Source organism: Corvus hawaiiensis, chromosome Z, assembly GCF_020740725.1.
Source record: "Corvus hawaiiensis isolate bCorHaw1 chromosome Z, bCorHaw1.pri.cur, whole genome shotgun sequence".
NCBI lineage: Eukaryota > Metazoa > Chordata > Aves > Passeriformes > Corvidae > Corvus > Corvus hawaiiensis.
Genome location: NC_063255.1, coordinates 29,886,408 through 29,957,687, shown reverse-complemented (window position 1 = coordinate 29,957,687; position 71,280 = coordinate 29,886,408). Strand labels below are relative to the sequence as shown.

At 42.8% G+C, this 71,280-nt stretch overlaps 3 protein-coding genes across 5 annotated transcripts in view; 1 reads left to right on the top strand and 2 right to left on the bottom strand.

Moving 5' to 3' along the window:
* LOC125319947 (methylthioadenosine phosphorylase) overlaps positions 1 to 28,017 on the top strand; it is a 32,708-nt gene extending 4,691 nt beyond the window's left edge. For all 3 annotated transcript variants that reach the window (XM_048291753.1, XM_048291752.1, XM_048291751.1), the window contains exons 2-8: positions 664 to 750; positions 6,873 to 6,931; positions 9,224 to 9,391; positions 15,605 to 15,707; positions 20,175 to 20,414; positions 20,939 to 21,061; positions 26,783 to 28,017. In XM_048291753.1, coding sequence (XP_048147710.1) covers positions 664 to 750; positions 6,873 to 6,931; positions 9,224 to 9,391; positions 15,605 to 15,707; positions 20,175 to 20,414; positions 20,939 to 21,061; positions 26,783 to 26,821 — 819 coding nt within the window. In that variant the 3' untranslated portion in view covers positions 26,822 to 28,017. The remainder of the gene's footprint in view (positions 1 to 663; positions 751 to 6,872; positions 6,932 to 9,223; positions 9,392 to 15,604; positions 15,708 to 20,174; positions 20,415 to 20,938; positions 21,062 to 26,782) is intronic.
* Positions 28,018 to 36,707: 8,690 nt separating this feature from the next.
* Positions 36,708 to 40,509, bottom strand: LOC125320384 (cyclin-dependent kinase 4 inhibitor B-like). The gene is made up of 2 exons (XM_048292658.1): positions 40,289 to 40,509; positions 36,708 to 38,041 (listed from the first exon to the last, which is right to left on the bottom strand). The coding sequence occupies exons 1-2, from the start codon at positions 40,424 to 40,426 to the stop codon at positions 37,745 to 37,747; spliced, it is 435 nt and encodes a 144-aa protein (XP_048148615.1). The 5' UTR covers positions 40,427 to 40,509; the 3' UTR covers positions 36,708 to 37,744.
* Positions 40,510 to 49,926: 9,417 nt separating this feature from the next.
* On the bottom strand, positions 49,927 to 52,142 carry LOC125320385 (cyclin-dependent kinase 4 inhibitor B-like). The gene is made up of 2 exons (XM_048292659.1): positions 52,005 to 52,142; positions 49,927 to 50,514 (listed from the first exon to the last, which is right to left on the bottom strand). The coding sequence occupies exon 2, from the start codon at positions 50,509 to 50,511 to the stop codon at positions 50,251 to 50,253; it is 261 nt and encodes an 86-aa protein (XP_048148616.1). The 5' UTR covers positions 50,512 to 50,514; positions 52,005 to 52,142; the 3' UTR covers positions 49,927 to 50,250.
* Between the last annotated feature and the right edge of the window lie 19,138 nt (positions 52,143 to 71,280).

Below are 71,280 nucleotides of genomic sequence, written 5' to 3'. Positions count from 1 at the left end.
TTATTTTTTTTGTTTTCATTATTGTTATAATTTACCCTTATTACCATATTTTATTTTATTTTCAGTTATTAAATTGTTCTTATATCAACATACGAGCCTGCCTTTGATTCTTCTCCCCATTCCACCACAATGCAGGAGGAAAGAAGGGGGGTTTCAGCAAGTGGCTGTGTGGTGCTTAACCTCCAGCTGGGCTTAAAACCATGACAACCTGGTATTCAGTATGGTGGTTATGTGTAAGACTTTTTGTCCATATAAACAAGAAGCCTTGGTTTTAATGAGCTTTCTACACTTTTTCTCACTGTTTCTACAATACTGAGTATTTCTCACTCAATAGAGGCATTCCCAAATAGCACTCTTCATTTTTATATTGGAAATAAATGTTTAATAGTGCATCTTTGTGCATTTTTTCATAGCTTTTTTTAATTTGGTATCTTAAACAGGAAAATCGTGGGGTAAGAAATTGGCAAGCTAAATACCAGTTGTTTAAAATCAGGTATTTGAAATGTACATTCTAGGAAAATCTGATAGGCATATTATGCTCTGTTGATCTGTAGTCTTGCGTCACCTCAAGAAGAAGATACATTTTGTAGCTGCCTGGTTCATTTTTCAGGCATGCAGTTAAATGTAAATTGCAAGAAGACTAATATATACTTTTTGTGTAAGATTGGAATTATCGGTGGAACTGGCCTGGATGATCCGGATATCTTAGAAGGAAGAACAGAAAAATATGTTGACACTCCTTATGGCAAGGTCTGTATAACCTTTTTATTTATTACTGAAACTTTTTGCCAGTTTTCAAGATGTTTATGCGCTTTAAGAATGTTCCAATTGGTAAATGAATGTATAAAGGTGGTGCTGGCACAACTGTTCTTTTTAGTTGCTATGTTGTGGGATTTTTAGTTCATAGAAGCAAAGTATTGCAAAGATGATCTGCAAAGGAGTGTATACTTCTTCTCATTTGTAGACTGGATGAATTTAGAAAGTCAGTCCTGAATTTACAATCAAGGGATAAACCCTTTCTCTTTCAAATTTGTGCTGGTGTGTGACCTCTATTGTCTGTCAGATCGGTCCAGGAACCTTTCTGAATTGCAGAAAACTGTCCTTTGAGATAGATGAGACACCATTTTCCTTGTAACTACTGAATTATGTTTTACATGCCAATGTAAAATCATGCTTATAGCCACATAATTTGAAAATTATTTGAAAATGAAGCTCTGAAACTGTTCTTGTGACACTGGTACACCTGAACAATTCTCCTTCGTCTTGCTTCTTTTTCCTCAGCAGAAGGGAGTGGAGGCTAGGGCTGTTGCTCTGTATGCAGCACTGAGTGTGTTTTGAAGGATAATTCCTGGCACAAAGCATTGTGTAAGGGGGATGAGAGTAAAACTCAGATATCTTGGTGTGAATACAAACATGAATTCGAGATAATGTCCTGAATTGGACTGGGACTGTTAAGCTGACCTGGATGGAGTCAGGTCGCAGCCAGAGAAAGAGAGCACAGCCAAACAGCAAGCTTTTATCCTTTTAACTGTAATGGCCTGTCTTCCTTCTCTCTCTCTGTAGATCTGAACTTCTGATATTTCCTCCTGTATAGAATCACATTAACTTCAGTGACTGAATGCAGTTTTCATCCTCATGAGGAGCAACTGATGGATCAGCCTTAGTGTAAGATGTGCAGAGCTTAGTCCACAAGTTACAGTTGCACAAAGTGCAATGGATTTCAGCTGAAGCAGAAACAAGCCTCACAAATTCAATTGGTATTATCAGCTGGATCAATATTCACTTACATTGCTGCTGAAACTATTTAGTATTCAGGAAGGAGGTGTTAGACAACCTGCCAGTCATTTTAGAACTACGTAGTTGAGAGGAGCAGCTATTGCTGAATGGAAGATGGCAATTTTATTTTTATTTAAGTGTGCCTGGAAAAGTTTAGAAGTTTATTGTTTGTTAGTATTTTTTTCCTAAAGATATATTTTGTTCTTGATTGTTACTGGAATAAAACCAAATTGTGACTTTTCTGCCATAAAGATACTTTTTCATAGAGCTGTGAAATCAGTGTCGAGATAATCTGCCTGAAATTTTAAGAAGTAAAGGGCTTAATCTGAATAAACTTCAGAACTTTGTGGTCTTTTATTTCCCAAGAGAAACTGAGATGAAACATCAATCTATTTAGTTCAGGCAAAAGTAGGAAGAATGAAAATGGATGAACATCAAAAGAAAAGGCATAGTTAATAAGAATGTATGTCCATTTCCTTCTGTCATGTAAAAATGCAAAGTGTACAATTCCACTTTACTTAAATCTTGGTGTTTCATTCTTAAGTTTCTAGGCAAGGACGTAGCCAAAAAGATTTTTGACTGAAAACCTTTCTGGGATAAATATTCCTTGGCACCTTTAACATTTGACAGCAGCAAAATAAATTTCTCTTTAATGAAAAATGCTGTTTTCTTTTCTTTTAAAAGATGAATAATAGCTTACATTTTCTTCATACAGAGTCCTTGAATTCTCTGCTGCTTTGGCCTTCTTGAATCATAAGAATCATTTAACAACCAAATTTAGCATTAGGGAATGTGGGAAATATGGAAAAGTTTAAAATATGCTATTATGATAGTTTTTTGCTGTTCTCTATGTTGACATTGGTCCTCCTATGATCTTTCAAGTTACATTATAAATAGGGAAAATGCAGTACAATAGATTTTTAAAAAACTAAGTAAGCTTACAGCTCTTAAAATTCCAGCTGTCTTTTCTCCTTTGTTTGCTTCCACCATTTTCAGTGCATCAAAATTCGGTATTCTATGGAAAATACTCCAAAAATTTTTTGTGATTCTGTCTCCAGATATGGAAAATATTATTCTTCTACAGGATAACAGATGCTGTTCCAAGCAATTTTATCTTCATCATTGAATTTTGAAGCTACTAAAAAGCATTGTTCAGAATATATTTTCAGTTAGATTGTCTTACTTCCTGGATGACAGATCTTGATTCTGAATCACCTTCCCTGGTGGGCAAGAGGTCTTCCTGCTCTAGAAAATTATTCTAGGAGCTCCCTCTCTTTTTCTGCTCATAAGTTTATCTGGCAAACAAAGCAGGGGGTAGTTCCACCTTTCAATTGAGCATTTTTTGCTTTCATCAGGAAAATCAGACCATGTAACATAATACTTAAGCTCCTCTTCTACCTCTGCAAAACAATGTACATCGTTTGGTTCCTGAACTAGCTCACAGGTTAAATGGAGGCTTGCACAACCTCTGAAATACTTTTTCATTGCAAGTGTTTCATGCTCATTCTGTTTTCTGTTCCAACTAGCTTCTGAGATGAGACTAAGGAAAAAATTAATTCTGTAGACACCACATGAACAATACTTTATGCATATTTATGTTATAGACAAAGGGGATTTATTCCAATTGTTTGTTATTGTAATAGTTTGAGGTTAATTGCCCAGGGTTCTATTCTTTCTTTTCTGTTTTGCAACAATGAGTAATATATATCTGGCTTGTATTTTGTGAAAAGAGGGAAGTACTTGTTAAATACATTTATAAATTTTTTATGTTTGAGAACTTTTATTAAATCCTCCTTTAAAAATACAGTATTAGAGCTTTGAATTGAAATTGTTCCACTAAAAGTTTTTATTATCTTATCATCACTCCTGGCTATGACTGAGATAATAGTAAAGAGGTATAGCACTTGGAAAGAACTTGTGGGAGAAAGAGAGTAGAATGGAAGTACACACTAGCTATGCTACATGGTTAAGACATAGTTTGAAATTTCTGTTACTGTAACTTTATGCACATATCAATAGTTGGTCCAATCTTGTTCAATCTTTTTACCAGCAACCTGGATGAAGTGTTAGAATGAACCCTAAGCCAGTTTGCAGATGATACAAAACTGGGGGGAGTGGCTGACACACGTGAAGGCTTTGCTGCCACTCAGTGGGACCTTAGGCTGGAGAATTGGGCAGAGAGAAACCTGATGGGGTTCAACAGGGGCAAGTTTAGGGTCCTGCACCTGGTGGGGAGAATAACCCCAAGTACCAGCAGAGCTGGGAACTGGCATGCTGGAAAGCAGCTCTGCAGAGAAGAACTTGGGGTAGTGGATGACAAGTTCACCCTTGCAGTCAGGAGGGCCAGTGCTGTCCTGGGGTTCAGTGGCAAGAGTGTGGCCAGCAGGTCAAGGGCTGTGATTCCCTTGGCCCTGGTGAGGCCGCATCTGGAGTGCTGTGTTCCAGGTCTGGGCTCCTCAATACAAGAAAGACAAGGAGCTACTGGAAAGGGTCCAGCAGAGCCCCGAGGTGATTCAGGGTCTGGAGTATCTCTCCTATGTGGAGAGACTGTAGGAGCTGGGCCACCTTAGTCTAGAAAAAAGAAGACTGAGAGGGGATCTCATCATAAATATCTCGAAGGTGAGTACCCAGAGGATGGTGCCAGATTCTTTTCAGTGGTGCTCAGCGACAGGACGAGCAGTAATGGCCATAAACTAAAACACAATATGAGGAAGAATTTCTTTGCACTGAGGGTGGCAGAGCACTGAAACAGGCTGCCCAGGGAGGTCATGGAGCCTGCCTTGCTGGAGACGCTCCAACCCCACCTGCATGTGTCCCTGTGTAACCTGATCTAGGCAAGCCTGCCTTGGCAAGAAGGCTGGACTAGCTGATCGTGACAGGTCTTTTCCAACCCTAACAATTCTGTGATTGTTTGATCTTTACAATCTTTAGTATCTTAATGAACCATGATGCAGTATCTGCAATTCTTTTCTTAAACTGTCCATTCATCAATTAGCAGTGCTTTCTTTATTCCAAGTATTTCTTTTTCTCTTTCTAGAAATCATGTGCCAAAAAGGTGTTCAGTATGTCACCTGAAAAATGTGCAGAATGCACTTCATGGAAATCTGTGCAAAGGTGTCAGCTGGACAGTACTATTATACAACCATCCTGAAGCCTTTTGGAGTGCTAGGATGCAAGCAGATAGGGAAGAAAACCCTGGCTACAGCAACTAGATTTTGAAGCCTGTGGATTTTAGAGCTGTTACATCCTTTTTGATTGTCAATGTACGCCAGAAGTCACTGGAGTTCTGTTGTGGGAATAGAAGTCAAACAGCACCTTTCTACCCCAAATCTTTTGAAAATGATGTAAACTTAAATCTACCTCTTGCAATAAACTTGCATCTGTTACTTATAAAACAGAGTGCCCAGTCATCAACATGCTGATCTTTTTGATGGGAGACAAGAACTTTTGCTGAAAATCCTCTTTAGTTTTTAAGAGTATTTTTGTGCCCTTTTGGGGACTAAGTGCTTATTACTTCATGCAGCAAATGTTTGTAAACAAAACAAAATCCCAAATGCTAATTTTTGTGAACCTTCCTTTTTATGGAATGTTGCAATGGCAAGTTGCCTTGGCCACTAGACAGCAAGGCTTTTGCCCTGTGTAAAATTTCACTCTTAAAGCCATGATTGCTTCAGAAGAGTATATGTAAGGTAAACACTTAAATATCAATAGTTTAATATTAAATGGAGACTTGAAAAAAAAGTCAGAATAACTACAGTTCTAAACATAAATTTTCTGGAATGTTCCTTTTTTTTAAGAAAAGGTAGTAAGTGTCTGCCAGAATTTAAACATTGGTGATAGAATAAATTACAGTGCTTTGGAGAGCTTTCACATGAATAATTACCAGAAAGAGCTGTGCAATAGGAAGTAGAAGGTGATGTTTTGTATTAGGAATGGGAATCTTGAACGTGGGACTCCCATATCACTTTGTTGTCAATCTCTGCAGATTTTCAAGTGTGTAATAAAATCAACAGCTGTAAAACTAAACACTAACTGAAATCTTGCATCTAGCATTATGATTTTATTTGTATTCTATCAAGTAGTTGGCAACAGAACATTTTTAAATGCAAATGTGTGATTCTTTCAAGACACTTGCAAACTTATGATCAGGAGATAAACCATGATTTTGTTAGTAGCTGTTTTAACAAAAAGGGAAGCTAAAATATAGTGTATTTCAGAAGGCCAGGAGCAGAACACAGCCCACAGAGGAGCTGATTTTTGTAATGGTGGTTGATGACTTAGAGGCTGCCTCTCATGGGCAGGATGACCCATCTCCATGGCAGGGTACATGTTCCAGCTGCATAGCTAAAATCAGAATGCTCTGTTGTCCTGGCTGTTTGATAGTCAGGAAGATTGTATTTTCTTGTTGTGTAACTGTGAGAGAAATCCCTGGGCTGAGCAAATCCAACACTGCTTCTGCCACTTATGTACCAGAATTTCTCTGTTATATCACATTTCATTTCCCAAAAGCAGGACTCCCAGCAGCAGGGAAGAGTGAGTTTTTCAGGAAGCTGGAGGTGAGTGAAGGGTAGGTTAGAGGAATCCAGAACTCTTCACACCCCTACTACAAGCCCAAGTTAGAAGGAGGACAGAGAAAAGAATGGCAAGTGTTATGAAAAAGCACGGATTAAGTGTGATTTATGTTTAAAGGGAACTTTACTAGAGAATGGCACCTATTTAGCAAAAAGAAACTGAAGTTTACCAGAAAGTGAGTCATGCTAACCAATTTAATGGTAACATGTGCATGCTACTATTTTTTTGTGTTTCAAATATTCTTTTCATATATTACCGTTTCAAACCCCAAAGTAAAAAGTTGCTATGTTAATGTTGGTACGAACACAGAAAATTTGTGATAATCCTTCTAGTCTCAAGTTTGATGTTCCTGTTCCAGACTGTTTTGCTAATCTGCCATATTAAATTACAGAGCTGAGATCAAGAAAATGTGAGAATACAATGGTAACCTGTATTTTCTTCCGTAACTGTTGCGCTTATTTTTAGGTAGTAGTAGAGGTTTGTAATGTGATTGTCAGGCTGTAACTCATGTGCTTGTTTTGCAGCCATCGGATGCTTTGATTTTGGGAAAGATCAAAAATGTGGACTGTGTGCTCTTAGCAAGGTAAATGAGTATTTTAAGGGGGGTTTTATTATGTGTCGTAAAGTTTTCTTGGAATTTTTTCTCTTTTCATTAGGCGAACTGAATTTCTTATCTGATACTGTCTTGCTCTTTGCGGTAGCAAAGTCCAGCACAAGTTTAGGTTTTTTCATGAGCAAATTTGATGCTGCAAGGACTGAGAGTATTAAAAATGCTGTGTAGGTTAGATAAAAAATCTGGTGGGAGATGTTGCCCTAGTAAGAATGGCAGCCTGCAAGGCCACCTGCTCTGATGGTAGATAGGTGGTGCTGATAACCTTACTGATTAATTCATCTGCTCACTATGTTAGCAGATGTCCTTTGTGAAATAGGGAAATTGTCTGCTTCCAGATGAACTGTCTCTGGTACCACTATAAACTCCTCCAAATCAATCCCTTAGATTATTGAGTCCTCCTGCTATTACAATTATTGCTTAGGGTGCTGCATCCCCTGCAGTTCTCTCTCGCTGTGTAATTTTTATTCAGACATCGTTTACTATACTTGAAGAGACTCTAGAAGCAGGATCTGCAGATGAATGTGTGGAAATTTCACAGTGGTGTTAACCATGGATGTCTAGGACCAGCATGCTCCTAGATTAAATATAAGAATACTAACACAGTTCGCAGCATCTGGGCAGAATGGACAGAGTGGGTGCTGATGACATGGTCCATCTGCAGGCCCAGTCAAGTCAAGGTGATTAGTCAAGCACAGGATTCATCCAGGGAATCCAGGCAGGAGCAGTAGGAGGTGAGAGACAAGGCTGTAGTGTGTGTCTAAAGCCCACCCCGCTCTGGAGATAAACCGCAGCATAGGTCTGAAGGCCATGGGGGAGACAGGACTGAGGACAGGCACACTGTGACACAGCTCAGGCCAGGAGGGAAGACTGGGGCCTGAGCTTGGAGGCAGGAGCACTCAGGCTCAGAGGCATCAGGAGTTTGTGTGGAGGCCCAGAGTGAGACTGGCCAGTGCACTTAGGACCCAGTGGTGCACTCAGGGCCCCGATTCTTTTCATGCCAGTGTTTTTCCATTAAAGCTGCTGACTGCTAAGCATCTCCGCAACTACACTTCTGTCTGTGGTTTTACTTTTCTTATCTTTCATGGACTTTGCTCATGTGTTTTATTGCACCTGGTCAACATTTTTCTCATTTTCTCAAATGAAATGCTAAGTCACGTTCTCATAGCTGAGCTGTTTCAAACTAGACCTTGGGCAACAGATGCCTGAACAATTTGGCTGTGGTTTACCTCCTCACTGGGATTTATGACCGTTTATATAGAAACCTTGTGAGTTTACTTTTAGGGCCAAGGTACCTGCAAATTTTACTTTGTGTTTTGGCTTTGAATCAGGTTGGAAAAAAAAAAAGGCATGTATATTCTGTAAGAAAATTATGACAGCAACTGCAATAAAGCAATAAATCCATGTGCCTAGTAGCTTATCAGAAATGCTAATGACAACATGGGAATCCTGCCATCCTGCCTGACAGTGCTTGGCCATGTTGTGTGCAGTTCCTGAATGATCAAATTCTTAGGACTTTTTGGCCTCTGAAAAAAATCAGTTGAGAAATTAAGTTCCTTCTTTTCTCTTACATGGTTGAAAATAATTTTCCAATGTGTTTAATCATGTAAGTGATGTACTTCTGTAGCAAAGACAGAGATAGCACAAAAGTTTGTGCTTAGAAGACCAAGTATTTCCTGTCTTGGTGAAAAAGAATACTGCAGCAGTGTGAAGTGGTTCTTTTAATTTATGAAAGTTTAAGATCAAAGAGAAAAATGTGATGATTCTACTGTTTTCTTTGGAAAGATGACAGATTAGAACACAATGTGCTGTGATGTGCCACTCTTTGTGTGGGAGAATACAAGCAATGCTTCTGGGCAGAAAATTCATGGAGGTGTATATAAATCTTAAAAATTTCCTGTAGTGTATGGAAAAGGGGTTTCAGAATCTATGGAACTGGCTTAGAAAATTCAGAGGAAAATACTTTTTTTACTCTTGAAGCTGCTGATGTATATTTGAATTGTATTTTTAAGATCTGTTTCGTTGCAGTCTTGGACTTAAAATTTTGCATTTAAAAAGAAAATTATACTATTGCTTCTTAAATTGAATTCTGAGAGAAGCTTAATACATTTAGGAAAACAAAATATACCGAAAGTAGCTGAAATGGTCAGTTGCATTTCCAGTATTGTTAGGGAAAATATGTTTCCTGAAATTCTCCTTATTTGGGAGAAGGAAGGCAATTTCAGTCTGATGTATTTTACTCTCTTGCAACGTGTATCTTTGCAGACATGGAAGGCATCATACAATTATGCCATCAAACGTCAATTACCGTGCCAATATCTGGGCGTTAAAAGAAGAAAATTGTTCCCATGTATTAGTGACTACTGCCTGTGGTTCATTACGAGAGGAAATACAACCTGGTGATCTTGTCATAATTGACCAGTTCATTGACAGGTGAGTGAGAGGGAGGACAAATGGGGATTAAACCGTATAGTAACATGTTCATGTTAAATCAGGTTTTTGTAAAATGAGCTGATAGCCTCAGTTCTTCAGTCAAAAAGTAAGATTCATACAAGAAAATATGATAGGAAATGGGGATGCAATTATAAAAAGTTCCATTCTAACAGAGATAGAAGTACCGGGCGTTGAAGGATGGCCATGAATGAACTAATGTATAGCTCCATGGGAAAACTGTTCAGAAGAAGAACAAATCTTCTATTCTCAGAGCACAAGCCATTCCAAGCTTTATGAAGAGTCTGAAATGAGATGGAGAAGTACAAGAAAGCATAGTAGGAATCAGCTAGGAAAGTATATGCTATAATTATGAGGTCCTGCGCAAGAGACATAAATGCAACACAGTAGCAAAAGAGAGGAGGTTGTTTTAAAACAAGGATAGATGCTTGCATATGTTATTTGTTAAGAATCATAAGGAAGTAAATTTGTTTCCAAAGTTTTCCTACGCCAGCCAGTCCTATCCTCTGTGATTATCTGACTAGAAAAATTCAAGCAAAGCTGGGGGCAAAATAAAAGCTACATTTAAAGATCACCAGCAACACCGATAATTCAAAGATCTGGTTGCACACTTTAAAGGTAAATCTGTTTTTAGTACTTGGAGGTGTATTATATCTTGAAGTCTTATTTGGGTATTACACCTAATTTAAAGCATTTTAAATGGTTTATGCGTCTTCTTTGGGCATTTGTGGCGCTGCTGGTAGTATTTCATTGCCAACTGAACATGTAAACCTAGATTTGTTCCTGTAGTAGTTTGAAAGAAAACCAGAGATACTTGAAAATCAGAACTACAACTTAATAAGGAAATTAAAAAATAAATGTAGTAGTACAGAAATACTGCCAGAGTCAGGATACAACCTGACACCCTGTCGGTCAGGGTGGTGGTAGCAGTCCAATTAAGTGGTGGCTGCAGTCCTCTTGAGGTGACAGATATGGTTCTGTTGAAGGGGTGATCCTGTAGAAGGGTCTGGTCTTCCTCAGAAGGTCCAGTGGTGGTTATGTAGCTCTTGTCCTCTGGGAACCCTGGAGGTAAGGGTTGAGTGTGGTGTTCCAAACCTCAGATCATATCCAGGTAGCAATGCTTGGTTCCTCCCCCTGGGCGGAGCATCTCACAATGGGATGATGTAATTCTATGAGTCATGCAGTGAGGTTAGACAGCCCATAAACAGAAGATATGCCTCGGAGGGAGTTATCAGGGATGTGTCATGGACGAGACAAAGAACACTGCCCCACCTGGTTTTAACAGATGGTGATAGAATACATACTTTTGGTTATATCTTACGTTGTAACCTGAGACAGTTCCCCGCAGTTCAGTGCTACTCAAATTTTGACTTACTGACTTTTTTTTTTGCACGTGTAAGTGAAATGCTATTTTTCTTGTAAGAGTAGGTTTAAATATAGTGTATCTAAGTTACTAAGTACTGCAGGGGCAAGCCCCATATGAACTGCTTCCTGTTATACTAGGTTGATTTATGGGTGGATATCAGGTATATTGCTGACAATGCTCTTTTTTTAGTGCTGATACTGAGTTTTATAGGAAGGATATTAAACAGACTTGGGGACATGGTTTGGACGATTGTGAGTCAAGCACCAGTTACTTTCACAGCATTATCACTTGGCAGACTCCTGGTTAAGTGAGGGGAGCCTCTGCTTGGCAGTGGTGAATGACACCTGGAGTACTGTATCCAGTTCTGGGCTCTGCAGTGCAATTTGGACATGGACATACTAGAGAGAGCTCAACAGAGGACCACGAAGATGCTAAAGTACTGGAGCATCTCTCCTGAGAGGAGAGGCTGAGACAGTGGGACTGTTCAGCCTGGAGAAGACTAGAGTCGAGGAGAATCTCGTTAATGTGTAGAAATACCTGAAGGGAGGGTGCAAAGAAGAAGAAGCCAGGCTCTGTCCAGCAGTGCCAGGATCAGAGGCAGTAGGAACAGACTGAAACACAGGAGGTTCACTTTGAACATCAGTGAAGTTTTTACTGAAGGTGACTGAGCACTGGCACAGGTTGCCCAGAGAGGTGGCAGAGTCTCCATCCTTGGAGATACTCAAAGCCATCTGGATATGGACCTGGAGAGCCCATTCTAGGTGGACCACCAGGTGACCTCCAGAGGCACTTCTAGCCTCAACTGTTCTGTGATCTCTGTCTTCATGTATAGTTCATTCAGATGGTCACCAGTAGTAATGGTATAGCCTATTTATGAGCAATGTTTCATTTGGGCTAGTAAGTTTTTGTTTTGATGTAGGCAAGGGGAAACTTTTTGTGACTTGTTTAATGGCATCAGGAAACCAAAACGCTTCTCAGTAAAGCACGTTGAGAATATTTCAGTGTGGAAAATGATACATAATATGAATTTAAAAGTCATCCCCAACTTACAGTTTAATTCAGAAAATTGGTATGTTGTGATAGCCTGTCTCTATTGACAGCTGAATTTCTATGTCAAGTGTTTTTTTCATGATGTTCTATGCCAGGGAGTGTTAGACTGCCAAGTCTTTGGAGATAGGGTCTGCATCAACAGCAGTGTAAAGAATGATTGCATTATATAAGTCATTATGAAAACAGTGCTACTGATCGGAAGATATTTTCATAGGACAGAATATTTTCATTGTCCACCAAAATCTGAAAAGATAGAATTTTTCTGAAATACCTTCTAATGAAAGGTCAGAGTCCTGCAAACAGTGTTTATTAATAGTCTTAGAAAGAAGATACTGGTTAAACGTGTGTTTACACAGTCAGTTATTTTTCTTGAAAGGTATTCTGGCTTCTATAGAGTGGTTAATCCATGCCAGGCACTACATAGGAAAGAAGTTGGGGTCTCGGTGGCAGGGATTTACTCAAGCCACCATAAAAATCAGTGCCTTCTAGTGTCCAGGTATCTTTTAGTATCTGGGCTCTCTCTATATATATTCTCAATAGGGGGCATTCCTGTTCTCAATTCTCCTTACAGGTGAAGCAAAATGAAGGGATAGTGAATAGGAATGGGAAAAGAGCTAGAACTGAGCAGAAAACTGTACGCAGCTATTGTAATTTGTTCTCCTTGGGCATGCACACTGTGAAATGAGTGACAGGATTGCAATATCAGGAGTTGTGTAGGACTTCAGCCTAGCATGGGTTTGACTTACAGTGTGAAACACTGAATAGGTGTAATTAGAACTATATAAGATTTCCTAACTTGGGAGAGCTTAATTCTGCCACTCATTACTACACCTAGTGTTTGATTCTGTATGTAGTCTCTGCTTTCTTTATGCTTGTTATTTTGTGTACTTAACCACAATTAAATAAATACAAAAATACATATGTTGTGTTCTCCTTGCTTCCAAATCCAGAAATAACCACTTGTTATTATAGTCTGCAACAGCTCTCTTCTTTAAAAAAGTACTTTAAGAATCTGGGATAATTTTTTTTCTGCCTTTGACTCCTGTTAGTTTATTGCCGCACTGTTAGTCAGTTGACTACCTCAGACTAATCGGGGGCTTTTGAATACTCTCTGGTTTGCTGTTGATATTTGCTAGGAAGAGAAGAGCAAGACAGTAACTACTTACTTGAATGACTGAGCTCAGTTGAGGAGATGTAGAAAATAGCTTCCTGTAATAGCTGCCAGTTTTATTGTTTCTGTTCTCTGTGTCACAAACACTACTACAATTACTGCAGTATTGTTACACTCTGTAAATTTTTTTGTAGAATTTTCTTCTAGTGTCCCTGAAGATGCAGACCATACTGAAACTGCTTTTTATACAGCTGATGCCAGTGTGAATTTACATTTTATTCTTTTATTACCAATAGTTTGGTAATTCAACACTACTGGAAGAAGGAGGAAGGTGATGATAAAAGTGGTAGAGAGCTGTTTGTCACAGATGGAAATGACTGGTGTGTTCATTTATTTGAGTTGGATTTTGCTTCCTAGAATCAGTCATAGTCAGAATTGTCAGAAAACCCTGTGTTACTGTGATAAAAACCAAAACGAAGGAGCAAAAGTCACCTTATTGTCTGATTAAAAGTATGACTGTTGCTGCAGGTACAGGGGCTTAGTGGGGTTTAATTTCCAGGTGGGTTTTAAACTGCAGCAGATGCGGAAGAGAAATTGTCTAACTGTGAACACGTGTGGTCCACTGCTCAAAGCAATTATAGGTCTTACTGGTTTTACTTACTCCCGTGCAGTTTGTGTGAATGGTGCAAAATGTAGTGGTGTCTTCAGTTACAATGTAAAATGTAACCAAAAGTATGTATTCTATCACCATCTGTTAAAACCAGGTGGGGCAGTGTTTATCTCTTCCATGACACATCCTTGATAACTCCCTCCGAGGCATATCTTCTGTTTATGGGCTGTCTAACCTCACTGCATGACTCATAGAATTACATCATCCCATTGTGAGATGCTCCGCCCAGGGGGAGGAACCAAGCATTGCTACCTGGATATGATCTGAGGTTTGGAACACCACACTCAACCCTTACCTCCAGGGTTCCCAGAGGACAAGAGCTACATAACCACCACTGGACCTTCTGAGGAAGACCAGACCCTTCTACAGGATCACCCCTTCAACAGAACCATATCTGTCACCTCAAGAGGACTGCAGCCACCACTTAATTGGACTGCTACCACCACCCTGACCGACAGGGTGTCAGGTTGTATCTGACTCTGGCAGTTTAAGCCAGTGTTTCTGTATCATTGCCTTGTTATCTATGCTAGTAAAGAACTGTTATTCTTATTTCTCATATCTTTGCCTGAAAGCCCCTTAATTTCAAAATTAGAATAATTCAGAGGGAAGGGGCGGTTACATTTTCCATTCCAAAGGAGGCTCCTGCCTTCCTTAGCAGACACCTGTCTTTCAGACCAAGTGGGATTTCTTTATGATGGCATGTAGTGATGTGACCATTCTCTTCAAAGAACACAGGGCATCTGAAAGTCAAATACTAATATTTATTGATATGAGATCTTTTCTCAGACTTTTCTGATTGAAGGTGTCTGACTAATAACATCGGAAATACTATAGTGCAGGAAATGTATTATGGCTTTTACCGTTTCCTCCAGCTCTAAATAATTCATTAGCAGACAAAATGGAAAAGTGTGAAGAATCTCATACATTCTCTTTGCAGCTTTTCAGTATCCCATAAAGGCAAAATTAATATTAGTGTTTCATCTGATTTTAACAGCTGTATCCCATTTTCCAGATGTTTTTAATTCATCCATCTCTTTCCTATTTTATAATCTCATTCTTAAGGCTATCCTATTGATGCTTTTTTTTTGTCCAAACCTACTCTAACATGTAACTTGTATTTAAAACCTTCTTTTAAATATTTTCTAGTGATTTTATTGGAGAGCTGTTATAAAAAGCATTATCAGCAGATACTTTGTATTTCAACTGTGGATTGAATTTGGCTATTGTCTTTATTTTCTCCTGTAAAGCACAATATGTGACACACTGCAGGGAAGAAGGGAGTGTCTGAGAACATTTTTCCAGATGGTTTGCACCATCCAATTAGTTGGTTGGTTAGCTTGAGGCAGTGCATTTGAGGGTAAAGTGGTAGTGGGTAGCAGTTCCATGTGTTCCAAAATGGCATGCTGGATGGTAATTTCAACATGTTTGACCATTTCCATCCATTGAAAGAAAAGAGAAAAAGGATTCTTCTACTTGGAAGCTGGCAGTGCATGTGTGTGTGATCTTTCTGAGAACATGAAGACATCTTGTTCCAAGGTTTTTCTGATTGAATTCACACTTCCTTCATGCTGGAAGTTGTTCCTGCAAATTCCCATCCTTTCAATGTAGGAATGCAGTGATATCAACAAGTTCTATTTTGACTAGCCTTGTGGTATCTGAGATTTTATTCCTTCCCTTCTTAAAGCATACTTACACTTTTTTCCAGCGGTTACATGCCTGAGTATTAAATTAGTTGATTGTTTTGCAGTAGAATCACAGCACAATGTGGCTGTTTGTGTCATTTAGGAACAAATCAGTATTTCAGTGTCTTGGTTTAACAAAAGATTTTGATAATGAATTGACGATGCACTAGTGGAGTGCAGAACAGGATTACAGGTGGTCATTAATATCATACTGTTTTTTTCTTCCACTCCCAGGGATGCTGTGTTTTTTGATTTGTTTCAGTTTGTTGCTTTCTTTTTCTGTTGTTCTCTCTAAGCAAGTTTTCTGCTTTTCTAGGACAACTAAAAGACATTGTACTTTATATGATGGACAGCATTCCAATCTCTCAGGAGTATGTCATATTCCAATGGCTGAGCCATTCTGCACCAAAACCAGAGAGGTTAGTGAATTCTGTAATAGTATTAAGAAATGTTGTTTTTATGGTACTTATTTGTGATATATTAGTCTAATTGTGTATTCTTAGAATACAGAGGCAGTATGCACCTCTTTATCCTGTTTCTCATATACATCATGGTATTAAAGACAAATGTAACATCTGGAAGGCATGGGAAGTAAAAGATCTTGCATCTGTCTTCCTAAGGGAGGTATGCAGAAGAAGTCAGTTGGCAACATAGATTTTCCCAGAGTGTTAATAACAGGACAAAAGATCTTTATTTATCAAGTAACCAGCCAAGAAAGCAACAAACTGAACAAAGCAGTTAGGATTAGAAATTAGTTCCATTTTTTTCTGAATAAAGCTACACCTATGGTAGAGGCACTCTACATACTTAAATATTTAAATAAGTAGTAGTTTAACGTTCACAGAAATTGTAATATTGCATTTGTGCTTTTGTGCATTGTAGAGGAGGGAGGTGGTGGAGAGTCAAGGCTTAGGATGTTAAATATAAACAAGCCAAATTAAATTAGCTTTTTATTCTTAGTTATTGTTCTCAGTTGTGTCACTTCATGATTTTCAGGCTTCTCAGACTAGAGAGTGTGAAACACTTCTCTATTTTTCAATGCCTTTATAAGCTTCTGGGAGGAGTGTATCTGATTGAATATGTCACCTTAGTGTATTCCTAGAGTTGAGGAAAAAGGAAGGTGAAGAATGAACTGCCTGTTTTGTGATGTTGTGGAATGCTTCTGATCAGAAGCTTCAAGGAGGTACATTCTTCAGAGGAACAGGAGTACTTACAGAATCAGTCATATTCATCTAAGAGTCCTGCTCTCTGCAGTCAAGAGAAAGCTGAATTGTGAAGCAGGTGGCACAATCTATACCCTGAACATGTACAAACATTTGGACTACTGAGCTGTTCTGCTTTTGTCACCAATTTGCTTCAGTGTCATTATGGGCTATTTTTGTTAATTGGTCACACTTTGGTTTAGAGATGTCCACAGTGGGAACCAAGGTGTTTTACGGTGAACTAAAGTCTCATTAAGAAACAAACCACTGCATATTACACAAGTGCAGGCTTTTGCCCTTCTTACACTGAGCAGCAAATTATGCAAAATACTTTGCACTTTTCTTGCAAAAAGAGCCTAGCCACATGCTCTTACCAAAGATTAGTTGGCATTTAGCTGCTTTCTAACTGTGGCCATGATGTCATGTCAAAGCATGTGCAAGGAGTTTATTAAGAAATGGGTTAAGAAGTTTTATTACTTTGGTGATCGGCGGTACTTCACACTGTCATTTTTTAAAAAAAGTAACTACTCATACATTAGGCGTTTCCTGAGACTGCAGGAAACATATGCCAAGACTAGTTTTCTTTCAATAGTTAACTGAAGAGATAACATTATTTGGGTTTTACATTTTTTGAAAAACCAGCAGAGAAATGTGCCTTTTCAAACAGAGAAAAAAACATTTAGGTACTTCCCAGTCTCACATGTGATCATTATCTCATTAGCCTGGGCATTCTAATCAGTCTAACAGATGTTTTAAAGAACATGTGGGCTCTTTGTGAGGCTGAGAAGGAATGTTTTCACTTCATTTGAAAATACCAGATAAAAGTGACTTAAATTTTTTCCTAAAACTATCTCTGAAAATTGTTGGGATAATTTCAGCCCAGTTTATCCCAATTCAGAGGAATTTCATAGATAAATGCAATAATAATAAAGCCAAGATTGTGTATGTAACATGTTTAAGGAATTTCGCATCAAAACATCTGAAAACTTCATATTATATTGCATTTATGCAAATACATTAAAATACTCTGGTTTAGTTGGATTATGCACTGTAAATTAAATGAGAATCTAAATGGAGTTTATCTTTTTCTCTGTGAAGTTTCAAATAACATAGGGTATTTTGGGTATTGCTGCTTTTAGAAAGTGAGGCTCAACACTATGTCTTATAGCAGTAAAGTTGGAACTTAGTGAAGAATTTCAGAAAGGCACTGCTCACCTGTGGTTTAAGTCATGTCAATTCATCTATTGATTTATTAACAATGTAATTAACTGGCATTCAGCTAAACATATATTCAGAATTAATAGCCTCAATAAACCAAAATATTAGATCAGCTTAGAGCACAGACTATTAAGGGGTTGTAAAGGACCTTAAAGATTATCTAGTCCCAACTGCCACTGCCACATGCAGGGGTACTTTCCACTAGAACAAGTTGCTCATGGCCTTATCCAACCTGGCCTTGAACAGTCCCAGTGTTGTGGCATCCACAACCCCCCTGGGCAGCCTGTCCCAGTGTCTCACCACCTTCATGTTAAAAAATTTGTTCCGAATATCTAACCTACGTTTCCCCTCTTTCAATTTGTGCTTGTTACTCCTTGTCCTATCACTACAGTTCCTGACAGAGTCCCTCTCCACCTTCCCTGTAGAACCCTTCCCAGCCAGGTTGCTGTGAGTTTTCCACACAGCCTTCTCTTCAGGCTGAACAGCCCCAACTTTCTCAGACTGTCTTCATAGGAGAGGTGCTCCAGTCCTCTTATCAATTTCATGGTCCTCCTCTGGACTTGTTCCAGCAGTTCCATCTCTGTCTTACAGTAAGGACCCCAGATCTGGATGCAGTGTTCCAGGTGGGATCTCACCAGAATGGAGCAGAGGGGCAGAATCCCCTCCCTCACCCTGCTGCCCACGCTGCTTTGGATGCAGCCCAGGATCCCATTGCCTTTCTGGGCTGTGAGTGCATATGGCTGGGTCATATTGAGTTTTTTATCAACCATCACCCCCTGCCAAGTCCTTCTCAGCAGGGCTGCTCTCAATCACTTCTCCTTCCAACCTGTAAGTGTGTCAGGTGTTGCCACAACCTAGGTACAGGACCTTGCATTTGGCCTTGTTGAACTTCATGGGGTTTGCACAGATCCACGTCTCCAGCGTGTCCAGGTCCCTATGGATGCCCCATCCCTTCCCTGCAGCATGTTGACCGTCCTGAACAGCTTGGTGTCAGTGGCAAACTTTCTGAGGATGTCCTGTCCATGTCAAAGATGTTGAACAGTATCAGCACCAGTACTGACCCTTGAGGGACACCACTGGTCACTGGTCTCCACATAGACAAGGAGCTGTTGACCACAACTCTTTGCCTGCAGCCATCCAGCCAGTTCTTATCCACCAAGTGCTGCATCTATCAAATCCATGTCTCTCTGATTTGGAGACAAGGACAGTGTCACAAAATCAAATTAACAAAAGCTACAAATTTCTATATATCTTTCTGTGGCTAATCCCTAGAAGCTCTGCTTTACTCTTAAAAACATTCATGCAGTCTCATGCACAAAGTATCCTTCCTGAGCACATGTGAGTTATGTACACACCCACCCTCTTCTGGGAGTGGAGATTTACCTGTTCACATGCATCTGCAGTGGCAGATGTGGATACTCCAGCTTTATGTTGTGCTGCTCCACAAAATCCACTGCTCCACACAATCCACTGATCCACATGCCAGGCACCCCACAAGGTCATGTAAAGCACTTGAGCTGTTGCTGCTTGTTGCATCCATTTATGTTGAGTGTAGGTTTCTCACGGTGTTTTGCAGGGAAGCTGCTCCACATGGCATAAATCATGATGCTCAGAAGTTGCTTCTCATGGTGTCAGACTAGGTTTTTCACTGCTGCTGTGTTATGAAGACCCCTCCTGGCCTACCACAATTTTTGATGCTGCTTTCATTTTCTTTCCTAGCTTTTCTTTGTTGTTGATGGCCATTTTAAATAAATGTCATCATAGTTCCTTTCTCTTTCCTACTCAGAACAGTGATGGGTATCCGAGTCCCATTTACATAGGCCAGTACCTCTTATTCCAGCTGTATCAGCTGGCATTATCCAGGCCAATTACTAAGAGCGAAAGTCAGGATTATTCTGCCATATATGAGGTCCTAGTTGGAATTATAAAGATGAATGTGAAGTACATGCTATATGTCAATGTACATATGTACAGCTCAGCCACTGGCATGGGAAAATGTGGTAATAATTCCTACACAGATACCCAGGGTACTCTTTGAAGTATGTGCTTGTAGAGTTTAACTTCCAAATGTAAATTTCTTACTATTGTTCTCACTAGCTCAGCTCCACCATGTGATAATGTAGTGCTTAGTGGAATGCTTCTACCATTCTGCTTGCAGTCTAGGCACAGTCTAAATGTGCAAAAAAATTCTGTTTCCCAGTCTTCTTGGTCTGCATTGAAAGCAGTAATCCAACTGCTACTAACAAAACCAGATGAGTTCAAGTTCATCCCTGTTGATAAGACTATTAATTTTTCCTGTTGGGTGAAGAAAACAAAACTGATCTTTGGTGTTGGATAGCTGTAGCCATTTGAAGTATGACTACTTTGTATAAAGCTAACTTCTTCTGTATGCAGGTTTTTGATGGGATGCAAAAGCAGTGCATGAGAGGAATTATTTCCTTTCCCTGACACTGGCATGTTTTGCAGGTTCTTACTGAGACTGCCAAGAAGCTGGGGCTCCAGTGTCATTCCAAGGGGACAATGATCACAATTGAAGGCCCACGTTTCAGCTCACGAGCAGAAAGCTGTATGTTTCGCAGCTGGGGAGCTGATGTTATCAACATGACTACAGTGCCTGAAGTGATTCTTGCGAAGGAAGCTGGAATGAGTTATGCTAGTATTGCCATGGCAACAGATTATGACTGCTGGAAGGAGCATGAAGAAGCAGTGAGTGAAACTTTTTTCCTCTGGTGTGTCCTGAGGGATTTGGATGAGAACGTGTAGGTTTTAATAAGAGATGACATATTGTACTGAATCTGTTCTTACTTACGTTAGTATCCCTGAGTTATTCTTGATGAATGATTGTGAAAGTAAGAATAGAGTCAATTGTTGCTATCTCATTCATTTTCATAAACCTGCCTCACTACTAGCAAACCTTTCATTTCCTGTTGTCTGAATCTGGGGGTCTGTGAGTATGAAGCTCGTGAATTCTGTGTATGACTTGTCTTCTTGTGATTGGTCTGGTATTTTTTCTTTTGCAGCTCTGTGCAAAGCAATGTATATGCTTTAGTTCTCCTGTTTGTTTCCAATACACAAGTATAAACCATACACACACAGAGGAAAGACATGTACTATCTAAAAAGTCTGTGTTATTCGAAGACTTCACTTTTACACTTCTGAGTTAAATTTATTTGTTTGCAATGCATGCCATCAAAATTGACAGACACCACTCAGCTGTATTGTATTTCTAGGTTTCAGTGGATAAAGTTTTAAAGACGCTGAAAGGGAATGCAAATAAGGCTACAAGCATACTCCTTACTGCTATACCTCAGATAGGCTCCATGGAATGGACCAACACCCTGCACGCTCTGAAAGTAAGTATGCAAGTGAGGCTGATGAGTACCGGGGACAGTGTATGTCTATGCACACATAACACAGATATGTGTTACAGGATGCTTCTACTTAAATCAAAATATTTCAGAGTAAATGCTTCAAGAAACCAAATCCATTCAAGAAGGGCAGAGAAATTCTACACGATTCTCGCAAGTTTTATTGCCAAGATCTAGCTTCAGTTTTACAATAAGTTTTGGAAAAGGTTAAAAAAATGGATAGCTATATATGGTTGAAGAAGTGTTACCCTTCGTAAGACACAAATAAATGAGATACGAAGTAAGATACAAATATATGTGAGTATCCAAATGAAACCCTGACCTAGGATCTTAGCACAATGGAGAGTCAAGTGGAAGAGACTGAAACAAACCAAAAACGTTATGCTCACTTCAATATGTAGAAGAGGAAAAGTCTGTTAGAAGGTATGGGTATTAACCAGTTTGAAATTGTTAGATTTGTGTTCTCCCATAGGTTTGAAGTCCAAAGTGCATGAAAAAATATGGAAAAGAAAAACATTTCAAATATATTGACAAGGGAATTCTTAGGCAGAATTTTCCTTAGACAAGGTTTACTTATGTTTTTTATCACCTGTATTTCACAGGCATACTTGAGATTCATTTGTGGCTATAACAAAGAGGGGAAAAACAATGTTAAAACAGTTGGGATGTCTAACCCACTTGCCAATAAGCTTTTTTTGACTGGGTTGAGATAAGGACCAGGAAAGATCATTCATCAAATACTGTCACAAGCAAAACAGGCTCAGCTTAGAGATATTAATTGAATTTATTGCTAACAAAATCAGAGCAGGATAATGAGGAATAAAATAAACCCTAAAAACACCCTCCCCCCACACCTCCCTCTTTGCACCTCTACCTCCTACCCCAGCAGCGCAAGGAGACAGGGAATGGGGGTTACGGTCAGTTCACCCCACTCCTTAGGGAGAGGAGTCGTTCTTCTGCTGCACGCTGGAGACGCTCCTCCCACAGGAGACAGTTCTCCATGAACTTCTCCAACGTGGCTCCATCTCACGAACAACAGTTCCCTGCGACCTGCTGAAATGTGAGTCCATCCCATGGGCACCAGTCCCCCTCAAACTGCTGCAGCATGGGTCACTCTTCCAGGGGGTGCAGTCTGTCAAGGACAGGCTGCTCTAGCCTGGGAGCAGGGCCTGTCTCTCCACAGATCTCCCACGGGGTCACAGCATCCTGCAGGCATCCACCTGCTCTGGTGTGAGCACCTCCCCCACTGGCTGCAAGTGGATCTCTGCATCCCCATGGATCCCCGTGGGCTGCAGGGCCAGAGCTGCCTCAGCATGGTCTGCACCACAGCCTGCAGAAGAATCTCAGCTCCAGTGCCCAAAGCACCTCCTACATCTTCTTCTCCACTGACCTTGGTGTCTGCAGAGTTTTCTCCTCACATGTTCTCACTCCACTCTTCTCTAGTCACAATTACAACTCTACAACCCCTTTTAGTTTCGAATTCTTCTTAAATCTGTTATCACAGATAATTTCTAATTGGCCCAGCCTTGGCCAGCAGCATGTCCATCCTTGGAGCCTCCAGGGATTGTCTCTGCCAGACATGGAAGAAGCTTCCAGCAGCTTCTCATAGAAGCCACCTCTGTAGCCCCCCTACTACCAAAACCAGGCCATGCAAACCCAATACATGTTGTCAGTGATTCTCATCTCTAGTTTAGTCAATGGCCTGAAGGAAGGACGTATTTAGTTTAAAATTCACCTCAGACAGTTTTTAAGCATAAATGCCCAGGTCAGGTTTGTAGAATTCCAACCCGAATTCTTGAGATTAGTCTTTTGCCAATTATTCTTTGGAAAACTCACTTTTCATTAGGAGTGCCTGAATTATCTTTTTGAATCTTCCTGGTTATTGGAAACAGTTATTTTAATGTTCCCTCTATACATATGAGAGAGGTAACTGACTTTTTCCTTTCCCCTTTGCATTCTTTAGGAAGTTGTATCATGGGTGGATAGGGAAGGCAACACAATAGGTATTGCTTCTTCCCTCTAATCCACAGAAAACATTTTCAGAGCATGGGACTGCACTTTTTAATACAGATGCGCAGCTGTACAGCAAACTCAGAGTTTGAACAAATAATGTAAAATGTGCTAGATATTCCTCAGGCACTTTTTTTCATACTGGCATGAAAGGAAATGGTTCCCAAGTGTATTATGCTGCTTAAATACTGAGGGATCTGCCTTTGTTTCTGGCAGGCATACTTCAGTGAGTAGTGTCCTCTTGTGTTCCTTTGCGTGATTGTCTTGAATCTTCATTGGGAGTGAAAGAGAGCTGGCACTATGTTTGCAATGTTCTCCTTTAATAAACACCAGCTATTCTTTCAGTTCGTTGTCAAGTGCTTCTTCCAGCTCAGTCCCCTAAGTACTGTTTGCTGAAAGAAGAAAATACGATGTACCAGAGGAAAAGTCACCCTGTCCTAATATTGCTTCTTTTCTTAAATAAACACTTCTTAAAAAAACCACTTATTTTCTTAAATATCTACTGCCCATAATATTCATCAATGATGAATATTAAGATAGTTTCACTTGCAATTCTTAGGTGTTTATGTTCTTTGCAGATAGTGGGTTGGGTTGAGTGACAATGTACTGAGAAAGGTAGTTGATCTGAAGGCACTGGAAGAGCTGGAAACAGGAAGTGGTGATTGAAATTTTATATCAAGAAAGTAGGAGCCACAAGTGTTAATGACTTAACACAATGAGGACTCTGGAATAGTGAGAAATTCTGAAGCTCCAAAGGCTTTGGAAGTTTCCTTTAATTTTACATAGGAACATCAGGAAAGGCTAAAAATGTTCCTGTTTAGGCAATTAAATGATGATAAAGCAGATGAGGGATTGGTCATATACTTCTGTGTTAACGAATGAGAGAGGCAATTTTGCAGAGAAGCAAAGAGAAAAGTATATGTATGTGCCTCTGTACAAGTGTGTAATTGAACCATAAAGAGTTTTTAAAAACTATTCTCTTGTAGTGTACTTCAGTATATTTTATAGTGGGAGTTTTGAAGGCCAGATCATGGAGGTTTTGTACTGATCTGTTTCGGAGGCACCTTTTCCTAGGGCTTGAAGGCAGCACCTCTTGCATGCCACGTGGAAACGTGTTAAGGAACACAGACAAGGAGCAAGCTGAGTAGGACTGCAGCTGGTACACTACTATCAGTGACAGCATATATCCAAGCCGCAGCTGAACATCTCAAATGGGCATTTGCAAATGTCTGTTCTAGTGCTGGGAAAGCATGTGAAACAGTAAAGCTCTACATAGACACAGCTTTTCTTTTCCAAGATCTGTAATCTGACTGCTATGATGGGAGGAACTTCACCAGGCAGGAGAAAATGTGCTGTCAGTCTCTCTGCCCACCTGTATTTCTCTGTCTCCTTCCATGGAGGTATTCATCCCAGATCAACACACATGCCAGTGGTGTCACCTCTGAATCTCACAGTAGTCTTTAGGAAAGACTGCAGTGTTGAAACAAAATGTCCAAGGGCTGTTTTTGATAAAGGATAGGCTGCTTGCCATTCCTTCTCTTTCAGGTATCATTTAATCTGTGATATGCCAGTGAGTTTAAGTGTACTGTGGAAGTTACTGGTTTTTAACTGTGTAAGGTGTCTTTAGGCCAGTATTTTGTGGCTTTCTTGCTGTAAAGAGATCATTTTCCAGTGTCAGGTTAAAGCCCTCACTCTTACAGAACAGGGTATTTATGCCACATGTCAGGAAACACAGATCATGCTGTTGATCACTGTGATCCAAGTGATTTCTGGTTGTTGTCAAGGAAATTTCTGCATAGGCTGGGTCAGTCATGGGTGATATACAGCAGGATGTGCTGTTAACTGAGAAGAGTTGTTCAGTGAGTTGATAATTAGTGGCAGTTGTTGCTATAATCCTCATGAAGTTGTGGCATTCAACATCCTGTGAGGAGCAAGTAAGGCAATTAAGAGTATGGTTGCTGGAGTTCAGGTGAGCATACTTAGTTTTAATTAATGAACTAGTAGGTATCATCTCAAAGGAGACAGCTCTGGAGAGTCAAGAAGCTCCTGCAAGTTGGCAGGTCTTTAAGGGCAGCATTCTCCAAGCAAAGTACTGATCCACAGAAAGACTTTGACTGATCAGGAAACAGAGCTCTAGTACAAAAATGCAGCATTCAAGGGTTGGAAGCAGGAACAAGCTACAAAGAGAGAACCCAGAAGGAAATGCAGGTATGTTAGGGATGCTTTCAGGACTATGGGAGCTTGTCTGTAGCTGACAATTGGTAGAGATGTCAAAGGCAACAAGAACTGCAGCCAATGCATTTATAACAAAAACTTACCATGTAAAACATGGGCTCATTGCCTATTAAGTGAATGAATTGGTGAGAGCAGACAATTTCATATGGAAACTGATAAAGCAGACATTTTTTATCCTTGTTAGGAAAAGTATTAGTTAGGAAAAAACTATCCTGTTGAGAAGAATTTTAGCTCATCAGAACTGGAAATCGAGCTCTATACCTTTATTACAATAAGATGCAACCCCATGACTATCATGTATCTCATCCCATGAGAGAATCTGTACTATAATGGTAAAAGGAATGTCCTGTTAGAACTGATTTTTTTTTACAGTGTGGCTGTAAGAAGATCAGCTTGTGGTAAGGTGTCAGAGCTTTTGTGAGTGCTCCTCAGGTAAATTTTTTGGCTCTGTGAGGAAATGTGCTGGTGCTACCTGCCTTTTTATTGAACGTCTGTATTAGCCTGTGAGAAATGGTATTTGTCAGATCTCTGATACAAGGAATAATGCTGTATTTTGAGAGTTGTGGTAAGTGAATACTGTAGGATAGTTTAGATTGGGTAAGGTATCTGTAGATGTGTTTCAATACACTTCATCAGTGAGTCACTTGGGCATTTATGTGTTTGATAGGTAACAAGTTGAAGGGCATAAAGTTCAGTCACTTTTTCTAGTCTGTTTATCACAAACTGAAACTGACATTCCTAAGTTCTGTATGTAGAACTCTAACTTTGTAAATATTTTTGAGTAATTTCCTTCCTCAAAAAATATGTCAGTGAAATCAGTGAACATACATATGTGACCAGAGTATATTGGCTCAGGTGAATAAGGTGGAGGAGGAAAATTCATCAAGGCTTCACTTCAGCTGTAGTTGCACTGGTGCAACTACATGCAGGGGTACTTGCAGGCCAAGGACTTCTCACAAAAGCTGAGATTGAAATGTTTCTCAGACCCTGCCCTTTAATGTGGCTAGCATCAAAGTTGCCTGTCCGTACATAATTTGAGTATTTGGTTCGCTCCTAGTCAGTGCCATCTGACTGGTTTCTGTTCCTGATAGCTGTATTTCAGAACTGAGAGAAAGTCATGTAGAAGTCATAAAAAGCAAGCTGCACAATTTTTCGTTTGTAGCCTGTGAGCCCAAAGTCCATAATTTACTGTTTCTGCAATATGGTTATTTTTCTCGATGCCAGTAAGCCTATCACCTAACTTTTCAAAAGCTGTAATGAAAACTCCCTGTGTGTATATGCCCTCCTTGTAATGATACTGACTTTTGTGGTGTTAGAAGAAGTTGGAGTTACTATGCATGTGAAAGGAGTTACATCTGTTTATAACCCAAATGGAAGCTACATAGTCTACTTTTACAATGAAAAGTAGTTCTCTCTGCATTGGCAGAAGAAGCATTTACCTACTGTGACTTTGTATTTCAGACAACAGTGCAGTGTTCGGTCATCCTGCCAAAGCAGTAACAACCTGGTTGGACCTTGAAGTTCGAGTGCTTACAAGGAAGAGTGGATCACTTTCGAACTTTCAGAGGTTATAATATCTTCAAAAATTGTTACAAGCTTAAAAGAATGGACTAAACATTGACCAGTGATCATGTGTAAGGCTGCTGTTATAATTTTTGTCGGTTTGATCATATATAAGATGGTTAAAATTAGATTTTGAGTATGTTTTCAACTATGAGTAGCTCTACTGACAAACTGTATCTGACAGTGGTCAGAGAAAAAATGTCAGTACTCTATTCAGTGGTACCTTTTAACTGATGGTAGAAAGGAAAGTCTTAAGTAATATTGTTGTTGGAGTTATATAAAATAAGATCTAAGAAAGCAGATTCACAGGCTATTTGTGTTGCTGTTTCTACCTCCCATCTTTTCCTTCAACAGGACACATGGTTACAATTCACTTCAGAAACATAACAGAAAAACTGAACAAACAATTTGAAATTAAAATTATACTATTTTTATACATTATCCATATTTTTTATTCCAGTGACTTTTTTTAAAGCAGTGTATTTGTTTGTGTGCTAGAAGACATGGTTTAATAATTGTAGTGGTTCTGTCACAGCAGCAGTTGTGTAATGAGTTAGTGTTAGACTGAGGTAATGCCTAAACCAAATTTGTGCCTGAAGATGTACTTACGTGACTTACAGAACTGTCAAGAAAAGGTGCTTTCCTGCCAGTGTCCCAAACACTCTGCTGGCCTTTCTCTGCTTCATTGAACAGCTCCAATTTTAGTTCCTGTATTAAGTGATGAATGTGCTTGAGTGGTTTGAATGTATGCATTTCAATTTTTTTAATACAGTTTTATTTTAATAAAATAACCTGCTGCTTCTTGTCTAGTAAATAAAACAAATGAAACATATGCTTCTCCAAGATGTGTGGAAATCAGGGGGGATTTTATTTACTTCTAGCCATTATGTCTCACAATTGCTTTTGCCATTCATGGAACAGGTTGGTGATGATACCTTGTAAACAACACTTTTAGAAGTACACTTTTTAGAAAATACTGTGCTACTCAGAACTTCAGGTTCTAAGTCCCTGAACAGCAGGGATTGCTGAGGCAGAAGTGGATCAGAATGCAAGGAAAAGATCAGAAACATGAACGGTAAGGATTCTCATAGTAATGTGTAAAAAAAAAAAAAAAAAAAAAATCCAAAGGAAAATAGAAGAAAGCAGGTACATAAGCATTTTAGCTTCCTAGGCTTTTTCCATTAGACACCCAGTCTCCTCCTGTGAAGGCCTTTAGATTTGAATGTATTCTTCCTAGCAAAACCAGTAGAAGTGATTTTCAGATACTGGGGAAAATAGTTTAACCAATTTTCTGTATTTCCTGGTGGTTTTTTAAGGACTTGGATTGCAGGAGCCAGAGCTTGAACATACCTTTCATTACCTTCCACTAAGCCAAATCATATATCTGGCCTTCTTAAGAATGGTTTCCATTTTTATCTTTCTTAGCTAGGCACTTTTGGTGAAATGGATCAGAGCCAGGAAATTCATATCTGGGTGGTCTAAGAGAAAGTTTTTTCTGGGTGTCTGTTTTCAATCCTTTGCATTTGGTAGTGAAATATAATGGTCATTGTTAGGTTAATTTCTTTTGGTGTATATACTGGGTACTTAGTGTCACAGGAGAGTGTGACAGAGCAGAGAGCAGGCCCACAGGTACTGGTTCCTGTCATACATTTCTGTTACAAATTCTTTGTGTGCAAGACTAGATGAGAACACTAGGTAAGGATAGCTGCATCCAAAGAGTTGCAGTCAACAACTCAGTGTCCAAGTGGAAACCAGGAACAGGTGGTGTCCCTCAGAGGTCTGGGACCAGTACTGTGTAGTATTTTCATCAATTAAATAGTGGGATTGAGCGTGTGGAAAGCAAAAACATCAAGCTGAGCGGTGCAATTGGTTACCAGAGGGAAGGAATGCCATCCAGAGGGACCCTGACAGGCTCAAAAAGTGAGGCCCAAGTTCAACAAGGCCAAGTGGAAGGTGCTGCATTTGAGTTGAGGCAAAGGTGATTGAGGTCAGCCTTGTGGAGATGGAGGTGGGAGTGCTAGTGGATGAAAAATTGAATGTGGGTCGGCAATGTGCACTCACAGCTCAGAAGTCTAACTGCACCCTGGGCTGCATCAAAAGCATATTGAGGGAGGTTATTTTCCTTGCTTCTCTCATGAGACCCTGTGTCTATGGCTACTGCATCTAGCTCTGGAGTCCTCTGTAAGAAAGATGGGGACCTGTTGGAGCAAGGGATGAAGCACCTCTCCTAAGAGGACAAGCTGAGGGAGTTGGGGTTGTTCAGACTGGAGAGGAAAAGGCTCTAGGGAGACCGTAGGTGAAAGGTGGCCTTTCAGAACCTAAAGGGTGCTTATGAGAAAGATGGAGAGAGACATTTCACCACAGCCTGTAGTAACAGGATAAAGGGCAACAGTTTTTAACTCAAAGGGGGTATATTTAGATTGGATGTAAAAACTGTTTTTATGATGGGACTGTGAGACAGTAAAACAGGTTGCTCAGAGAGGTGGATATGTTTGGAAGTATTCAGAATCAGGCAGATAGAGTTCTGATCAGCCAAGACTAGTGGAAGGCGTCCCTGCTTGTGGTGGGAGAATTGGGCTATATGTCTTTGAAGGTGTCTTCCAGCCAAAACCATTTTGTAATATTTACTTGTTCTGTCAACACAGGCTTGGTATCTAAAGATATCTCATACAGAATTTGTATATGAAGTCTGTAAAACTGGTAGTGTGTAGTGTGTTTTTTGCAAAGTTCAATGTACATTTTATACTCAGAAATGTGTTGGAAGTAATTTATCCGTAGGACTACAGACAAAGATGGTAATTGGCAAGAAAAGCATAGGATAATGTTTAATTCTGTAAAGATAGGACCAAATATAAGTGATTTTAATTGTCTTTCTAAACAGTCCTACAGTTATTTCCTAACTTCCTACAGTTATTATAGGAAGAACTGCAGGTGGGATAGAGAGGAAGGAGGTTTTTGGGTTTTTTTTTGCAACTGTTATTTAGTCCATTTGCTGTGAAGAATTTGGTGTACTGCCTTCTGGTGCAGAGTATTGACATTGCTGCTATATCAGTGTTAGCAAGTACTAGTTTGAAGCTCTTAGAAAATTGCATCTTGGGCTGGTAAATGACTTACCAGGATATAGGATGGTAAGTTGTGGCTGTTGCCTAGTTTTCAAATATCCCAGGTTCCAAAGTGTGGCCTCTCAAGCTTGACTGATACCATTGCTCATCTTACAGACACTTCATGTCTTCTGGTTGTTAATTATGACATGATACACTTCTGGTTTTACACAAACATCTCTTAAACCAAATGCTGTCTCCTAGAAAAATTAAAGCTTTCAGCAGGAAACCTGTCTGGTTTCTATGTATATGTTTCACAGACCACTTTGAAGCCTCCTCTAAACTCTGGTCACTTCAAGACAGCTACCTAAATAGTGAGCCCTGAAGCAAATAAGGTAGCTTCTCTGTGGGTAAATTACATGTCATACAAAATGGGTTAGAACCATGGAAAGCCTAATAAAGTATTAGCTAGTGAAATTTTACCTTAAGTTTCCCAGGTCTGCTTCTCATTCTCCAGTGGAATTGTCGTAAACTTACTGATCTGTGTGGCCTGAATGCTGTCTTGACTTTGGGTCAAAGAGAACATCTGTAGAGCTAACAAGAACTGCTGAAGAGCAGATCAGTCTCGCATGCTGCGCTGCAGGATATGCCTTGGGGGAGTAGATAAATGCAGCTGGGAAAAAGTGGGTATGTTAGAAATTAATGCTCAAAGCCTAATTTTCTTTCCCACATACACAGAGGGTAGAGTGAGTGGAACTGAGTACTTGCAAATAGCACAGATGCACAAAGCAAGAGGCATATTAGGCAAGTACCAGGAAACACAGCCAACTGATGTGTTACTAAATTTTCAGCTGGCATCCAAAGTCAGAGATAAGAACTTCATTAAATGTCCAGATCCACACCGACCACAGGCGGAAATGTCACAGCAGGGTAAGTTCAACATGCAAATGACATGACACATGCAAGAGAAGACATACACCCACTCAGAGGAGCTTTTGTCCAACTGTCCCTTCAGTAATGTTCATTAGGAGTTCTGTTTCATCTTGGCACAGGTGTCACAGGCAACAGAACTCCCGCTTTGACTGAAGAGACTTCTTGATTTGGACTCAGTAGCATTCAGATGCCTTGTCTATATTCCAAGCCACACTTGCTTGTATCATGAGCACTTGCTCTCTGAGTGTGGAGTTGCTATTATCTCCTACCCTATTCTTCACTGATTGATTGGATGTTGTATTTTGCTTAGCCCAGCTATCCATGGCTTTTGAAGTCCTTTTATCTTGGATGAGATCTCCTTTTATTTTGCTCAGAGCATCCTCTAGTGTGCGTATTAGCAGAGTAATGTACTGATGGCAATGCAATACTGTGGGTTCAAATATGGCATGAGCTAGACTGTGAGGCAGGCCATTAGATTTACTCCTTTTCTCCTTTCTCTGTTTTCTCTAAAGCATTCTTTACAGCCTAACATTGATCTATCTTGCTAACATGAGATTGCCCACTCATATCTCATTTTCACTTATCTAACACTTCACACTCTTTCATGTTAATATCCAAAGCATCTCTCAGCATCCGCACAGGTGGCATATGACATCAGAATTGAGTTTTTGTATTAGTATTCAAAACAGATCTGAGAGCAGTTGGTGTTCCCAGAACGGTAACCAGCAAGAGAGTATTTTGTCTATTGAAACCAGCTGAGTATCAGCAAGAGGAGAAATTAATTCAGGAGGTGCTCAGCACTGGGTGAGATCAGCCTTCTAAGACGGAAATTCTGGCTTAACTGTTTTAACGACTGCTTCCTCTGCCCACTGCCATTGCAGTGTTGGCTGAAGCAGGACAGTTCAAAAGAATTGAAATTAACATTTGATGACACTTTTGCAAAAGTTTGCTATTGTTTATTTAGATGATTGTCAATTTCTCCACCGCCTTTGCTGTGAATTGGCTCAGGCAATTTGTGGTGCAAAGACCTGTGTGATTAGGCATACTTGAAAGTATGTTTTCAATCTGAACATCAGAGTGTCACAGATGAGACCTAGCTGGAACTAAAAATAGTGCCTGTTGTAAGTGAAATATATTTTAGAAGACACATGTAGTCTGTCCAGTTGTTTGTTTGGTTTCCTACAGTGTGGTTCCTCTAGCACAAGAAGGAAGACATTTCAGCTGAAGTCTTTTAATTTGACCTTAGAATCTGTGTTTTAATAATTAGTGCTTTATAGGAAGCAGCTTTTGTATGGGCTTTTATCAACTGAGTAAGAAGGTTCTGAGATATATTTTCTGTGTTTTCATAACATAGTCTATCATTGAAATAATTCTTTTGCATCTGTCTGAAGGGAAACCAGCAAGATAATTCAGTAGGAGGATGGTAGTGGTAGGAGTTTCTTTCCCCTTATTTGCATCCGAGGACAGAGGAATTTTCTCTGTCCTGGACCAGATCTATATTTAGTACAAATTCTCCACTCCATGATGTTACTGGTACCTTGGGTTGACTCTGATTTTCTTCTCTGGCCCTTAGGCTGCTCGCCATCTAAAGAGAAAACAGATGTAAAAAAACCATAAAGCCAGCAGTGTTCAAGTGCTTGTTCTGTATAGGCAAGGAATGCCCTCCAGCCCATTATTTCCACCAAGCAGAGTCTGCTGTCTGATTTTAAGTGCCACTGCTCAAAAGCCGCATGCATTGGATTTCTGCAAGGATGAGTGTTGAGAAGCCAAACAAAATCATTGACCCAGGCTGGCATGGAGTGGGTAGGGGTAAATGTCCCTGGTGCATCCTTTCAGGCACAGGCAGCCATGTTTATCTCCCCTTTCCCCAGGCACCTCTTTCTTGAGCTGGACCTGTGTCTTTTCTCCCCTGGATACCCTCCTCCCAGCTCTCAGCATGCCTGTTTTCCTACCTGTCAACAGCCAGCACCATGGAGAGTAGAAGGTGCTGATGCTGGCACTTTCCCCACCTGGGAGGTCAGACTCTTGTAGATTGCCACTCACCTCCTCAAGTAAGAATGTTTTTGTTTAGAAATCACATGTAGGAGGCTGCTTCCTGAAAGGAGTGACTACATCAATGGCAGCGACAGCTACCTAGTTTGGTGGTGGGAAGTAGGGTATTTCTAGCACCATGACCTCTGCTGATGGTGTCAGCTGAACCCTAGATGTGTTGTCCCTTTTCTCCTTATTTGCCTGAAGCTGTAGGTGCAAACAAGGCTTCTCACAGCCCACCCTCAATCCTGAACTTACACTTGATAACAAAAGCAATGCTGGATTGAGTGGCAGTCGTCTGTGTACCTTTCTGGGAGGCAGCCTGAAGTCTCTAGTTGCAAGATTCTTGGTTTTCCACTCCTAAGGACCACCTCTCCTTTCACTATCCCTTCTTGGACTTTGTCCAGCACAGAAACACTTTGCAAGTGTTTTTACCAAAAGCAAGAAGATGCTTACAAGTACATAGTAATAGTCAGGAATGTGGAGACATTGGTCCTCTAGGGACATTCCCACAACGAAGAAGAATGTTCTGTCTTCTGTTCATACAGTATTTTGAAGTATTTTTACCTCTTTTTCTTGTGAGTTTGGGGAAAAAAGGGAAATGTTTAATTACTTCAGTGAGTGTCAGTTTAGGATTGATTGAAACCTGGTTTAAAAAGAATAAAAATAGAACCACTAGGTAAATAATCTCTTTCCTGGAAGTGATAGCCCCACCAGGGCACTTAAAAGACACAAATGTCTTCAGAGGTTCCCTCTCTGGCACTTGGTACTTTGGCTTGCCTGTTCCATCTTCAAATCCTCACTTTCTTCTGTAAGGGCTCTGTAGTGGTTTGGTCCAAAATACTCATTACTGTTTATCTGCTGTGAGATAAGAATTAGGAGAAATGCAAAACAGGCACCAAACTTGAAAGAATATAAAGAAGTTTATTAACAGACCTAAAAGAAGAAAAAAAATTATACCACCTTCAGAACTCTCCTCCTCCCCCCACCTTCCTCCCTTCTCCCACTGACAATGTTCAAAGACAACCCTTAAGATGTTCAGTCTGTTTACCACTTCCATAATAACCTTGTTCAGTCCGTTTAGAAAGAGAAGTCTCTTCTTGCTCATGCTATGAAAACATTATCACAACGAGACAGCCGCCCACTTCCAAATATTGTTCAGTCCATTTAGGAAGAGGAGTCTCTCTGCCTGCGTGTGAGTCCTTTCCCCTGACTTGCAGCTTTTCCCGCAACTGCTTTCGAGGGTCCACTCTTGAAGTTTTTTGGGGTACAATTTTAAGGTTGAGCCGTTCAGAAACAGAAACAGAGGCCCTTCTCCTTCCCTGGGAGCAAAGGGTCTTCATCATCTTCATCGTTAGGACTATCTCTGGGAGCATCTCCAGGAACTGAGGTTTTCTCCTTTCCCATTTGGAGCAAAAGTCCTCATCTGGTTCATCTCTAGGGACTGAGGTTTTCTCCTTTCCCGTTTGGAGCAAAAGTCCTCATCTGGTTCATCTCTCCCTGTCCAAACTTCTCATGAAATTACAGCTGCGTCAGCATCTGCCTATCTCAACGCAGGTGCTTTTGTTTACGAGTTGAACACTCCACCCCCCATATCTTCATGAAATTACAACAGGATACTCTGATATATCATAGCTTCACAACAGAATTTCAGCTTTAAGCATCTCCTCTCTCTCTTCCCTCAGGTTTTCAGCTCTTCACAGCAATAAAAAGGGTTAATCTCACCTCGGCCTTGCAGCTTTGCAGCTGGAATGTTGAATCTTTCTTATCGCAGTGGAGAGGGGGGAGAGCCGAGCCGCTCCGGCTGCCCACGGCAAGGCAGTGGGGGGGTTCCACGGCTGGAACAGGTCCATGGCTCCAGGATGGCCGTGGCCCGGCCCGGCCTGGCCCGAGCAGGGCCTGGCTGGGCCCACTGGGCCCTGCTCGGGCCCTGCAGCCACCTGTCCCAGCGCCGGAAACGAGAGAGAGCTTGGAGGGGGAGTTTGCCTATTCTTAAATGTGGATCACAGAGGTGATCACAACTTTAAGTGGCTTAGAGAATTGTCCATATTCAAACTGGCCAGCTGATAGGTTCTTTCAGTTCCCAGAGGAAGCTGTAAGCACCCCTTAGCAAGGACGTCCCTTCCGGGACTATGCTTGCTAACCTATGACAGGCTCTGAGCATTTCCATTTTTATCCTGAGACTCACAGTACATGAGACTTATTTTCTTTGTAAATAGGCAGTGAAGTTAATGTATTTCCACACCTTTGTTCCAGGCAAGGTCGGGTGATGACTTCTTTTTCTAAAACACTTTTTGTTTTTCCTGTTTTTCCTGAAGCTTTCAAAGGCTTTGAACACAAGATTTAAAGCCTGTGGACCCTTAGACCTGGGTGAATTTGAAGGGGATGTTACCTGTTGTAAAGCTTGGGAGTCATGTTCTCAAAAGAGCAATTTTTCATAGTGTGTAATAGCAAGCTCTGTTTTTTGAAGTGCCATTACACCTGAAAGTATTTTTACTAGATATTAACGTTTGGCAGAGGACACCACAATTGAAAAGTATCTTGTCAGCTTATTCAGATGCTGGCATTCGCACACAATTGAGGTGTGCTTTTTGTAGCACACAGCTCTGCTGGCTCCTGGTCCAAGCAATGAAAGGCACTTACACCACCTCTGAAATCACCATACATAACTCCATGCCTAGACCTTTCCATCCTCTTGAGGCAACTCCCCTCGGAAGTTTTGGGCTTTGGCAGCTCTGGGAAGGTTACACTCTTTTGGCACAGCTTTCCCGAGTGGGGAGAGGCTGGTGAAAACCCCGTGGGCACCCGGTGTGAATACCACTCCCCCTGCCGTTTCGGAGGGGACTCCCCGGAGCTCTGGCCCTCCTTCCCACGGGGTGGGCAGCCTGCAGTCAGGAGGGCGGCCGGCAGGGACCGGGACAGGGAGCCCAGAGGCTGGGATGGATGATGGGTGAATGGATGCTCCGCGCCCCGCCGCGCCAGCCGAGCTCTGCCGAACACCTGCCTCAGGCCCGAGCTCGCGAGGCTGAGCTGGGCTCCCGCCCGCTTGGAGGGTCGGGGGAGAAAACGAAAAGTTCATTCACAGAATTACAGACTATTCTGAGTTGGAAAGGGAACAGTTACTTGTTCCACCCGCCCTGCCCCAGATGGGTTTGCTCCCAGACGCCAAACTCTGTGATGGAGGCTCACTCTCCATTTGTCCCCCAAAGAGCAGGAAAAAAGGAAACAACCTCAACAACCTTTTTTTTTTTTTTTTTTTTTTTTTTTTTTGGGAGTAGAGTGGTTCTTCATCCCTGCTCCTATTTTAAAGAAACGGGTCTGGCGCTTCTTCGGGATCTGTGCCCTGGCCAAAGTGCGGGCTCCCAAACACAGACATATCAACAGCAGTCTTCCTGCAAGGATCAGAAAAAATAGCCTTCAGTTATAGTACGCACCCGTGGTGCCTGATTCCACAGTGTCGGTTGTTTCTTTTTTTTTCCTGTGGCAGGAAAACCCTCGCACTTTTAAAAATAGATCACAAAGTTAAGCAAAGATACAAAGTGCAGGTGAGCTTTCCTGTTGCACTTTAAGAGTTGTTTTCAATAAGGAAATAAACTATTTGGATATTTCTAATTCGCGTGTGTATGTGCTTAAATAATACATATCTGTGAAATGTCCTGTTGTCTGACCTACGTGATTGTGCTGTGCATCCATATTTATTTATGCAGAAACACACACACAAATATTGAAAGCAATAAACAAAGCTGAAATAAATAACACCACCCAACTGAGTAGGGCTGCATACAGAACCATTAAATAGTCGAACACGAGGAGTGAAGTATTTTTAAGACAATCTTTTTCTTGTTTTATTACTGAATAATAGCAGATATTTCATCTCACATAAGGGGTATGAACATTGGGTAGATGACAGAAATCACATGGGAAAAACAGAAAACAAAAACCGAAAAGTGTGAAAAGATCCAGATCTATAACCAAATTCGGTCATTTGTTGTTGTTTCCAAATATCTGGTTTAGAGACACGGAAAACTGTCTTTAAAATAAGAGGTTAATTGCCCATATCTTCTGAGCAAATGGGGTCTCCAAATGCAAAGAACGATGCAGTAAGTAGTTGATTGCCAATTGTTTTCTCACATGAACAGCTTTCCATGAATACAGCTACACAAAATATGTGTAGTTCCCAAACTGTAACGCTTATCAGCGTTAAATTTTTTTAACATTTGATCAGTGTTACATCTCGATGTTAAAATCGTATGTTGAGTGGGCTGGTGAGGGGAGAATATTTGGGGATTAATTAAATTTTTGGATGAGATAGCTAAGGTGTTCAGTATTTCGGAGCACGACAACATAAAGGAATCTCGAAGAATAACTAAAATACAAAGCCTTGCAGAGCAGTGAGCAAACCAGTAAGGGAAACAGAGTGTTCTTACTTCTCTAAGCAGCTTTATTGTAACCGAAAAAGAGAAAGAAAAAATAGAGAGAGGGGGAAAGGCGAACTCTTTCAAATTCTTTTAAAAAAATTTTTCCCCCTAGAGCACAGACGAGCAGTCTTGCTTGTGGTCTACCCGCCGGAGAGCATGAGAGGGAGAAGCAGGAGTGCTAGCCTTGATTGTGTTCTGGTTTTTTTCCTCTTTTTCTCAGGAAATTGAGTAGTACGTGTCTTCTTGCAGAAGCGGCAGCCGGAGTGCCCGGGGCGTGCGGGAGGAGCCCTGGGGGTAACGGCACAGAGGAAGACTCTTCCCAGCAGTCGGACACCGGGAGCGCCGCCAGCCGCGATGGCTCGCTGGTGACTCGGCAGCGCGGATGCGGGCTGCAGGGGACGAGGGGACAGGGACTCGGCGGGACGACCGGGGACGGGTCAGCGCGCAGCCTTCTCGGCGGCCCCTCCGGCTCCCGGAAGGTGCGGCGGGTCGCGCAGGTACCGCCCCACCGCTCCGTGCGGGCCCCCCGCCGCCACGTCGAGGGGCAGGCGGCCGCGGCCGTCGGGCAGGTCGAGGCGCGCCCCGGCCCGGTGCAGCGCCGCCAGCGTCTCCAGAAAGCCGGCGCGGGCCGCGTCGTGCGCGGGGAGGCAGCCGGTGCGCGGGTCGGGGCGGTTGGGGTCGGCTCCGCGCCGCAGCAGCAGCTCGGCCACCCGCGGGCTGCCCAGCATCATCACCTGCGGGGAGAGACAGCGTCAGCGCCCGCCCGCCCCGACCACCGCCGGGCGCCGCCTCCGCGGAGAGTCCGGGTGGCAGCCGGGGCTGGCGGCGGCCGGACCCGCGTCTCTTTCGGGGCCTAATTCTGCTTTGTCGGCTACTTGGAGTCGTGACCTGCATGTATGCTGACAGCCGTTTGCGATGATCTGTACGGGTCCCTTCCAACTCGAGACAGTCTATGATTATATGATAAATTTAAAATATGAGCTATGATGTGTGTGGTTCCCAGACTAGGTACGACACATGTACGTTCTTCTTCACTTTTATGCCATTTATATACACCATGGTATAAACGGTACTCGTGGTGTGTGTATAAGCATATATGTGTACACACTCACGTTTATACGCACGTACAGACACAGCTATGTAAGTGTGTACAGATATATACACACAATATAGATACTGCTTGTGTAATGTACCCTTTATTATATAATAAATAGTGCATGTATATGTATTAGAAATATATTCAGGCATACACACATACAAAAATACTTTAAATATATTTATACACATAAAGAGCGTGTATATATTTGTATATTATATATACACACAATGCATTTAATGAGAGCTCTGAGGGACCTTGCATTAAGTTTCCTGCCACTTAGAATACATTATTGATTCATCAACGGTGAGCAACCAAAGGGGCAATGCAGCTGGGTATGGTTCCTTTTGGCATTCGGTGTGTATTTTTCCCCTTATGAATTTTGGACCAATATGGGATTTTTTTTTCTCTCTCGCTTCTGTCTTCTTCTCAGAAGTGAGAGCAGCTGCTGAGCACTCTTGAGCAATGCACAAAACTTAACTGATGGAAAATTCCGAGTTATATTTTGTATCTAAATGTCAAATTCCCAATGGCATTCTGCTTTTCTGCCAATGGAAGAAACTTGGCAAGGTTTGATCACACACGATTGAACAAAACCCAACAGGAACCCCCAATTAACCAAAAACCAAAATAAATTTGCACCTGGGGTTTTACTTTCCTCAATGTCCTGGTCATTTTCAGTGGAATTTTAACCTCCCTAAATTGTGACTAAACACTTTGAAAAAGATCTTAAGACAATAAATAGGTTTTTCTCATCATTTTCTTTCTCGGTACTTTGGTTTGTGCACTTCAAATAATTGGGCGTGATTATAATAGAAGTGTGAATATGCTTATAAATGTAATAATTTATGAATTCCTGATATTAATCTTTTTCAGAAAGAAAAAGAGGGTCCACATATTCGATGTGTCAGCCATTTTCTAAATTGCTGACAAGGGAAAAAGAACTTAATCTCACCGTGAAATGAGGAAAGCAAAGAGATAATTTATGAGAATTTGGAGATTCTTTTCATCTGGAATTTGAACATACAAAAGAAATAAAACAAGTAACTTTCTGAGAGCCTTTCTCGGTAACATACTTCAGAAAAACATTTCATGTCAAGTGCAAGGGTCAAAATGGCTGTTCAGCTTAGCTGATGAATCATTAAATATGTCTCTTCAAATGACAACTCGAAATATCTTCTTCGTGAGATACACAACTCTAGTTTAAATCACAGTATATTAATCGTTCAACGAACATTAAAAAGCTTTCTACTTAAGTATGTCGATTGATATAACACACTTTTAACTCTCAAACTGCCTAGAAAGCAATTCTACATACTGCTACTTCTAACATCTATGAATAAATTCTGCCACTATTTATGAATAGAAAATATTAATATTACTACTACTTAAAGAAAAAAAAATAAAGAGGTGACTACTAATATACACCTAATTTCAAGTTACAATTTTTACCAGCACAATTTCCAGGTTCTTTGTTCAAGAATATACTAGTAAGGGACCCTGCTTCGATTTACTTGGGGAATAAAGACCTATTCGGTCTTTATTTTAAAAATCAATAAATTTGCTCGAAGTGCAGATAATTCCCCAAACCTATCTGGAAAATGATTTTGCAGTCCCACTTCTTCTTTTGCGTACACCCTAGAAAAATTCGTTTGCTGCCAGGAGTTCCTCACTGAACTCCATCTTGCATTTTCAGGACGGCAGGGCTTAGTAAAAAATAAAGGGCTCGTTTGAATTCAGACGGCTGCGGCTGGAGTATGGTTCCGATTATAACAATAAAAATTAATTCTATTCACAAAGTACCCACCCCTCCCCGCCAGCGTGGCAGAGCACAGCTTCCCCCCCGCCCCCTCACCCGATTACCCCTCTTCCCTGTGCTCCGTACCTGGAGCGGGGTTCTCCCAAGGGAGTTGGTCCCGTTGGGATCCACGCCTGCGTCCAGCAGCCTCCTCACCTCTTCGTGGTCCCCGCGGGCGGCGGCGCTGCACAGGTGGTCGCCGTCGCTCCGGGGGGACCCCTCCATCGCCTCCCGCCGATCTGAGCCGCACGACCGCCTCTGGCTTTCCCTCTCCCCTGTCTGCGATCTCTCCCGTAGCTGAGACGCAGCTCCTCCTTCCCCGAGGGCAGCGGCCGCCCCTTCGCGTCCCCCTCCTGGCCCCCCCCGTGCCCTCCCCGCGCCACGCACTCCGCCGGCGGGGCGGGCGCTATGGCATCCGCTCTCCCCCGTCCCCCAGCGGCTGCCGGAAAATCCGCGCACCCGCCCGGGGCGAGGGGCACCGGCAGGGCGACGAAGGATCGCGGGATGCCCGCAGTCTGGTCCTCAAGCACGGCACCTCGGAAAGCAGCCCGGTTTCACCCCCACCTCGAGCGCGGGCGGCTCTGGCAGGGTTTTCCTCTCACGGGGGAGAGGGGATGGAGCCCCATAACCTCTGTCCGTATAGGGGCGGGTTGCGAAGGCGGGGAGCGGGGCGCAGACCCACCGACAAACAGCCTCCACGGCAGCTGCCACGGCCCGGGCAGGTGGGACGCGCCACGTGAGTATCTAACGCGGGCGGACGACGACATGACAGAAGCAGAACTTTCTCGGGACAGAGAGGGACTTTGTGCGAGTGATGGCTCTGGTTTCTGTCTCCGAAAGGGGTTCTGCCCTGCCGGACCCCCTCCTAGCTGTGGGTCGGGGGTCCATCCCTCCGTCCTGCGCCGGCAGAGAGCAAGTGGACCGGATGAGGAAGGGAGCCGTGCTCCCGTTGTCTGCGACAAATCTCATGGCACCGGATAGAGGAGGATCGCTTCAGCCTGGCCCTGCCAGAGCCTTCAGCGAGCTGGAAAACCGCGGCGAGAGTCCGCCAGGCTAAGGTGCAGCTCCAGCCGCCCAGCGGGAGGCTGCGCAGAAGAATCTCGCCTGGTGGCTGTAAAGATCCTCAAAAAATCCTGGCTCCTCCCCTTGGCTTTCCGCCCAGCGCCACCCGGCTGCAGGCCCCAAGCACGCCCGTGACACATACCCCCAGCCCGAGCGACCCACCCCGCGGTAGTCGAGGGGGGAGCGGGTGGCCGGCACCCACGACCCGCCGCGTGAAGTTTTTATTCTGCCACCTCAAAGTTCCGGGCAGACCTGTGTAAGAGGCAAGGGGAATAAGGGTGTTTTTCAGGGTTTTGTTTTCCCTTTTCTTTGTTGTTTCCACCCGCCACCCCCCCGCCCCTCACAAAGACAGTTCCCTAATCTTTTTTTTTATTTGCAGAAGACCGGTGCGACGCCACAGAAGTATGCTCTGTGCAGATACTTTGTGCTCTTAGGCGTTAACCCCCGAAAAGCTCTGCTAAATGAGAAACACGGTGATTTATTCTACATTTACTACTAGCCGAAAGACAGTGACATCATTGGATGAGGAGAAATAAACACAGATTTATCCCTGAATAGACAAGTCAGAGATTCACCAAAATGTCTTAATTTAGCGGCTTTCTTTCCCTTGCAAAGTTTCTGGGGCAAGCGGCATTGCAAGATGAGTGTCCAACATTTGAAGGGGGTTTGTGAGGTGAGACCCTTGCTTGCCAGGGACTGGTGGTGAGGTCCCACCACACCGTGGTTTTTCTACAAGGCGTGGTGCAAAGTGGCCCTTGGGACAGGTAAAAAATTAAAACCAAATAAATAAATAAATAAATAAATGTTTAAAAGAGTGGATTTTAAAAAATCTGTAAAGTCTAAGAAATTAAGACGGTCCCCCACCCAAAAGGCAAAGTAACTTCCAGTTCTTCTTGTGCTCTTTGACATTAATGACAGCCACACAGAGATAAATCTAAGGAGAAAACCTCATTGGTTATGTCTGTCAGGCGTCTTAAAATTTCAAATCAATAGTGATGCGTGGCAGGATTGCAGGTTATCACTGGCTAGTCTTGCTTTCTGTGAAATAGTACTGATCATGGATTTTATGCATCTGTATGTATAAATATGGGAATATGTGTCCTTTTGTGAGTATATAAAGATAAAAATAGGTTGGACTCAATGACCTTAAAGGTCTTTTCCAACCTAGTTAATTCTGTGAAGAAAAAAATGCACACTCACAAATCAATATACTTGCAAGTGAATACATTACTACGAGTCAGAGGGCCCATACCTCCATCTCCCCTAAATTAAAAGCTAATGGTGTAAAACAACAAATACTGTCCCTTTATTATGTCTCAACATTACTGATGCTCCAAATCATGTATCGAACTACTAGAACGTTTTTAAATCACAGAATTTTAAATTACATTATTGAAATAATGTGATTTCTTCCCCCTCTAAAAGCAAATCTTATATTATACAATTCTAATGCCAACAAAAGACCTCAAATTAATCAAAACATAACAACATGGAGTCATATCTGAAGTTAGGAGAATAATGAAGCAGCCTGTGCTACTGTGGTTTGAAAAAGAACTACGTATTGCACTTGTATCTTGGTGGGGAGGAAGGAAAAACCACCTTCTCCCCCCAGCAAACCTTACTGCAAGGATATTTTCACGGCAGTAAAAAAAAAAAAAAAAAAGAATCAAGTTAAGCAGTGTCCCTATCATACATTTCTTCTCTTTTAGAATCATTATTCAACCGTACAGACGTTTGACAAAGAAAAGAGATCAATTTTAATACTACAGTAAAGCAATCCTGCAAATTGTTCTGAGATGTTTTGATAATAGCATAAAGGGCGGAAGAGGTAACTTTCAGTTAACAAATGCAGCCATCTTATGCCTTGTTTAAGGCTTAGCAAGTATTACCCTTTCAACAACAACAAAAAAAATTCACAACATTTTCCTCATTTTATCTAAGAAGTATTTGGATAATAAGTTCAGGGGTTAATTAAATTCTATAAAGAGACAAACAAAAATATAAAGAACATAATATTGGGATTTCCTAGCTTGTAAATAGGCAAAAAGGGCACAATGGAGGCAGGGGTAGGAGGTGCAATGGAGAGGTTGCATGAAGTAGCCTGTTTTATATCTAAGGGGGGTGGGGGGAACAGCTGTTCTGAGTTACACTAAAAATGAAGCAACGCCTGTGTACAGAAATAGTTTACACTATTGTTCTTCTCTTCAGCTTAAAATGTTAGAATATTTGTGAACATGTTTATCCTGATTACACATGCTGGTTAATAACAGGAAAATCTATCACCTTAATTTTAGTCATTCAGAAGTTGTGCCATGGGGGTTTCTGTTGAACACAAAAATGATTGAAAAATAGTCCTGAACAAACAAAGTCAAAAACCAAATGCACACAAAAAGCCCAAACAAAACTCAAACAAACTGCAATAATAACGAATAAATACTTCACGGATTATATTTTACAATCAGAGACAAGTTAGGGTTGGAAAGGACTTCAGAGGTATTACTTCCAATCCCATGCTACCACCCTGCCTCATCCAGTCTGGTCTCGAGACTATTCTAGAGATGGGGCAGCCACGAGTTCATTATATGTTACCCTAGACAGTTACAAAATTATCCCTAGGCATTGTATCTTTCATGGGGTTTTTTGGTTCTGTTTTGTGTTTTGGTTGTTTGGTTTTTTGTTTTTGTTTTTTTTTTTTTTAATTACATTTAACACACACACTTATCTTACTCCATCCCAGGCCCTTCAAAATCAGATTTCTAGTCTAGAGCTAATTGGCATTTTAGAAAAACTCATTCCCCGATTAAAAAGCTCAGGGGAAGGCAATAAAAAAGTAGCAGTATTTACAGCAAGTGTGGAAATATAGTGAGAAAATAATAGCTACACTTTCGGATCCATGAGGGGGTTTTGTCCTTCCTACAGAGAATTTACTTCAAGGTACTTAGTACCCTCACAGTTATGTTTCAATTTGAGATTCATGTTTTTCAGGTCGGACAGAGTTTACAGTTTCTTTTTCTTCCTTTTAGTGCAGGATGAAGAAACAAGGCCTAGTACAAATGCAAAAAATGAGGCATTTGAAGGCAACAAGGAAAATTGAGTATAGTTTCTGATTTATATATTTATAAATACATGTGTAAGTTCTTACATGTGTGTGTGTGTCTGTGTGTATGGCGCCACACGTTATTCAAAAAGCACTGGAAGCAATCTAAACAGAGAGTGGAGCTGGGAAACTCAGCTTTACTTTATCTCCACACCCTGAATCCTATAGCCTGAAAGGTTAAAAATTTTATACATCTATTTATATATGTATAAAATAAATAGTCCCTATTTTTGTACTTATTTTGAGGCAAATATTTCTACTTCTCTTCTACCTCTGTTCTTTTCCAATCTGTGCTCTGTATTAGAGGAGGTTGTGGAATGCTCTAGTAACCCTCTACGAGGATTTTGCAGAACAATTCTCAAATTGTCATCAAAATTAATATTCACTTTAGCTTCACTGTATATCTAATCATTATTATTACTATTATGTGTGATAATCAATGCCTAGGTCCACAACAATCTGATTTTGCATGGTGCACTAAGGAAAAAGTCTCTCTAAAACTGCCTCTGATGTATCTCAAGATCCTTCATACGAGTGTATTTTAATCACTCTTTCTGACGATGCTCGGCCCGCTCTGACCCTTATTTCCCATATTATCTTAACGGCAAGGGAAGGCAAAGTAGGCCACTGTATTTCACTGTCGTTTACAAGCGTGGAGAGTAATACATCGTGAGAAAACAGTAGCCATTTTCTCTCTTCAGAGCAGTAGTTATGTTCCTTGTTTGCAAGGAACTGTCTGAAAAGGCTGGTAAATGGTGTTGGGTTTATATTTTCTTAATAAGCTATACAGAAAACTTCTCAAAAAGTGGGAGGAAAGGCAGAAATGCATTACAGTAATTTTTCAAGAACAGAACATTTTCTACTGCGTAAAAAAAAAAAAACAAAAAACAAAACAAAACAAAAAAACCACCACGCACAGAAACACCCCGCCTGCACAAATCTAATGTGTTCCCGGTGCCATCTGAGCATGCGGCCCCGAGGGGTCCCCGCGGAGCTGCCACCGGCGCTGGGCCGCCGCCTCCCGCTCCCGCCGCCCCGTCGGGCCACCCGCGCCGCCCCCGAGCAGCCCCGCTCCCGGCGTCCTACCTGGGCCGGGGGCTCCCGCGCCGCCTCCGCCGCAGGACCAGCTGCAGGGCGAGGCGCCGCGGCCAGCGCCGCCCCAGCGCCCCGAAAATGCGGCGGAGGATGCGCCAGCCCAGCGCCCAGGCCCGGGGCAGGCTACGGGGGCGCCGAAAGTGGATGGTGCACCTTATCCGGGGGGTCATGGGTGCGGGGAAGCCGCGAGCGCGTCACGCTACAAATACCTCCCCAGCGGGGCCCCACCGGTGAATCGGCCCTCTCACCCTCCATTCATTGGAGAGGATTTTCTTTTTTTTTCTTTTTTTTTTTTTTCTTTTCCGTTTAACTAATATCGACTCCCCATTTCACTTCGCCTCCCTCTGCTCCCCACCCCTCCCCTACACCCCACTCTAAACTCCTCCCATGATGACGGCTCCCGGGTCGAAAGCGGGCGAAGGAAGACCGGCGGCGGGGGATGGGGACGGGGGAGATCGCCGACTCCTCTGCCCTCCCACTGTGGTCCCGGGGAGTACCGCCATCAGACGGGCGTGGAGACCGGCCAATCGTAGAGCGCTCCCCTGCTTTCAAATAAAGCCTTGACGACATGTCCTTGCCCTCCCCTCGATCTGCCCCTCCAAACACACCGCCTCCCTCTCCGTTTGGGGAGGGGTGTTACTTCCCTGGGGTTTTTTTCTTGCTGTTCAGTTGCTCTCGGACCCCACTCCCCCCGGGAAAACCCCGACGGGGAGAGGGCCTGCGGCAGACCGGAGCGCCGCGCTGGCGCTCAGGGAGCCGGGTAGCGGATCTCTGCCGCTTTAAAAGCGCGGGCCAGTGCTGGCCCGGGCGAGTAGCTATTTCCTTGTCACATGGCCATTTGAACGCGACGCGGGACCGTTGCGTAGGGGAGCGGAGGGGGGGTGGGGGGATGGAGAGGGAGGGGGGGCGGGGGGGGGGGGGAGAAAAAAAAGAGGATCTCGCTTTCCTCGCGCCGGTCACTGGAACGGGTAATGAGCGGTTCCCTGCCCAGCCCCCGGGCCTTCTCCCCGGCCGTGCTCCGAGGCGTCGGGCCGCTTTGCTTTCCTGTTGAAGGGCGAGGTTTTGAAGCGGGGCGGGGGAGCAGCGGAGGGTCGCTCAGAAGCCCCAGTCAACCTGCCGGCACTCCCCTGCCCGGCCACCGGTCTCCCAGGAAACACCGGAGAGCTGCCGAGACCTGCGACAGCCGGTGCTGAGCTCTGCCGCCGAGCAGAGGATCCCAGGGCGGTGGAGGGGTTATCACTACCTCCCCGTCCCGCCACCCACCCCAAGAATCCCTCTGCCTGCGCTTCCCCCCTCCCGGGTGCGAGGTTCCTCCGACCGAGCCATGGGAAGAGCGACGGGCAGGGACAGCGTCGTTTCGGCTGGCGCGTCTTCGCCCTCGCCGGGCGCGGAGGGGCCCGGTTCGGCTGATCACGGCTAGAGGCGGCTGCGAGAGGGGTCGGGACAACTCCGGGACTGCGGGGAGGCGCGGAAAAGGCGCCGGGAGGGGACGCACAGTGGCAGTCCCTGGGAGGGATGGGGAACATAAGCCTGTGCAACACCCCCCTAGAACAAACACCTCCTTACAATGACGATAAAGAAAAGCCTGTAATGGTTTCTTTTGGACCGAGCTGGATTTCAAGCCTGGGATACTGGGTGAGTGAAATCGGCCATTTCGAAATGAAAGCACCTTTCGAGAGAAGTTTTCCTTTCCTTTCCTTTCCTTTCCTTTCCTTTCCTTTCCTTTCCTTTCCTTTCCTTTCCTTTCCTTTCCTTTCCTTTCCTTTCCTTTCCTTTCCTTTCCTTTTTCCTTTCCTTTTTCCTTTCCTTTTTCCTTTCCTTTTTCCTTTCCTTTTTCCTTTCCTTTTTCCTTTCCTTTTTCCTTTCCTTTTTCCTTTCCTTTCCTTTCCTGCCGTGCTACTGCTCCCCGACAGGCAAGCCAAAATTCAGAGAAATTAATGCCTACCTGGCTGTGTGACGCAAGTGACGGAGCAGCGGTGAGAGGATGACCCGACAGCTTTGGCAACAGAAACCGAATACCCACCAACACTGAATGCATGGCCGATCCGGGGCCGAGGAGGAGCTCGTCGTGCACAGGGCACAAACCCTGATGCAGAAGGGTGCATGTGTGCTCGCACATGTACTCAGTTATAGCAGCAATATTAAAAATAAAATATGCCAGTAATCTGCCACCTTAAACATCATGCTTTTAGGGCTTTCTCGATAAAGTGTATTGCTGCTGCTGTTTGTTGTTAACTGTTACTATTCTTCTTTCAAAGGAGGACTCCAAGCCCTGGAGTCGCTGCTGCTCCCATAAGAAAAGGTGCCTGTGGAAGCTCTTGCAGCCAAGCAGGATCTTGCCGGTGATCCCCATCCTTCCACGGAGTGAGTAGTCTCCTCCACGGGCCTGTCCTGGGAAGGGACTCTGGACCTACTCTGTGAGGCAGATTTATAGCAATTAGGTATTTAGCCCTGCTGGGTTTTGAGGACATATTGAGGGCATACTCTGCTTATTTGGTGCAGTCAGCCTAGCAAATTCTGTTGTTTCCCCTCCAACTTTATGAACAATAACAGTAATAATATAATATTACTGTGTCTGTTGCTGTAGTTTCATAAGCCTTAATGGAAATGCTAAAAAATTTAAATCAAATCTGGTTCTTGGAGAATATGACAATTGAAAACAGAAATACTGGTCCAATTGAGGATGGAAGCACAGTTCAATAGAACCTTACTGTTCCGTAAGGAATGTAGTCAGGCTCTAGCTTCCTCCTGTCTCTGTATCTGGTCGAAGTTCCATTCTGGTTCCCACAGGCATGGGATGCAGGCACTTGACTGCTGCATCCCCAGTGCTGTCCTTGGTTCACTTACAGCTATGCCATGTTCTAGGGCAGAGTGTGGCACAAATTAACAAGGTGTCATATTATAATGTTATACATTTTCTACTTAAAGATAGGTATAAAATACATGTTCTAGGCATTCTTATGATGAAAAAAGTGTGAATGTAGCCTAAAAATAACATAAATGTTTGGTATGTGTTTAATATGCATATAATTTGGTTATAATTAAACCAATGAGCATAATTTAAAAATTAAGCATATTAGACATAAAAATAATTGCTAAGCAAATATATCACGTTGATAAATAATCATAACGGTTTATATATGTGTGTTATATACGTGTATCATGTATACTTTATATAGGTATTACATAGATATATTATGTACATTAATTACATAACTAGATATTTTATAGTGTGAGAACTTATACGAAGTAATTATAAAGCATACATTGTATGAAATTACATTATAATAAATAACATATTCCAACACGTTACAAAAAAGGTATATATATATTATTTTTCATGTTTATATATGAAATATCTGGGGGTTGGATACTCAGTACGAATGCAAAACCAAGATAAATGTTTTTCATCTTTTCTACAGGTAGCTCTGCAAAGTGCCCAGGATTTGCGCTGGGATACAAGACCTGAGCTCTGTCACTGCCTCGCCTGGCTTCCCTTTCTCAGCCCCTAAGGTGCAGGACGTGTGAGCACAGCCCCGTGTGGGTTCTAGGGAGGGAGGTAGGGTCTCCCACTTGTCCCGCACCGGCTGGGAGCACCGTCTCCGCCGCCTGCCTCACCGCCCTGCTCGGTGCTGCCCGTGCGCTCCCGCAGCACACCTCTCTGGGCGCTCGGGGACTCGCCGCGGTGGGAGCGGGTCTCCCCGTCTGCTCACTTCCCCTCGGCAGAGGCTGGGTCGCCGCTGTATCTTTTTCCTGGGGCGCTCACATCCAATTCCCCCGAGCCGGGGCAGCCAGTGAAACATGTATCGACTCTCGCATAATTAATATATAGTCCCACCCTCATTCCCCCCACCAGCAGCAGAGGTGTTTCAAAGGTTTTCTTGTTTCTTTACCAAATGTGTCACCTCCGAGCATCTTGGTGATGGAGCCCTGGAGCCCAGCTCAGATATATGACTTTTAATTTTTCGTTTATGGCTGCCTTCGTTTTACAATCATGTGATTTTTAAAAAGTATTTTAACTCAGGGGAGGTCACTTGCAAGTTGTTAAAACAACGAGTACTTCAGCTGGGGACCGTATCAGGCTTGCAGAGACACAAATCCCTCTTTATTTTCTCCTTCCAGACGCTATGGTTGCAGTCTTCACAAGGAGAGCCACGGATGCACTGTGGGTACGTGTAGAGACATGCACAGCATCCTACATGGTTTTACGAAGGTATTTGCCAAAGCTGCAATTGCACCAGGAGGCACTGATCCTGCTGTCCGGCCGGTTTTGCTAGGGAGAGGTAGATTGGCTTCAGCATCACTTCAGTTCGATTTAACGAAAATCAAACAGGGAGCAGTCGGGACAGGGCGAGCTTGAAGCCTCTCCCATCTTCTTCAGATGGAGGGCTAGCAAGCGTGACTGGGGAGCCCCCGGGGAGCAGAAAGTCCAGACGTGGCCCCATCAAAACAGAGGGAGGGTTTATAGTACCATCTCCGTGCGGGGATTTTCCATCATATTAAATATGCAATATTTGCTATTTAATATTTTTACAATTAGTACTTTCTTACTTCATATTTAATATTTCTCTTCAGTGTTTGGACTCTTGTGTGAGAAAAGAGGCCTGTGGAAGGTCGTAGCATTTCCAGTGCAGGATAATACACAGGCATGAGCAAAGAATATCGTCCTTCATGCATCCCAGGAGAGAAACGCGATCTGGGGTTATTCACAGCATCGCACGAGTACTGTTCGACTTGGTGTCTCCCGAGTCGGGCGCGGGCAATAAGTTTGGGGAGGGGATGGCCTGGGGAGAGGTTAGGCACGGAGCGGCGGGTCGCGCAGGTACCGCCCCACCGCTCCGTGCGGGCCCCCCGCCGCCACGTCGAGGGGCAGGCGGCCGCGGCCGTCGGGCAGGTCGAGGCGCGCCCCGGCCCGGTGCAGCGCCGCCAGCGTCTCCAGAAAGCCGGCGCGGGCCGCGTCGTGCGCGGGGAGGCAGCCGGTGCGCGGGTCGGGGCGGTTGGGGTCGGCTCCGCGCCGCAGCAGCAGCTCGGCCACCCGCGGGCTGCCCAGCATCATCACCTGCGGGGAGAGACAGCGTCAGCGCCCGCCGCAGAGCTCAGGCTTTCTCGCTCGGCCCCGAAGGAAATGGGGATCCGCAGTGGAAAAGAGAAGAAAATCTGCAGTGAGGCATAGAGATCGGCTCCGGACGTGCCACGAACGGTGGAGAACATGTACCCGTCGGGGGAGTTGGGCCGCATCGGAAAACCCTTCTTCATCCACGCCAGGGGACAGGAGGGGCAGAGAGATGCGAGGACCCCTGTGGGGTCGGGGCATGTGGACGCACACTGGAGCTGCTCCGTGACAGGAGCCGGCGGGGGTCGGTAGGCTCGGAGCAGACGAACCAGGGGAAGGGACTCGCTCTTCTGCCGACGCACTCCCACAGGAACCCAGGTCAAGTACCAAGTCGCTTCGCACCGGTCCCCACACAACCGCGCCGGTGGAGCGGCTCGCAGGGACTGCCGTCATTTCTCCAGAAGGTCCTTGACAAGGGAAAACGCGTAATGCAGGGAACCCACCCTGTCTGAGGCGCCTCACCTGCGTTTCCCTCACCGTCAGGAGGGAATGCACCTTTTGCCTGACCCGCGTGTCCAGGGCAGTACCGAAGTGTCCGGCAGCCCTCCCCCTCGGGCTCGCCGTTTTCTAAATTGGGTTTCCCCTAGCGCGCCCAGCAGTGCGTTCAGCACACGGGTTAATTAATCCCTGCCGCCCAAATTGAAAAGAAAAAAAACAACCCAGCACTGGAGGACGGCAACAAATACCTGTTTCAAGTGAAAGGCTGCACCGACATTTTGTAGGAGAGTGTTTCGCAAGCACTGGCAGTAAAACTTAAATATAGCTTCTCAGATTATTCCAGTTTCGTTTTATTTTGAATTTTTTTTAAAAAAAAGCTGGCTAGAACTACCTCGAAAATTAACTCAGCCTTTATAAATTTAACCTGTACTACACCTCCGGGCGCTACGTCTACCTACACGCTCACGCGAGTGTAAAATGTGGGCAGACTGAGCCCCACAAGGATTGCTCGTTGTCTACCTGCAGCGTCAGCTGGGCAAGGCTATCGTGACCAGGTGTTTTTGTTTCTGAGAGCCACCGAATATCGGGTTTTTTTCCCATGGGACAGGAGACGAAAAATACTAACAGTCATATAAAGCAGAAGACGAGGTGTAACGAAAGGGAAATTATTTCTGCAAACGTGAGTTTTTACATTTCATTGCACGTTTATTGCGAGATGAGCATTAAAGTTCTCGGATTTGAGTCATCCTATCTCAGTTGGTTCAAATACAGTCAAGAATTGCTAAGACTAAAACTTCTCTGTTGCGGCCGTCACAGACTTTCTCCTTCCCAGAGAGGCGAGAAGAACCCCTGTGCCCCGCCGCCTTGTCAACAGCCGAACACTGTGACCGGGGGCGGCCGGCTCCGGGCCACTGTCCCGGGGCTGCCACCGGCCCGCCTCGGGCAGGGCACGGAGGGCCCACTGCCCTCGCCCAGCCGCCCACAGTCCGCCTCCTTACCTGGATGGGGGTTCTGCCGTAGGAGTTGACGGCGTTAGGGTTAGCTCCCTGAGGCTCCGCAGGTCCCCGCGGGCGGCGGCGTTGGCCAGCTCATCCGCCGCCGCGCCCCGCACAGCGCCGCAGCCGCCGCTCGGCCGCCCCGCGCTGCCCGAGGCTGGCGGCGACCCCGGCCTGCGAGGAGTGCCTTGCCCATGGGAACGCCCGTGCCTTGCCCATGGGAACGCCCGGCCCGCGCCCCCGGCGGCCCCGGCCCAGAGATTGCCGCACGGTGCTGTCGCCAAGGCCGCCTCCACCTGCGAGAACGAGGAGGAGCCTCCCGGCAGTTGTTTCCTCCTCCCGGCTGGCACCGCCCAGCTCATCTCGCGGTCACCGCTGGCCTCGCCCCGACGGGGCGGAGCGACCTGCGCACCTCTCCGACGGCAGGGAGGGCCGGGCTGCCGGGCGGGCGGGAGGCGGCGGGGCGGGCTCTCTCTCCGTCTTTTATGTTCGTCTATTATTTTATTCTCCGGGGCTTTCTCTTGAGGCCAGCAGTGTCTTAACCAGTGCCTGACCGCCCCGAGGGGAGCAGAGGCGGGGGGAAGGGGAGGGGCAAAGGTAGCAAAAGACTAACGAAGGCGGGACATGAGGAGGAGAGTGGCCCCGGGACCGCGGGCCTAATGTCAGCAGGGTCCCTTCCTGCCCCGGTGCTGCCTCCTCGCCCTCTCGGGACACCAGCTGGCGCAGGAGGCGGCGGTGGCCGCCCCTCCTTCCCTTCCTCTGGGTGAGCTGCGAGCTCCTGTCTCTGCTTTCTTAGTTGGCAGAGACACTCAATAAGAGATAGCGGGCGCAGCGGCGCCGACAGCCTTCACTGAGACACGAATCGCGGCTGCGACGTCTCCATCCCACCGCCTAAGCCGCCTTCTTTTTTTTCTTTTTTTTTTTCTTTTTTCTTTTTTTTTCTTTTTTTCTTCTTTTTTTTTCTTTTTTCCTTTTTCTCTCCTTAAAAAAGTTGCAAGCCAAACAAAGGCCGCGGCGAACCGGCAAGCTAAGCTCTCCCGCGGCACGGCAGGGTTCCAGCGCCCGCCTCCCGGCGGGGACCCGGCCGGGGCGGAGCGCTCGGGGGAGCGCGGGGTCGGCAGCACCACGGACAGCTCCCCCCGCCGCCCGCTGCCCGGGCCGGGCCGCGCCGGGGGAACCCCCGCCTCCGGACCTGTCCCTAAAAGTACCCTTTCTGAACGCCCCGCATGTCAACACGTCTGAAGTGCGATGTCGGGCCGTGTCGTCCTCCGCATCCCATGGGATGAGGCTCAGTTTAGCTACCATAAATGGCGTGTGGGCGTTACAAGGGGAGATAAAAGTTTCTTAGGTCTTACTGCACGTGGTATGGTGCAAAGAAAAAGTCCCTCTTTTTCATTTGGTATGATTTAAGATATGCTTCACAACCCTGAGATTAGCTCAGTTGGTTAGAACATGGTGCTTAATAATGCAGAACTTGTGGTTTGGTCTCCATACAATCCATTTACTAAAGAGTTGGACTCAATGATTCTTGTGGGTCCCTTCCAAACCAGAGTATTCTATCATTCTTGAGGTTATAATTACCTACAGTTCTTTCAGTGTGAAGTGTCACAAAAGTGAACTGTTTCCTCACCTCAGTGCAGGAGCGTGACCTTTGGCAGACACATACTATCTCTAAGCTCATTCTCCTGGTTCACGGTCATAACTCTACTCCATATTGTCATTCTTTTTTAAATTCTTTACCAATCACACCACTTGCTTGTTTAGCTGTACCTAAAACAATTAGCACATATTAATCAAAGCTATTCATTACTTTCTTCTCATAATACTTTAGAAAGGCAGAGCTATACTACCAAGAAAGCAATCTGTTTTCAGTACCAAATGGTGCAGGCAATTTCCACCACCAGCAAAGAGAAGAGTGGTAACTGGGGTGGCCAACAACAACTGTCTTCAGGTTACATTTGTGTGTTCACTGGCAACACTTAGCACGTTCCTAAAACTGTGCCAAATTCTTCTTCATCATTACACTTTGCTACTGTTTCTATGTTTAGATAGGTAGAAATGAGTGGAGTTTCACTCACAACAAAGAGCTTCTTGACATAAATAGTTGCTTCTGGTTAAATAATTGAGCATTTAAACATGATCTGGCGATTTTCTTGTGTTTGGGTTTTGGTTTTTGTTTGGTTGGTTTGGCTTTGTTTTCTTTGCTCTTTATTAATGAGTTTTCCATTCAAGCACCGGGTGCCATGCAAATGTGAAAATAAAGATATTTCAGAACTCTTTATTAAATAAAAATAAAAAGGAAACAAGTGGAATAGTTTAATCCATATACCCTGGTATGTAGACCACTGTACAATGGAACACCGAAGCTGTGAGCAGTATAGTCAAGCCTTAAAAAGACTGCAATCTAATCTTTACAGGAGCTACAGTAAATAGCAGTATTGTAGAATCCATTTTGTAGAGACAGTATATTGATCCTGATTCTCAGCTACAGGACAAACAATAAAGAAAAAGAATTCTGACAAGGCTTTGATGCCAATGGTATATCCATAAGGTTAAAAAAAATCAGTCCATGTCTACTGGAATTGTGTGAAAGATTTAGGTGGGTCATTTTATTTTAACAAAGAAAAAGCATGAAAAGAATGTCTAAAGAAAGACTAGCTTTCTACGTATTTGTTTAACTTCTTATTTCAAGGCTATATGGTAAATAAGATAACCATGCCCCAAAATATTCCTTCACACTGCTTCCAGAAAAGAGTGGCATTTCCTACCAACCTCATGAAGTAGAATAGTCAACTATATATGAAGGACAAATTAAGGAGTCCTTCATAATTTTTCTTGCAGATCAGAAAAACCCACTGCCATTAGGGAAGACTCCAGCAAACTCATAAATGTTCTCTTCTCCCTTCTGCAGATTCATAAATGCTCACTTTCCTGACCCAGAAAGGAAAGCCTGCCCATTAGCAAAACTGAGATATTTTAGGTGGAAACTGCTTGCCTTGCAGCTGGAATCTCAGACAGAGTTTTCCTTTTGTTCTGAAAATTCCACTGTCCAGTTGATGGTAGCTTTAAAGAAGCTGCTGCACAGTTGGAAGTGACTTCTTCCTGTTTCAGTGTTAATAGTGGAAAGGTAAATTGTACAATCATGACCTTAAAATAATCCTTTAGGAAGGTGTCACACCTTTCTGTGCTGCAGGCTTATTAGTTATGTATATGGACAGTGATAAAATGCCAAATAAATACAAATCTCTTGGCAAGTAGGAAGACCTTGCAAGCACTGCAAGAATTCCATTTTCTAAAATCAAAAAAAGAAAAGAGAAACACTGAGAGATTCAAGAAGATACTCATGTATAATGTGTAATCAACTTAGTATTACTCAAAAGCACCTTACCACAAAGGAGAATGCTACAACAGTTTTTCTTAATTTTCACTGATTTGAGTCCTAGGAAATTGAAGTTCTTCCAGAATATTGCTTTAAAATTAGAGCAAACAATTCACTGCCATAATGTAAATTAGTATAGGTTAAAAAGAGCATTGGATTTTTAAAAAACAGTCAATTAGCTATTTCTGCAGAATGTTTTCTTAAAGTAGGTGCAAATGTTAGTACAAACCCCTATTGCCAGTTACGTTACAACTTTCACTGGGGAGGACAGACACCATTGACTCCTATAGGAAATCACCAGGATGCCTGCCAAAAAGAGTAGGGTATCATAGGACAACAGGAATATTTGGAGATACTGTGGTAAGGATTTGAAGATATAACCAAAAAAATAAGGAAAACAGATTTTAAAAACTTCAAGCTGAGGGATAACTGTGAGACCAATGGACTTTCAGTCTCCAAAAATATCATATTTACCATCCAGTTCTCCTACCAACTCTACCTCACAGTAGTTATGTGCCAGCTCTGGCCATCTGCTTACCTGTCAGTAAATGGTGAGTACTCCATGCTCCCTGCAAATACTAATTGAATGTATCAGGGACTGTTGCTGTTGGGCACAGGGACAGCGAAAATGACATGCACTCAGGTCAGAGAAGATGGTCGAAGCTGACCCTTTAATGCCAAAACCCCATCTTTTTATAGCATGCATCGCAAAAGAGAAATTACATGATTGGCCCCTTGGCTAGCCACCCACCAAAGTGAGTGGCTGAGTGGTATAACCACCTTTCAAAATATTATTCTCAGTGAATCAAAAACAATTCCACTATGTTCTCACAACGGCCTGCAGGTGCAGATAGTTTACCAAACCGTCTTTCTCTGTTTTGGTCCAGCCTGCATGTGAAAGAAAAGGCTCTCACAGAATGTGCGAAAAGCTTCACAGAATTGTGTAGCAGATGGAAAAATTTTCTCTGCCAGCCTTTTAGCATCTACAGGAGACCTAATCTAAGCAGGGGAGAATCTGGCTTTGTGAAAAAAAAGTCTGTTTCCTCTTTGGTTTCTTTCAGCACAAAATTAGGCTGGTTATTGCCAGCCTAATTTTTCCTGGGGAGGAAAAAATTATTGGCAGGCTTGTCCCGGGTATGTTTTCTTCTAACTGACACCCTTTAAGTAGTTGCATCTCAAGTAGAAGGTTCTGTTCTTCCCTTAACTGGGTCTCTTTCTCTAGGAAGTGGGAAAATAGACAACATTGGTGACCTAACATTCCTTGTCTGGAACAAAATAAATATGCAAATAAGCCAGAATAGAAAAACATCTTGGTTTTGCACTTCTTTCAAGTGGAAGTATAAAACCACTAACTCTAATTTAGTTTGTCTCTCTGTTACGGTATTGACAGTATTTTGGAAATTCATTTTCTCTTTTATATCCAGTTGTTCTTTATGTATTATTTCAAGGAAACTGGACATCAGCACTATAAAACACTGCATGGACACCTTTCTGGCAATTTTATGGCTATTTGCCCATCTGTGTTTGTAATGCTCTCTGTGTGCACTATTACTGAAGTTGTAAGTTTTACAGATTCAGTGAGAGAGACCTTGACACTTGCTCCCGTGTTTGGTTATAATGTTGGATTTGCTTTCTTGTGGCTCTTTGATAGAACGTTCTCCCAGAATAGCTTAATCAGTGCTAAAGAAAGCACTCTGTTAGAAAAACAGCAGCAACAAAACCAATGGCGCCCTCCCACCCCCCCAAAAAACCCCAAAAAAACCCTAAAAAACCACAACAAAAAACCCAAACAAACGAGAAAATAAACCAACCAAAACCTCAAACAAAGCAAAACAAAAAAGCAAACAAAAAACCCAAATAACTTTCTTACATCAAAGAACTGTAAGCTACTAAAACACCAAAACCAGATGCTAGCCAACTATCTTGGTCTGTAAACTACCCCTCATTTTGTTATTTGGGAATAAGGTGTTTCCCCTACCAGAAGGAGTTCCCTGTTCCACAGATATCACAGAGGTTTGGTCCTGCGGTTTGTACTATGGAAAACCTGATAAACCACAACATCAAAAAATGTGCTATCTATATTTAGGTTTTTAATTTCTCTTTTCCTTTTTTGACTTTTATTTTATATGCCTTCACATTCAAAGGTACAGCTGGCTGCAGAGAAAGACATGAATGCAGAATCTAGGACCCATTATTCAATTGACAAAGCGTAGCACAGCTCCAGCTTGGCATCTGTGGCAATTGCAGCAAAAGTTCTTAGAATCTAAGTAATAATTCTCCCATCCCCATCATTTAACTGTTCAGTGCTTAGCAAATCCCTCTGTCTCTTTGGCTCACATTGTCTCAGTTTGAAACACACGTGTCTGCTAAGGAAGGCAGAAGCCTCCCTTGAAATGGAAAATGCAACCCCCTTCCCTCCAAATTATTATAATTTTGAAATGAAGGGGCTTTCAGGCAAAGATACGAGAAACAGGAATAACTGTTCTTTACCTATATATATATGTATATATAACAAGGCAAACCAACAATAGCTGTGCCAGTAACAGCAAGCAGAACCAGGAACTCGGTGACAGCCTCTCTCGGCCGCGGGCCCTTTCCCCTCGGGTGCAGTTCCGCTCGCAGCCGGCAGGGGCGCTGGCGGCTCCCGGTGAGCAGGGCAGGTGCCATGGTTCCCCCGCGGCTGCAGGGGGCGCTCCGGAGCGAGCTCGGGAAGCACGCAGCAATGGCGGCCTGGCCAAGCCAGGAAGGGATGGAAGAAAAGGTTCACAAACCCCCTGGGCAGCCGATCCCGGTGCCCCAGCAGGGCCCGCGGGAGCAACAGGCTGGAATGGCAGGAATGAGCACCAAATCCCGGGTGGTAGATGAGATGTATTGAACTCTGGAGCTGCAGCGGGAACCCCGGGACGTCTTGGCAGGCAGGGAGTGAGGAGCTGCAGTGTAGCGAAGGCTCGGGGCAGTGGCAAAGAAACAGCGGGGGTGGGGCAGCGGCAGCCCAGCTCCCAGCAGGGTAGGGAAAAGCTGGCTCCATATCCTGGGGTTTTTCCCCTGAGGCACCGGAGCAGACGGTAAAACATCCCTCTTTTAGTGAGGTAGGGTGTTAAATAGGGTCCCAGTGCAACGACTGCTCCAGCAAGCAAAGCTCCACTCACGGTAGAAGGAAGGCAGCAGAAGGCAGAACCCCACAGTGGTGATGAATCCTCCCCACAGCGACGCAGCCTCTCTCCCCTCCGAACGCCGAGAGCACAAGAGAGCTAGGGGCTCCACCCAGCCCCTTTTTCCCAGCATGAACCTCATGGCATCTCTGCCCTACATTAGAAAACCCCAGGTAAAAGAGAGTAGCTGGCTGGACCCCTCCCCTGAGCTGTGGCAAGGTCTTTTGTCTCTTAAGTATTCAGCATTGCTGTCTCCTACCAACATGTATGGGGAAAATTCTTCAAGAGGAAAAAACCGAAAAGGACAGCTCCTAAAACGCCAGCACAAATATAAGTGTAAGGATTCTGGTCATAGACCTGAAGGACAGCAGGTGAAAACCTACTGAATTTGATATGTTTTCAATATAAAAAGATAAACTGTAAAACCTTCCATGCTCACTGTATATGGGCTTTGTGATTTTGCAGTTCCAGGCTACAGTCATCCAACTGTCTGAAGAAGAGTGTGAGTCAGGCAGTGTGCTGAGGGCTAAGCCATGCTTAAAATGTCAGGCAGGTATCAGGCATCTTCCATAATCAACAACAGTGTTGCCAAGTTACATAAAATTCACAATTAGCAGGTTTGATATTAAACATTTAATCAATTCCCCAAGTGTATGTACTTGTATAACCGTTGTTAATGACAAGACTTCTGCCAAAGCTGCAGCACACCAATCAGCTTGCATTCAAGTCACATTGCACAACCTTTTTCAGTTTTGATCAAGAGTATGGTGGCCAAAATCAGCAAAAATACATTAATTTCTCACTACAATTTGGCTGCATACAAGGACACTGAGATTCTGTAGGTTCAATTTAATCTGGTAGTAAACTGTCTTTATGGATTGATGTATCTGTATAGCTATGTATTTATATCCCTACAGGGAACAAAGGAGGAAGATTTCCCAGTTACAGTCACCTCACATTCAGCCCATGTTGAATTATTCCAAATGGGGCTGGGGGGTCAGAGGCAGTGCAATTTAGTGCATTATTATGACATACAGAAATCTGATTTACCTGAGCCCACAGACATCAACAACTACTTACTTTTTGCAATTTTCATTCAGACCATGTCATCTGGTTGCAAAGTGAGCTTTGCTAGCGAATGTTTCTGAATTTTTTGGCAGCTATGCCTGTCCTACCTTTAAGTAAGGAACACATGGAGGAGATTAAGATATTTTTTAGAAGCTGACCTGAAAATAATTTGTATTAAATTAGTTTTGTCCTGCTTTTGTAAAGCCCACAAAGTTTTAAGAAAAAGAGAAGTATTAGGAGTTTTGTTTCCCTCTAGCCCAATTTGTAGGTCAGCTTGAAAATTCTTTGTTAGGCATACCAAACCTGAGCTTTCCAATCAGTTTGGCAGACTACTGAGGATAGGAGGAGTCTCCATTTAGTGCAGCTATTCAAAAACCAAGGTATGAGTCACTATATAACATGCTTTAGATTATCACACTATAACCCCAAGCAATTTAACTTGTGTCTTAATTATATCATCTCCTGTGGTCATATTTTCAAACCTGTTTTAGAAAGCTGAGATCTTTCTTTTTACCTAATCACATAAGCCCATAAGCTGTGAGCATCAAAAAAGCAGGAAACAGGATAATATCACTGCCCAGACTGGTCACACCAAAGTATGTAAAAATTCATCAGAACGGTGAAGCATTGGTTTGACGCTGAGCACGGAATAATTTCTTCAGAACATTCATCAAGTTCTGGAAGTAGGTGAGTAGATGAAAACTAGACTATTTTCAATTCCATAAGTAGTTTTCTTCCAAATGTTGAACTTCCAGTTCCTGCTTCTTGTCATGTCATAATTTCCCCTATTTGTCAGGCTTCATACTGATGCCTTGAAGGTGGCCACCTAAAACACAGAGGCTAGACAAAAATAAGAGAGTAAAATTTGAGGGGCCTTCGAAGGTACACCCAGGGCAGTCAAAAGGCTACGCCCAAGATGAACCCTGGGCCATGAGTTCTTCACACTTTTATAGGTTTGGACCATTTGCATATCAGGGTTAATTCTCCAGCTGTAACTTTAGTTAATGATGTAATTACCCCAAGTTTGCCACTCCTCTCAAGGCTTTAGTTTACGCATATTGGGTCCTGGGACAATCTAGGTGTCCTTAGAGAGCAAACCTAGAGAGGTTTGTTATGTCTAACCAGAATGAGAGAACAGCAGTTAACAGGCCACATGATACTTCAGAGTTACACACTGGGCAGTACGGGATTTGAAAAATATAAAAGTTAAAACCTAAGGCGTCAATACAGTCTACCAATATAAAGGAGATGTCCAATCTGATAAGTCAACTTTACTTGATGTCTCTCAGGCATCAAAAATAAGTCTGCCCACTGGCATGGTCTTTTGTTTTTTGTCATTCAAAGCCCTTTTGCAATGGCTAGAAAGTGGAAACATGGATATGCAGATGATCCCTGAGGCTTTGGTCAAACCCCACTGTTAGGCAGGCAGAAGCATGGGTGTCTGTGCTGCAAGAGGGATGGTACAGTTGAAGTTTAAAACATTTGTGTCAAGACCCTCTGATCTCACTGAACTTGCCTTAAAATATTTGATACTTAAAACACACCTATTGTTCAACCTACCAACCGACTCTTTGATAAATTACAAGGCAAATCTCTTTTGCCTTGGAGAAAGAAATATAGACTGTAATTTTAGTTTCTATCTAGCCTGCATCCCACTTTTGAATATGGACTGCTTTTCTTTACTTACTTAATGAGTTCGTTAAAAAGTGTGTATTATAGCTTCAGGATATGCTGTCAAAAGTAACAGCAGGTAGCTCCAAAGTGTCAAGGGATAAGTTTTGGGTCTGAGCCTTGACCAAGGCCAAACCTGGTGATGTAGTAGATCGGACTGAAGACATTCTGTATTTAACATGACTGATGGAATGGTGTTTGAGGTTTGGATTCCTTTACTATTCTGCAATTTTTATATACAGCACTGCCCAGTAGGACTCATTATCCAGTTAACTTGTTTGTGAAGTGCTTACACAAGTGTCTTGGGGTGACTTTAGGATGTGTATCCCCTATCACTGCTCTATGTCCAGAAATTAATTTTGTGCCTTTCTATGCCTTTAAACTGAGCCTGAGAGGGGGGAGAGGAAAACCAAGTGTACTTTTTCAAAGCAGTTTGCAGTTTGTTTTAATGTTTGAAGGACACAGAGATAGACACACAGACTCCTCTCAGCGTTCGGTTGGAAGAGGAGAGGGACTGAGCACCCGAATTGCTTTCTTTCCAGCCAGCTTTTGGCCAGTTTTTCAGCTCCTTTTCCTCCAGAGAGTTGAACTTTTTGTTTTCCTGGGACTTAGGGGTTTTTTTTCCCTTTTCTCTGCTGGACTGTTTCAACATCAGAATACATTGGGAGGACTTTCCACCGAGGCCTTGGCCCTGGAGGTGGGCCCACCACCCCGTCCCAGCTCCAAGGAGGGGGAGAGAGAGATCTACAGAAGTACTCTGAATTTTTCCCAGGTTTCTCTCAGCAGAGTGAGAGGTTTTATTATTTAGCATTATTATCCTTTTCCTGTGTGTTTGTTAAAGAAATAGTTTTTATCTCTTTCACTTTCCTTTGAGGAAAATTCATTTTTTCCTGAACCTGGTGGGGGAAGGGATGGTTGTAACTTGCCTTTTCTCAGAGGATATATTTCCAAATTTGTCCAAACCAGCACAACAAGTAAAATAATCTTCAGTAAAATGTTGATTGCATATTATGAGTGCAGTATCAGTCCATTTAACATGTGCTTTGTAGAGTGCATATTTACTGCAGAAATGTTGATGATGGATGAATCAGGTACTGTAAAATAACTTCCCTACATTTCTAAAACACAATTTAGTCTTTGTCTGTAATCACTTTGTGTTTACTGGTGTTTCTGATTCATGTCTCATGACCTGAAGTGTAACCTTTCTGCGGTTCCTTTCTGGAACCTTTCTGTGGTTCCGTGGTTCTACAGTTTCTGCAACTAAACACTCTGTTTTATTGGTAAGGTTCTCTTCTGTTTAAACAATTTCAGGGGATGCTTGTGTTATGATTATGTCTGTGGACACAGCTGATGGTGAAATGTAATATCTCCCACAGAAAAACAAGACTAATCAGGCAATCAAATCTGGTGTTACATATGTACAGTTATTTTCATATTTACTGACAATGTTTTCTCTACAAGAATCTCTAAATACCAAATCTAGCTATAAAACACGTCTATTATTCATAGCTGTCATAATTATGGACAAACAAGGAGACACCATGTGGTCAGGAAAGGCCTGCCTTGATACTCTGTTGGTTTCTAAAAGGCCATGACTTTGGACTTAAGATATAGTGGGTTTCTTTTTAACATGAGAACACAGATGCTGTCTGTAAATAGAATAACAAAAGAGATTTGCCTTGTAATTTATCAAACGGTCAGTGAGTAGATGGAACAGTAAGTGTCTTTTAAGTATCAAGTATTTTAAGGCAAGTTCAGTAAAATCGGAGTATTTTGACACAAATGTTTTAAAGTAACTTCGAATTTATAATTTGGCAATGCTGGAATTCTTGTGCATATATGATCTCATCAAACAGAATGGCATATTTTATAATACATACACAGATTATGTGTTTTTAAACAAAAAAGAGAGCATGTTATGGTATGGTTTCAAACGAAACTGTTTCTACCTGAGATCTCTGCTCTGTGTTTTATCTTTTTCTTATTAGACTGGTTGAGCTGTAAGATTTCTATCATTAAAATTCCTTTTTGGCTATTTTAAATTTTTTTTTTTAATTTTAGTCGTAAATCCTCTGAAAGCCTTGTGTCACATGGCATTTTCAATTTCTTATGTAAGCAACTTTTTCTAGAAAAACTTTGGTAAGACTACCTGTCAAAGAACAATCCTGTTTAGAAATGTAGGTTGAGACATTTTTGTTTATCAGCAAGTATAGTTTTCTCACGGTCAAGGAGGCACTGTGATTCTGGAGATTGTATCTGCAGAGTAATAGCAGACTCCTCTCTGCTTGCAACCTTAAGATGCTCTCTTAAAATAAGAGTTACCTGACTAACCTTGTTTCTCATGATGCTATATTTTATTATTTCTCCTCATATTTCTATTTAGCTTGGTTAGATATAGTCACTGTAACACCATAGCCTTTGATGAAATTAATCCAGCTAAAGCAAAACCATCTGTCTGTAAGCCACAGAGGATGCTCAAAGTGGGGAAAAGACAATAGGTTTACCACTCTGTGTGTGTGTGTCTGTTGTTTTTCTGTGGAAAAAAAAGCAGCTCAGGATGATTTGTGATGCCAAATGACCACTGGCATCCCATTTCAGGGGCAGGAATAGCTTCTGATTCCCTCATTGCTTTCCTGCAGAGGCTGAGTAGTCAGCCATGTAGCAGCTGCTGAGCATAGCAGGAGATGCACCTAATCTGCTGCTTTTGCTGTGTCTGTGGATGTTGCAGTGCAAGCTGCTGTGTGTACTACAATGAATTATCACATGCTATTTTGTTGGGAATTTTGGGGACAGCCTGTGATGGACATATGGACATGTGTTTGTTTTCAAGTTACATATTCAGAAAAGGCCACTGCCTAGGAAACACAGGTGTTTTGCTTTGTCTTGCTTCTGGAATGGCACTGTGCCCTCCTGTCGTAGGACAAAAGCACATTAGTTACCATTCCTATAGTCTCAGGTACCTTTAACCACTATGCAGTCCTTTATAAAGCTCTATTTATTAACTCTATTTATTTATGTATGAAATGTGATTGAAAGAACTTGCTTCTGCTGAAAAGGAAAGAAGGTTTGATTTACAATAAGGGAAAGCTGAGGGGTTTGTTTTTGTTTTTCTTCCCTTTTAGTTGCTGATTTCTGTTGTGTTTAATGATTCTTCCTCATGCTGTGTAATCTTGCAGTGGCCGATAATGTACTAATGCAGCACATCTGCTTGATTGTGCTAGCTGCCCCCTTTGAAGTCTAACATTTTACAGCTCAGGATCCCTTCTGTTACTCTCACAGTGAAACTTTGTTATGTGAAGTGCAGCTTCGTGTCTGATTCCTCAGAGTAATGTCAGAGTTCCTGCAGCTGGCAGCACAGCCTCCTTTGCAGAGGAAAGCCATTAACATCACAGCCTAGGGCCTGCTTGCCGTGTCTTCATCAGGTTTGCATCAGCCCTTCTGACTGGGCTCCAAAGCAGTCACTGCATCAAACTGAGAGGCAGAAACCTCGGGTGCAGGAGTGTACCACCTACTGCAGCTGGTGCAGTACTGGCCTCCCAGAAGTGTGTTAGTTTTGTTTGGTGTCATTTTCAGATCTCTACAGAGTGTGTCAGGCACGTGATTTCCTCCATGTGTGCTGAATGTAAATTTTCCGTCTGTTCAGTTGAATGTAAGAGCTTCTGACTAGCAAAGTTTTATGTGTATTTTGAAAGCAAATTTCAAAAGATAAAAGAGTGGTTGCTTAACAGTCAGCACTTAGAAACTGGAGAATCTTGGAAGACTTTGAGAATTGTTCCTTATAATCTTAAGTTCATCCATTTGCATTTTCTGATGGTATGCCTATTTATATGGCACATGTTGGATGATGACCAGTGGCCATCCCAGGTTTATGTGCTATTGTATCTCTGGTGTTGCTTAGAAGTGACAGTAAAGCAGAGCACCACTACTGTGAGTGTTGCATGAATAAGGTCTTAAAAATATATATAATGTGCCTGTTTGCATATTTGTTTGTCCCTTTCCCCCCCAAAACCCTCACAATTTTAACAGTTTATATTCAAGCATCAGGAGTAAGCACCAGGACTTCCAAACACAGAAGAAAGAGTACAGTGAGGGAGTGATTAACAAGATTACTGAAAGAGAGAAACTCACAGGAGCGGACAAATGGGGCATGTGGTGAATGTAACATTCATTTGTGCATAATGCTTACAAGCAATAGGATACTGCTTTTAATGGATGGATGGAGGTTATACCTGTGACAGATGCAACCATGGGCCAGGCGGGCTGCAAAAATAGACCAGGCAGGGGCAGCACATGTAAAGGGGCTTGGCACACTCCAGCTACAACAGACATGGCTCCTGCTTTTGGGGTTGGTGGTAAGTAGACTTCTCTATGTCTGTGGGAGATGGAAGGCTGCTCTGGGCCAGCTCTGAGGCAGAATTAGGCTTTTCTGTACTCTTCACATGGTTATATTTGAATATCCATGTTTTATAATACTGACTTTACTTAACCAGTCCCAGAGTTTCCATGCCCTACCCCCAGATTTCAAAGCCAACGGCACTTTTTCAAGCATATGCTGCTTGAGGAAGACCTTTACTCTTTGTAATCGTTGCTTCTATCGGGGATAACAAACACGGTGCCTCATATCCCACCGGCCGCCCTGCCTCGCCCCGCGGAGTCTGCTGCCTCACTCCCCGCCTGGGCAGCGGACCTGCCTTCTTTGTGCTGCTTTTTATTTGTTTTAAAATTTGCAGTAGTAGCTAGAAAAGCTGCCAAATGCCATGTCGTAGGCGGGCGTGAGTTTTAGGAGAGGTACGTGTGCCATCTAGAGGAAGCGCGGCCGCCTGAGGGGAGACGGACGGGACGGGACACGCTGCGCTGCGGGTTTGGAGCAACCCGAAATGAACATGGGGGACCCGCAAAAAAGCCCCCAGCACCCAGCAACGATTGAATCCCTTTGGGAAACCTCAGTAAATGGCATGCTATATACCTCAGTGTTTGCAAAGATTTTGCATATCTCTGGAAAAAACACAAAAAATGCTGTACTCTTTTCTATTCCAGTAGAAGAGAGAAAGAGAATGCCTGTTTCCATATTTTAGTAGTCCTGGCGTTTATTAATTCTGTCCAGTTCCTACGATGCAGAACGAAACTGAAAAATTAGATTTCATCCTTCCTTCTTGCTTTGTCTTTGTTTTTTGAACCTTTCATAATCTGATGCTTCTGACATGTATCAACTTCAGATCAGCAGACAGAAAGTTCAGTAATGGTTGGTTGTGAGGGTGTTAGCATCTTGAGAGCAAGAGACAGAGCCTCATAACCTCATTCCCTGTACCCCAGATCTTGTAAGGTAGCAAAAAAAAATACTTTTTCAACGAGGACCTATACCAGCAAGATGAATCTGTGTGAAGTTATGTGCACAAAGTTTCTTGTGGGTAAGAAACCCTCAAACACTGCAGGCATGAATCTTCAGGCACTGCTGGAACTGCAGAGCAGGGTTTCAGTGTGGCAGTCATTGCTTGACAAGGTCAGCTCTCTGTTCTCAAATCATGTGTTTTAGTGAACTGACCTTGTTAAAGGAAACTGTCCCATCCCGGGGCCTTATGTTAAAGTTGAAAGAACAGAGAGGAAGTTAGGTCTTGTTCATTCAGGGTCTACTGAGCACTGGCTCCTTAGGAACATATACAAGCTGAGGCACAGTGTAATACCATGTGATTACTACTGCAAAATGTACAGACAAACAGTGGTGTAGGGCCAGCTTGTTGTGTTCAATAACTTTCTCCTGAATTTGTTGTCACATTAGAAGATTTTAAATTGAAACTATCGTGACTCAATGTCTTTAAAGAACTGAAAAATTTCCCCAAAGCTCATTGTCATATTGCTTACAAAAAAATCTAGAATAATAGTTAATATGCAGGATAGTCTATTCACATTTTGAAACCTATCATGACTTCACTGATAAGTAACTAATATTAGGGGATGACTAACCAAGGTCAGTGTATATTTGACTTGTTTTTTTTCAGTGACCTCATTTGATGACATCAGCCTCATGACAAAGGGTTCACTCAAAAGGACACTTTCATAACATCTAGTTGCTGTTTGACACCGTGAGGTCTCCAAGTGTTCACTGCAAATCGCAAACCAATGAACAACAAGGAACGTGAAGTACTTTGTCCTGTAGGTACTTCCCTTGCTCACTGTCAGAAGCTGAGGAAGGTGCAAAAATAGAAGGGCAAGGTCAGGTGACAAGTCGTGACTTGTCTTCTAGTGCATGATACTTTCTAACTGGTGCAAACGTGATGAAGCTTCTCCATCTGAATAAGAGGAACCAGCAGCCTCCCCCCACCCCCACCAATTTACTCTGCACTGTTTAATGAGGTCACTGTCCACTGAGGTCGGCCAGATCTGTGGCTGCTCAGTACCACCCTGTGCAGTAGCAAAAGGATCTGCATCTGGGACATTGCACAGCAGCAAGAAGCAATATTGGGCTGTTCTTGCAAAAGCAGGTACCGTGTGACAGCATCCAGACCTTTCAGGACATCTCTGCACAATATCAGGTGGCACACACAGACGTACTTGCACTACTTTGGAGCTACCTGGCTTGCTTATTGAAGTCAGCGTGAAAGTGCTTTTCATTGCTAAGTGTTGCATTATGCTACTACAAGTTCATTGCTTCTCATAGCCATATAAGGTAAAAATCATGTAAAGCAAGTCTGAAGGCATGTACAAACCAGTGGCGCCTCCCTGTATGCAGCATAGACTTTGTTTTCTGTTTTGTGTCAGGGAGGGGTGAAGTTCAGCTTCCCACTGCAGAGAAGAAAAATAGAGCTTCCCCAACAGATTCAATTCTTAGAAGAGAATGTAGGGTAAATTAACTTCTTAGAAGATGAGTGGTGAAGTCATGAGTAAAGGAGTCAAAAAAAGATGAGCAGGTGGCTACAACTTTGTATTTCTTCCCAGAACTTTTGTGTCAGATGGCATTTTAGATGGAGTAATCTCTGGGTCAAGTTTAATATTAAAAATGAGATGGGGGGTGGGAGGGCAGGGAAATGTGGTTCTTCTTTTAACCCATCATGGGTCCTGCGTCAGCAGGCAGAGTTTTCAGTTGAATCACTTTGATCCTGTATCTTCCTGGAGAAAGGACAGTTTTGACACTGGTCAGTTCACGCCATTATTTCCAAGCAGACTCCTGGGGACATTATGGAATTTTGCAGCCTAGAGGAGGTGCTCACTAAGAACTGAGGTTAGACTGTGGTTTTATTGTGATTTGCAGTAACAGGAGAGACTAAGCTCAGCAGAGAAGTACATAAAAATTACATTCACTTTGAAGTCTAAGTAATGTTTTCTATTTGTGCCATGTTTGGTTCCAACAAACCAGTCTCGCTTCTGCAAGCAAGATATGTGGGACATTGTAGGACTGTAAAAAAATAAAAATTTGTGCAGGAAATATTTTTTTGCAAGATCAGTGGCATAACTACCTATAGGTCTGTGTGCATCTCGAAGGTAGATTCTTAGTTGAATATGTATTCAATAAAAATGTTTTCAAGGGCATGCCACAGCTCCCCTTTAGAATACACAATGGTTGATCTTAAAAAACCCCTCAAAACTCACAGGGAAACACCATAAAGAAATAAATGCTATAAAGCAGTTTTATCCATATAGACATTGTTACCTTACTTTCTTTTCTGAGAAGGAACCTACTTCATACTATAATAAACATGATTAAATATGAAAACATCTGCTATGGTTAAAAATATTTGCTTATCCCTGACTGGTCATGTTTAGCAACATGGAGTGGTTTAAAATGATTAAGCATTTAAGAAAAAGAAAAAAAGCGTTGTGCATCAAATACCAAACAATATTATACACAGTGTATCTGCAAACTGTGTCTAAAGGTGAAACATTTTTAAAATACCTCTGATAATGAAAAGATTTGTTGTAAAATATGTCTTAAATGTCTTGAACAAAATACTCATTGTGTGTGCACAAAACCTCTCTATTCAGCAGTAGTTCTTGAATTTAGCCCTTGATGGGGTTGAGATGCAGGAAGAGTGAAGGATTTTACAGCAGGGGAGCTGGAATCCATAACAAACACCTTTTTAATATAGGGCCATAATCATGATGTGATTTGGAATGGGAATTTAATTTTTTTTTTCTGAGCGCCTGGAGTTATCACCACATGCGCTAATATTCTCATAAAAAGTGTCTTTAGTGTGCAAGATGTTGAGAACAGATACTGCACCACAAAAACTGCATGGCAGGTTCCACCTCTAGATTTGAGAGCTCCCTTTTGGCAAGTGATCACAAAGCACAGGGTATTGTCTTCTCTCCTTCTGTCAGCAATTATATCCTACTGTGTTTCCTCATTCTTTCCTGATTTTTACATGCTCAGGGCTCCTGCACAGTCAGCCTTTTGAGCACTCAGAAGAATGACCAAGTACCCTTACCAGATGCTTTTGGAAAGCTGCACATACCAATTTTGCGCCAGATTTCCCAGCGTGACAGTCTGTCTCACTTTTGCTCATTCATGCTCTGCAAAACATCCAAAACCAAAGAACTTAAAATTTGTCACAGTGAGTGGCAAACAAGAAAGAAGATGCTTTTTACATGCTTGCTTTGAAAGTGATCAGTTCATTTTAAAAAATTTCCGAGCCACGTATTAAAGCCCTTTTCCTTTTTTAAAATCTTCTTGTCACACAGTCTTTTTCAGAAACAGTGTGCTTTTATCTCTCTGATAATTTCTTATCTTTCTTCTTTTTGTTGTTTTCTTTTTGTGGGACATGTGGTGGTTAGGCTGGAAGGAGAGAAACTTCAAAAACTAGAAACTAGATTATAAATCAAAATAGCCCCAAATATGGTTTGGAATAGCAAGTTTTTGCTCTTCTCTCCAGAGAAACAACCTTACTAGCTGCTTTAAAAACCTCTCAGTCCAACTTAAACCCCATTTTTCACCCATTTTAGACACACCAGTAGCCCAGCCAGGATCACTGCATCACTCAGCGAGCAGATTACAACACAACCTAGGCCAAACCCACCTTCTTCTCTCTTTGGATGGCTTCAGTGGAGATGAGTGGTACTTTTTGTGCACCTTTGTGTTGCTCACTGGCCAATGTACCCCAATCAGAGAGATGGGAATTCATACATTTGCTTGCTTCTGTTGGCACCTGGGATTGCAATGACAGCTGAGTAAATACTGTGACAATCTTGTTCTGGATGGTTAGTTTTGATATATGCACATGCCAAGAAAAATCATTTACTGTGGTGAGTAAAATGTCTCAAGGCTGTGCTCATGGGTAAAGTGGAAGTGGCAGTGTCACCACAGAATGCCATGCAGACCACCACTTGGTGTAAACTGTGGTGGAAGCTAACACAGGCCTAGGCTAATGGGGCCTAGCTAGGGACCTAGCCTACTGTTTCCCACTTAGAGGTTTTATCAATCACCTCTAAATTGTAAAGTTTGGGAAGATACAGAGCCTACAATTCCATTTCTGTTTGCTTTGTCTGTTTTTAAAGTGCCGTAGACGTATTTCTACGTGTTGGAAAAGGCAGCTTAAATAGAACAAGAAGAAACCTTAAAAACAAACACATACTGTAGGGGCTTAGAGCATTATTACTTCTGGGTCATTCTTCTTGATTTTGTCATGAAAAGAGATAGCATTTAGATAGTAATGAAACAAAGTCCACCACTTGCTGGATGAAATTCAAGTCTTGGAGACTACTCTTTAGTCTTCTGCAACCTGGTGAAAACTGCAGTCCTGTGAATTTGGAAATGCTGTCAGACTTCCTTAAGCAATAACACGTGTTGGAGGGAGATGTACGTCATCTTGACACAGCCCACTGTGTTCCTGTTGCTGTCTTTCCCACCAGCTGGGTGTCATTTGAAAATGAACAGATTAAGATGTCATGGCTACTTCAGTGCCAAATTTATGTTCTTGTGATGCTTGCTTACTCATTTTTTTAGACTTAGAGGTTAAGGACCTTAGAGGTCCTCAGCTGAGGACCTTAATGCACAAATTCATCTTCCTAAATCTCTTTT

Coding starts and splice junctions, on each gene's coding strand:
- LOC125320384 (XM_048292658.1), bottom strand. CDS start 40,426: ATGGAGGGGTCCCCCCGGAGCGACGGCGACCACCTGTGCAGCGCCGCC. Junction 38,042..40,288: donor TTGGGAGAACCCCGCTCCAG/GTACGGAGCACA, acceptor CTCTCCCCGCAG/GTGATGATGCTGGGCAGCCC.
- LOC125320385 (XM_048292659.1), bottom strand. CDS start 50,511: ATGATGCTGGGCAGCCCGCGGGTGGCCGAGCTGCTGCTGCGGCGCGGA.